The 72,089-nt window shown below is 35.9% G+C and overlaps 1 protein-coding gene and 1 long non-coding RNA gene across 2 annotated transcripts; both read right to left on the reverse strand.

Moving 5' to 3' along the window:
• Positions 1–23,598: 23,598 nt before the first annotated feature.
• Positions 23,599–26,613, reverse strand: LOC131624559 (MDIS1-interacting receptor like kinase 2-like). Its single transcript, XM_058895510.1, has 2 exons — positions 24,127–26,613; positions 23,599–24,023 (listed from the first exon to the last, which is right to left on the reverse strand). Exons 1-2 carry the CDS (start codon positions 26,552–26,554, stop codon positions 23,713–23,715), a joined length of 2,739 nt encoding a protein of 912 aa, XP_058751493.1. The 5' UTR covers positions 26,555–26,613; the 3' UTR covers positions 23,599–23,712.
• A 37,098-nt stretch (positions 26,614–63,711) lies between these two features.
• Positions 63,712–65,644, reverse strand: LOC131624561 (uncharacterized). Its single transcript, XR_009290621.1, has 3 exons — positions 65,136–65,644; positions 64,788–65,055; positions 63,712–63,903 (listed from the first exon to the last, which is right to left on the reverse strand). It is a non-coding gene; the product is annotated as an uncharacterized LOC131624561 (long non-coding RNA).
• Between the last annotated feature and the right edge of the window lie 6,445 nt (positions 65,645–72,089).

Consider the following 72,089-nt stretch of genomic DNA (forward strand, 5'->3'; position numbering starts at 1 on the left):
TTATATTTCCTATTTTAAATTCTGTACTTCAATAAACAATAAACTCTAAAACCGTGTGTCCCGCCCGAGGCACAATGGTCCATTGTTAGGGCTTGTCATTTCATAAGCATATTTTCATTCAATAAAACATTGGACGTTTTGTATTCAAATTGTGTGTTCGCTTTTATTTTTCTTTAGTTTTATAGCTACGTGTTCTTAGACACACCCACATAATGCACTGCAGATCCATATCCACTCTGGATCCTATTGATAACGACTCTGCTATTGCTAAATATGACTTTGAAAATCTGATCTACCAAGCTGAGGATGAAGGTGAGGAAGATTGTGAAGGGCCTAGAGAGCTTGCCAGATTACTAGAGCAAGAAGAGAAGACTATACAGCCGCACGAAGAGCCAATTGAGGTTGTGAACATAGGTATCGACAAAGAAAAGAAAAAGATTAAGATAGGGGCTGAACTAGAGGAAATTTTCAAACAAAGACTAATTTAGATGTTACGAGACATTGTTTAGATCTTTGCTTGGTCCTACAAAGATATGCCTGGGCTCGATACTGATATTGTGGTCCACCGTCTACCGATCAAAGAAAATAGTCCTCCGGTTAAACAGAAGTTACGAAGAAGCTGACCTGACATGGCTCAAAAGATCAAAGAAGAGGTTGAAAAACAATTCAATGCCGGTTTCCTGAAAGTGGTGAACTATCCGCCATCGTCAGTATAGTACCCGTGCCTAAGAAGGATGGAATGGTCAGAATGTGTGTAGTCTATAGATATTTGAATCGAGCAAGCCCTAAGGATGATTTTTCCCTACCACATATTGACATCCTGGTAGATAGTACTGCACAATGCAAGGTGTTCTCTTTCATGGATGGTTTCTCAGGTTACAATCAGATCAAGATGGCACCCGAAGACATGGAAAAGACAACTTTCACTACGCCTTGGGGCACTTTCTGTTACAAGGTCATGCCGTTTGGGTTGAAGAATGTTGGGGCAACGTATCAACGTGCGATGGTAGCTCTATTCCATGATATGATCCACAAAGAGATAGAAGTTTATGTTGATGATATGATTGCGAAATCCAACACTGAAGAAGAACATCTAGACCATCTGCAGAAGCTGTTTGATAGGTTGAAGAAATACAAGTTGAAACTAAATCCGAACAAGTGTACCGTTGGCGTAAGGTCTGGTAAGCTACTTGGTTTCGTTGTCAGTAGTAAAGGTATTGAAGTCGATCCTGCAAAGGTGAAAGCAATACAAGAAATGCCTGCTCCACGAAACGAGAAAGAAGTTAGAGGATTCCTGGGACGTCTGAACTACATCGCTAGATTTATTTCCCATCTGACCGCTACTTGTGAACCGATCTTCAAATTACTGAGGAAAGATCAAGTAGTAAAGTGGAACGACCAATGTCAAGAAGCATTTGACAAAATTAAGAAATAACTGCAAGAACCTCCAATCATGATACCACCTGTTGAAGGAAGACCTCTAATTATGTACTTAACAGTGCTAGAGAACTCGATGGGGTGCGTACTGGGGCAACATGACGAGTCTGGTCGAAAAGAGCATGCGATATACTACCTTAGCAAAAAGTTTACCAACTGTGAAACAAGATACTCACTGCTCGAGAAAACTTGCTATGCTTTGGCATGGGCTGCCCGCCGACTAAGACAATATATGTTGAACCATACCACTTTGTTGATTTCTAGAATGGATCCTATCAAGTACGTGTTTGAAAAGCCTGCTCTCTCTGGACGAATAGCAAGATGGCAAATGATTTTAACCGAGTACGACATCCAATACACGACACAGAAAGCAATCAAAGGAAGTATATTGGCAGATCATTTGGCTCAACAAGCTGTGGACGACTACCAATCCATGAGTTTTGAATTCCCAGATGAAGATGTATTGTTTGTTACTGATTGTGAACAACCAGGTCTGGATGAAGGACCTGATCCAGGATCCCGATGGACTATGGTTTTTTATGGAGCTTCAAATGCACTGGGTAATGGTATTGGCGCTGTAATCATTTCTCCAGAAGGGGGACACACTCCATTCACCGCAAGGTTCTGTTTCGATTGTACCAACAATATGGCTGAATATGAAGCATGTATCTTGGGCCTCAGAGCTGCTATTGACTTAAGAATCAAGTTCTTGAAAGTATATGGGGATTCAGCCTTAGTAATCAGTCAAGTCAGAGGAGAATGGGACACGAAGCATCCTAATCTCATGCCTTATAAAGATTTGGTGCTATCTTTAATTCCACACTTCGAAGAGATTACTTTCGAACATATTCCTCAAGAAGAAAATCAACTGGCAGACGCATTAGCTACTATGTCATCCATGTTCAAGGTCAAATGGGACAACGAGGCTCCTATAGTTATTATCGAAAGGCATGACGAACCTGCATATTGCTACGAGATAGTTACTAATGAGGTCGAAGAAAAACCATGGTTTCATGAAGTAAAAAGGTACCTCGAGAATCAAGAGTATCCTGAAGGGGCATCTATTAATGACAAGAAATTCTTAAGGAGGTTCGCATCCAAGTTCTTTCTGAGCAACAGAACCTTATACAAACGTAATCATGATTCAACTTTGCTTCGTTGTGTGAACAAGAAGGAAGCAGAGGAGATCATGGAAGACGTGCATGATGGTACCTTTAGAACTCATTCTAGTGGACATACTATGGCTAAAAAGATTCTGAGAGCAGGTTACTACTGGTCCACTATGGAAACTGACTGCTACCAACATTCTAGAACATGTCACAAATGCCAAAAATACGCCGACAAAGTACACGTACCTCCTGTTCCTCTAAATGTTCTAACTGCTCCTTGGCCTTTTGCAATGTGGGGCATTGATATGATCGGAGAGATAAAACCGACCGCTTCCAATGGACACCGCTTCATCCTTGTGGCTATTGATTACTTCACCAAATGGGTAGAAGTTGCTTCGTTTGCCTCCATTACCAAGAACGTGGTGGCTCGATTCATTAAGCATAACCTCATTTGTCGGTATGGAATCCCCGAAAGGATTATCACAGACAATCGCACTAATTTGAATAACAAGATGATTACTGAGCTCTGCACACAATTCAACATCAAGCACCACAACTCTTCTCCATATAGACCAAAGATGAATGGCGCTGTGGAAGCCGCCAACAAGAACATAAAGAAGATTGTATAGAAGATGATTGTGACTTATAAGGATTGGCATGAGATGTTACCGTTTGCTCTTCATGGTTACCGTACTTCCGCACGTACATCAACTGGGGCAACCCCGTTCTCACTAGTCTATGGTATGGAAGCTGTGTTACCAATCGAAGTCCAGATTCCATCCTTGAGGATCATGAAAGAGGCAGAGTAAGATGAAGACGAATGGATTCAGACTCGACTAGGCCAGATAAATCTGATTGACGAAAAGAGGCTTGCGGCTGTTTGTCATGGACAATTGTATCATAAGCGTATGATCAAGGCATTCAACAAAAGAGTCAAACAACAAGTTTATCAGACTGGTGACTTGGTCATAAAGAGGATTATTCTACCACAAGGTGATCCTAGGGGCAAGTGGACTCCCACCTATGAGGGACCATTTGTAATCAAGAAAATTTTCTCTGGAGGAGCAATGATACTCACTACCATGGACGGAGAAGACTTCCCACATCCTGTGAACGCAGACATAGTAAAAAAATACTATGCATAAATACGACCCGCTAGGTCGACGTACCTAGGCAAAAGTAAAGGCATCTCGACAAACCAAAAGGGTTTGGGCAAAAATTAGGGATATATATATGAAAAAAATGTGTACACCCGTCAAGTCGATAACCCGAAAGGGCGACTTGGGCAAAAAAGGGTATCCTGTTAGGCTGAAAACCTGAAAGGGCGGCCTAAGCAAAAGTTAAGGATGAAGCGTACGACAATGTCTCATACAAAGTCACTCATCAATCAGATATATCTACAACATCAAGTTCAAAGGGCTCAGATCGATCCAATCATCTTTCTCCATTAAGCAAGGGATGAGATGCTCGAAGACATAATAGCAATAGCAGAATTGAAACCCAATAGGATCGTTTCCACATAGCTATTTTTCTTTTGTTTTATTTTGTACCTTTTTCAAAAACACACAATATGTTCTTTATTTTTGCCTATTCATGGATTTCTTAATACAAGTTATTTTTCTCTTTCGAGTTTTCCTTTTTCTCTTTTTTTCGAATACGCAAACGTCCAATGATAATTTTGAGTGAACATATGCATATGAACATGATTATCATTTATCTTTTCTTTCGTAAAAATATCTATTAGTTCTTTAGATAGGAAAGGCGAGGAGACAATATCTAAAGCAATCCAGAAGTCCTCCTTCAAAGTCAATAATCTGAAGGAATCCCCACAGAGTAGTCATTAAGAAGACACCTTCAAATACTCTCAACAAAGGACATGGTTCCCCAACAGAGTCTCTCCAACATCTCTCATCCCCAATTAGGGCACATCAAGTTACTAATCATCCCCAAGCAAAAATCATAATCCCTAGTCAGGCATTTCCAAGATAAGATCAACAACAGAAAGATCTATCTTCTCAATCGAGATAATCAAAGAAGCACAAATCATAGTTATACATCATAAGTCATGAACATACTCATACATCGCATACATAATCACATGCACGTTCCTCATTTATTTTGAGAAACACGTAGCTCATACATCATAACATTGCATAGATGCTGACAATATTTGACAGGTACATTACGGAGATTCGAATCTTATTCAAAGCAACGCCTAGCGCATGGCATTCCAGACATCTACGGGTGCAATTTGGATTAGTCTAACGCACGACTTATCCATCGACCTAACGCACGGTCTTCCATACATCTGAGGATGCAATTGAAATTAGTATAACACACGACTTATTCCTCAACCTAACGCATGGTTTTCCAGACATCTGAGGATGCAATTGAAATTAGTCTATGATAAGTGCCAAAATGTACTTATTTTGTGTATGTAAATAGTGGCATTTATCGATACTTTTGTTAATACCGTTTGAATAATTCCCCGTTTTGTATATAAATACGTATACTTTGTGAATAGTTGTATTTTCATATACTTATATACCGTTTAATAGTTTTTTCTTTGTTTTTATAGGTATTCATGCTTATTGGAGCCTCGAGGAATAAAGTGTCGAAGGCACGGCTCCGATTGCGCAATTTTGGAACTGAATAAGGAAGTTTTGTAGCAGAAGGTCCGCTCAGCGGAGTTCAAGCGGAGCTTGGCAGAGATTTGAAGCATTTTTGGGTCCGCTCAGCGGAGGTAGCCCGCTCAGCGGAGCTACGTATACTGTTGTAGATATTTTGGGGAATAAGTGAAGGCCGCTGAGCGGAGGGGGTCCGCTGAGCGGACCTGTGCAGATTTGTGTTTATATTCTCTTCATTTGTACATTTCTAGGTTATGGTTTTGGAGAGTTTTTGGTTCCAACTCCATCATTTTCATTCTTAGAGTAGGATTAGCTTAGAAAACAACACCGGGTCATGCACTTGGAAGATCGGAGGTGGATTTCTCATCAACCGGAGCTGACAACCCGCGAGATGTTTGGTTTATCTCTTCTATTCTTTGTGTATTTCTTTTGTGTTGGGTTTGTTTGTATATGTACTTGAATCTTATGTATATTTACCGATTTACCGATTATAAAGTTATATTTAACTTTCTTTACAAATCTATGTTGATTGTTATCCTGGATTTTTGCTCTATGCTGGGGATTTGAGTTGCTTTAGAGATAAACTGCTTGAATCCTTATCTAGGATGATAATCTGTTGGTTCTGAACTCTAGAGATAGATTTAGAGCTAGCATTCACTGTGGGTATCTGTACTTAATGCTTTCGTGTTTGAGCGGCGCGCGAGAGATCGCCGACGCGAGAATACGGATGTTCTCGTGACTTTGCGTTAGAGATAACCTTAGTTGTGAGATGATCTCGTTTGTGCTCCAGAGATGGACGCTTATGTGAGAGATACGTGATGACATAGATGAGTATCGTAGGTTGAGTATAACGGGTTGGTAAGTGTATGTTTGTGAAGAGTGAATATATTTACATTCCTGATAAGTTCTTTCTCTTCTAAGAATGTGTTTATTCTTTTCCTGTCTATATCTTTGTTTACTTTTTGCTCATTCAAACCCAAGCTCGAAACCGTAGAAACTGTTGAATGGCATCTCTCCATCTCTGTGGACGATAATTCCCGGATCAATATTTCCAAATCTTTTGTTGTTGCTTGCCCTATACTGCATTCAACAAAATGGCGCCGTTGCCGGGGATGGTTGTTTGAATTGCATCGCAATAGTTTTTGTGGTTTTGAGCTTTGTATATAACGTATATATTGTATAGTTTCATGTGTATATATTTACTTGTATATGTTTACTTGTTTATATTCATCAACTTTTCTCTTTTTGTATGATAATAGTTGTTTGTGTTCCATACTTGTGCATATGTGTTGGTTTGTGTACATAATTGTATACTTGCGTTTTCTTTTATGTTCGTATAGTTGTTGTATATATTTGTACCCGTAACTTTTGTTGAGTGGTTGGTTAGGACACTTTCTTTAGGCTTGTGCGGTGAGACGTCACCATGGCATGACGGGAGGAAGCTACTTTCCAAACACCTAAACAATAAAGGCGTCGAGCTAACGACGTAAAACAAGCGCTTGTTGGGAGGCACCCCAACGGTTGTAAATATTGTTTATATTTCTATTTATGAGGTATTTAGGTGAAGTGGTGAGTGATTAGAACAGCTGGTGCAGTTCTGATTTTTCTGGTTTTTCTGTCATCCGCTGAGCGGAGCAGAGCTCGCTGAGCGGGCATAGCAGAATTTTGTTTTTCTGCTCTGTACCAGCAGGTTCTAATTCCACTTGGTTCCATCCTTTTTCCCACTTTCACCAAGGCTAATTAGTAATATACACTAGTTTTATTTTTCTAATTCTTTTATTGGTTGTTTGAATTCAAATTTTGTTTGGTAATTCGAAGATTTTTGAGGTGATTTTCCAAAGCTTTAGTGTTTCAACTTGCGGATGTATGGTAGGATATTGTTTTTGAAGTTGAATCATTCAAGGTACTCATTTATCGCTTTCTATAGCATAACATGTTTAGGAAACTTTTCATTTGTACAATTACCATACAATTCATTCTTTTGCATTACTTGCTTATTGATTGAATCACTTTAGTTCCCAAACCATAAATGTGAGGAAGCTTTCCATTGTTTACATATGCTGGAGGCCACAATCTTTGTTTTAACTGGATTTTATTATGCTTAATCTTCTGTTTATGTTGATTTTATGAAAGCATGAAAAGGATCAAGGCATTTTATTTCATTTTGAGCACAACCACCATAACCAAATAGTCAATTCACCTTGTGATTGTGTGATCATTTGTTAACCCTTTTGAGCCTTTTTGTCAATGTCCATGTTGTTTTTGCTAAATGCTTATCTTTGAGTGTTTAGTTCTCATTTTTGCATGGATGATTGATTCTTTGTTTTCTTGAACCCTCAACCATGATTTTTGGTATGAATTTTTTACCTTGTCTTAGAAAGTAGGGAGTATTCATATGATGGTGTGGTTGAATTCAAGTTGGGAAGAGAAATGGTTGCTACTTATTTGGTTGTTGCTATGAGGTTGAAAAGAAAGAAAAAAAGTGAAAAGAAAGAAAAAGAAAGAAAAAAAGTGAAAAAGTTTTGAAAAACAAAAAGAAAAGAGAAGTGAATAATTGTGCTAATAAGTATTGTGATTGGTTTGAGAAACTTGTGATTAAGGAAGAAATTTGATCGAGATTTTGTTGTTTGAATCTTTGGTGGATTGATCACTCCCTTAGGTTTAGGCAAGTTTTTGTTTCGATTAGCCTTAGGACATATCCCTTGTTTGTTAACCAAGCCATATTACAACCTTGAAAAGTCCTTGTGATTCTTGCTTTTGTATCTTCAATGTGATTTTTAGATGAATGCATAATTTAATCTTTTGTTTGCAAGATTGTTGGATGAGTGTTAAAAGTCCCTCACCTTTGTGTGTTCTTCATCCATTGATGAAATTTTGCTAGGTGTGATTCATGAGATAGCATGTATTGTGTTAGAATGTTTTGTATAATTTTTGTACTTAGAATTAGTTTCATTTACATGTTGTCGTTGTAGTATAGTGGTAAGTATTTACTTTGTTTATACGTTTTTGTATTAAGCCATACATTTGTTTTTGGTTTTCAAAACTTGTTGATTCACAATTCTTTGGTTTATTACTTTCAATTCTTTGATTTATTTGACATTGTTTGAGGACAAACAAAGTTTCAAGTTGGGGAGAGTTTGATAAGTGCCAAAATGTACTTATTTTGTGTATGTAAATAGTGGCATTTATCGATACTTTTGTTAATACCGTTTGAATAATTCCCCGTTTTGTATATAAATACGTATACTTTGTGAATAGTTGTATTTTCATATACTTATATACCGTTTAATAGTTTTTTCTTTGTTTTTATAGGTATTCATGCTTATTGGAGCCTCGAGGAATAAAGTGTCGAAGGCACGGCTCCGATTGCGCAATTTTGGAACTGAATAAGGAAGTTTTGTAGCAGAAGGTCCGCTCAGCGGAGTTCAAGCGGAGCTTGGCAGAGATTTGAAGCATTTTTGGGTCCGCTCAGCGGAGGTAGCCCGCTCAGCGGAGCTACGTATACTGTTGTAGATATTTTGGGGAATAAGTGAAGGCCGCTGAGCGGAGGGGGTCCGCTGAGCGGACCTGTGCAGATTTGTGTTTATATTCTCTTCATTTGTACATTTCTAGGTTATGGTTTTGGAGAGTTTTTGGTTCCAACTCCATCATTTTCATTCTTAGAGTAGGATTAGCTTAGAAAACAACACCGGGTCATGCACTTGGAAGATCGGAGGTGGATTTCTCATCAACCGGAGCTGACAACCCGCGAGATGTTTGGTTTATCTCTTCTATTCTTTGTGTATTTCTTTTGTGTTGGGTTTGTTTGTATATGTACTTGAATCTTATGTATATTTACCGATTTACCGATTATAAAGTTATATTTAACTTTCTTTACAAATCTATGTTGATTGTTATCCTGGATTTTTGCTCTATGCTGGGGATTTGAGTTGCTTTAGAGATAAACTGCTTGAATCCTTATCTAGGATGATAATCTGTTGGTTCTGAACTCTAGAGATAGATTTAGAGCTAGCATTCACTGTGGGTATCTGTACTTAATGCTTTCGTGTTTGAGCGGCGCGCGAGAGATCGCCGACGCGAGAATACGGATGTTCTCGTGACTTTGCGTTAGAGATAACCTTAGTTGTGAGATGATCTCGTTTGTGCTCCAGAGATGGACGCTTATGTGAGAGATACGTGATGACATAGATGAGTATCGTAGGTTGAGTATAACGGGTTGGTAAGTGTATGTTTGTGAAGAGTGAATATATTTACATTCCTGATAAGTTCTTTCTCTTCTAAGAATGTGTTTATTCTTTTCCTGTCTATATCTTTGTTTACTTTTTGCTCATTCAAACCCAAGCTCGAAACCGTAGAAACTGTTGAATGGCATCTCTCCATCTCTGTGGACGATAATTCCCGGATCAATATTTCCAAATCTTTTGTTGTTGCTTGCCCTATACTGCATTCAACAAAATGGCGCCGTTGCCGGGGATGGTTGTTTGAATTGCATCGCAATAGTTTTTGTGGTTTTGAGCTTTGTATATAACGTATATATTGTATAGTTTCATGTGTATATATTTACTTGTATATGTTTACTTGTTTATATTCATCAACTTTTCTCTTTTTGTATGATAATAGTTGTTTGTGTTCCATACTTGTGCATATGTGTTGGTTTGTGTACATAATTGTATACTTGCGTTTTCTTTTATGTTCGTATAGTTGTTGTATATATTTGTACCCGTAACTTTTGTTGAGTGGTTGGTTAGGACACTTTCTTTAGGCTTGTGCGGTGAGACGTCACCATGGCATGACGGGAGGAAGCTACTTTCCAAACACCTAAACAATAAAGGCGTCGAGCTAACGACGTAAAACAAGCGCTTGTTGGGAGGCACCCCAACGGTTGTAAATATTGTTTATATTTCTATTTATGAGGTATTTAGGTGAAGTGGTGAGTGATTAGAACAGCTGGTGCAGTTCTGATTTTTCTGGTTTTTCTGTCATCCGCTGAGCGGAGCAGAGCTCGCTGAGCGGGCATAGCAGAATTTTGTTTTTCTGCTCTGTACCAGCAGGTTCTAATTCCACTTGGTTCCATCCTTTTTCCCACTTTCACCAAGGCTAATTAGTAATATACACTAGTTTTATTTTTCTAATTCTTTTATTGGTTGTTTGAATTCAAATTTTGTTTGGTAATTCGAAGATTTTTGAGGTGATTTTCCAAAGCTTTAGTGTTTCAACTTGCGGATGTATGGTAGGATATTGTTTTTGAAGTTGAATCATTCAAGGTACTCATTTATCGCTTTCTATAGCATAACATGTTTAGGAAACTTTTCATTTGTACAATTACCATACAATTCATTCTTTTGCATTACTTGCTTATTGATTGAATCACTTTAGTTCCCAAACCATAAATGTGAGGAAGCTTTCCATTGTTTACATATGCTGGAGGCCACAATCTTTGTTTTAACTGGATTTTATTATGCTTAATCTTCTGTTTATGTTGATTTTATGAAAGCATGAAAAGGATCAAGGCATTTTATTTCATTTTGAGCACAACCACCATAACCAAATAGTCAATTCACCTTGTGATTGTGTGATCATTTGTTAACCCTTTTGAGCCTTTTTGTCAATGTCCATGTTGTTTTTGCTAAATGCTTATCTTTGAGTGTTTAGTTCTCATTTTTGCATGGATGATTGATTCTTTGTTTTCTTGAACCCTCAACCATGATTTTTGGTATGAATTTTTTACCTTGTCTTAGAAAGTAGGGAGTATTCATATGATGGTGTGGTTGAATTCAAGTTGGGAAGAGAAATGGTTGCTACTTATTTGGTTGTTGCTATGAGGTTGAAAAGAAAGAAAAAAAGTGAAAAGAAAGAAAAAGAAAGAAAAAAAGTGAAAAAGTTTTGAAAAACAAAAAGAAAAGAGAAGTGAATAATTGTGCTAATAAGTATTGTGATTGGTTTGAGAAACTTGTGATTAAGGAAGAAATTTGATCGAGATTTTGTTGTTTGAATCTTTGGTGGATTGATCACTCCCTTAGGTTTAGGCAAGTTTTTGTTTCGATTAGCCTTAGGACATATCCCTTGTTTGTTAACCAAGCCATATTACAACCTTGAAAAGTCCTTGTGATTCTTGCTTTTGTATCTTCAATGTGATTTTTAGATGAATGCATAATTTAATCTTTTGTTTGCAAGATTGTTGGATGAGTGTTAAAAGTCCCTCACCTTTGTGTGTTCTTCATCCATTGATGAAATTTTGCTAGGTGTGATTCATGAGATAGCATGTATTGTGTTAGAATGTTTTGTATAATTTTTGTACTTAGAATTAGTTTCATTTACATGTTGTCGTTGTAGTATAGTGGTAAGTATTTACTTTGTTTATACGTTTTTGTATTAAGCCATACATTTGTTTTTGGTTTTCAAAACTTGTTGATTCACAATTCTTTGGTTTATTACTTTCAATTCTTTGATTTATTTGACATTGTTTGAGGACAAACAAAGTTTCAAGTTGGGGAGAGTTTGATAAGTGCCAAAATGTACTTATTTTGTGTATGTAAATAGTGGCATTTATCGATACTTTTGTTAATACCGTTTGAATAATTCCCCGTTTTGTATATAAATACGTATACTTTGTGAATAGTTGTATTTTCATATACTTATATACCGTTTAATAGTTTTTTCTTTGTTTTTATAGGTATTCATGCTTATTGGAGCCTCGAGGAATAAAGTGTCGAAGGCACGGCTCCGATTGCGCAATTTTGGAACTGAATAAGGAAGTTTTGTAGCAGAAGGTCCGCTCAGCGGAGTTCAAGCGGAGCTTGGCAGAGATTTGAAGCATTTTTGGGTCCGCTCAGCGGAGGTAGCCCGCTCAGCGGAGCTACGTATACTGTTGTAGATATTTTGGGGAATAAGTGAAGGCCGCTGAGCGGAGGGGGTCCGCTGAGCGGACCTGTGCAGATTTGTGTTTATATTCTCTTCATTTGTACATTTCTAGGTTATGGTTTTGGAGAGTTTTTGGTTCCAACTCCATCATTTTCATTCTTAGAGTAGGATTAGCTTAGAAAACAACACCGGGTCATGCACTTGGAAGATCGGAGGTGGATTTCTCATCAACCGGAGCTGACAACCCGCGAGATGTTTGGTTTATCTCTTCTATTCTTTGTGTATTTCTTTTGTGTTGGGTTTGTTTGTATATGTACTTGAATCTTATGTATATTTACCGATTTACCGATTATAAAGTTATATTTAACTTTCTTTACAAATCTATGTTGATTGTTATCCTGGATTTTTGCTCTATGCTGGGGATTTGAGTTGCTTTAGAGATAAACTGCTTGAATCCTTATCTAGGATGATAATCTGTTGGTTCTGAACTCTAGAGATAGATTTAGAGCTAGCATTCACTGTGGGTATCTGTACTTAATGCTTTCGTGTTTGAGCGGCGCGCGAGAGATCGCCGACGCGAGAATACGGATGTTCTCGTGACTTTGCGTTAGAGATAACCTTAGTTGTGAGATGATCTCGTTTGTGCTCCAGAGATGGACGCTTATGTGAGAGATACGTGATGACATAGATGAGTATCGTAGGTTGAGTATAACGGGTTGGTAAGTGTATGTTTGTGAAGAGTGAATATATTTACATTCCTGATAAGTTCTTTCTCTTCTAAGAATGTGTTTATTCTTTTCCTGTCTATATCTTTGTTTACTTTTTGCTCATTCAAACCCAAGCTCGAAACCGTAGAAACTGTTGAATGGCATCTCTCCATCTCTGTGGACGATAATTCCCGGATCAATATTTCCAAATCTTTTGTTGTTGCTTGCCCTATACTGCATTCAACAGTCTAACGCATGACTTATTCCTGTACCTAACGCACGGTTTTCCAGACATCTGAGGATGCAATTGAAATTAGTCTAACGCATGACTTATTCTTCGACCTAACGCACGGTCTTCCAGACATCTAAGGATGCAAATTGGATTTGATCTAACGTACGACATATCCTCCAGCCTAACGATGCGAACTAAACTCAGTCAAACACATGATTCAATCTATTATCCAGAAATGATCTAACATACGACGTATTATGGTTCTCAATTCTATCAAACACCTGGATGGCATCTTCAAGCCCATCTCCGACAAAATTCCCTACTCCAGCTAGGGCAAATTTCTCGGTATTCTAGTGTTCAATCATCTTCCACCTTCAGATACCGACTGGCACACAAACCACTCTACATCTCCAGGTTTAAGATAATTGAATAGGAGCAACTGTCATACCCCAAAATTTGCCCATACTATTTCTCCTATTCAAAAGTCAAAACGAGATACAAAGCTCCAAGATACACTCTCCTAAGCAAAGATCAAAGAATTAGGGTTTTGTTATTCTGAAGGAAAATCAATGAATCAATAGCCCCAAGGCATTCCATATGGTCCACGATGTCTCACATTATCTCCATGATAAGTTTCAGGTCTTAATTCAAAAGATTGATCCCTCAATTGTTCAGAAAGTCAACAGTCGACTGGTTTAACCTAAAAGTCAACTGTGGTCAAAGTATAGTCAAAACTCCTGATTTTTTGTCAACATCCTCATATTGAAGTATCATTCACCATTTGATCAAGAATTGATCATGGTTCATCAAGGAAAGATAAAAAGTCAGCAGTTCAAAAAGTTTCTAAATTAGGGTTTGTATAGGAGAAAGTCAACTGAACTTTGACCGGCCATAACTCTCACATGGAACATCAGAAATTTTCCATCCAAAGCTCATCTTGAAGGAAATTGGCTTCCCTACAAATTTGTATATCACATGACAAGTCTAAAAATGCTTCATTTGAGAGATATGGAGCAAAACATTATAGGTCCTTTTCAAAAGTCAACAAAAAGTCACTTTTTTCAAAAGGACACACAAGGAGCATGGAAAATTATTTTGATATGAGACCAAAGACACTAGTTAGAGGACTCTTTAAGGTTCTTAAATAGTCCTAGAACACATCCATACCTCAAAAATTGAGAGAGATAGGCCTTGTCAAAGTTGGGCTATTTTGGAAAGAAAAATGTGAAAGAAATGAATATTTTTGCAAATGGGCTCAAGTTGTTTTTACCCAATCTTGTTCCCCAAGCCCATAAGAGCTTCCAAACGAAATCCCACAATTATTTGACTTCTATTCTATTTTATTGGATTTTTTATTCATTTAAAATACAATTTAAACCAAATAATTAAGAGAAAATATAAAAGATATGATTTGCTCTTATTTCCAATCATTATCAATCACACAAATATTCAATATTCACTACAAAATTTGTGCAAGAGCAAAGTGGTGGAAAAAAGATTGAATTTGGCCATAATTAGAAAGGAAAAATCAATCTCCAAATCAAATTTTCCATGATTGATTCACAAAGATTTAGACCAATCTTATTGCCCTAAATCCATCTCTATAAGTACATGAACAAAGCCAGATGCTAGGGTTACAAAAATTCTGCAGAGGAGAACCCTAATCAAGCTTCCAAAAAATCAAGAAAATTCCAAGATCGAATTCTCAATTGCAGACCTATTCACTGAGTTTTGATCACATAGGCTCATTCCTGGAGGTATACTGAAGCTATACCAGTCATTACAAGGTCTTTAATCATCAAGAATATACGCACAGAGGCCACGGTTTGTCCAAATCTTTTTGCTTTCGATTATGCTATTTCATGCATTATGAAAAAGTTTTGAACATGTATTTGTGTTTAGTATGATACCATGAACGTTTCTGGATGTTTAATCGCTGTTATATGATGGAACGAATGAATCACCATTGTTGAGTTTCAAAGCTCTGATTTAGGGCTTTCTATTTTAGCCAAAATTAGGTCAAATTAAGGCCGTCATCATGTTCAGGAGAATGAATGCGATCGATCCATGGTGTCGCAAAATATTTTTTTGTGTATTGTGCTATTCGTAAATCTGCAGGTGCTACGGCTATGGTTGTTCGTCCGTAGGTGAAAGTTTGATAGCCTAAGGCGACGGATGCAAGGAAGGGGACGACTGCGTGGCACACAGTGATTGGTGCCATTCAAACAAAACGCGTGCGTTCTCTCTCCGTGAGTGATTGAGAATCAGGTGTCATGGTCCCACGCGCGACCACCATGTGACTTCGCATACTGGCCACTGGATTGCTTTCTAGGACGATCTAACGCACAGGAGCATGCGTCCTCACCATGAACTCTCAGCACGCATCACACCAGATCATGAGCTAAGTTTTTTCCAATTTTTTTATTTTAATTACATAATTCCTTTTATATGTTTATATTTATATATAAGTTTTTATTTATTTGTTTTTTTGTTTTGTTGAAACTATATACGTTCTAAAAACCTTTTTATAATAATAATATTCAAATTTTTTTTATTTATATTATATTTAAAAATTATCTTTTTTTATTTTCTTAATATTATATATTATTTATTTTAATTAGATATTTTATTTATGTATCTTTATAAAAATCATATTTACTTTATTTTAATTCATAAAAAATCATAAAAAAAGGTTTTTACCTGATTATATTTTCTTTCCTTCGATTTAATTAATTAGGTTGCAAAACCAATAATTAATTAAATCAATTTTGTCACTTTATTTAATTTAAGCCCGAATCAGGGTTTACAAGAATTAGCCCTACACTAAAAAATATCACGTTTTCTGTGTCTTTTTCAGGGTTGACTTTTCAAATGCCTTCCGATTACGCACCACGCCCTTTACAAAGATAAGTTCTGATTTTTTTTTAATAATATTTGCATTACAAAATAATTATTAGGGCTAAAAACCTCGAGATTCAATGAACACTTTCTGCACTCACTTCTTCTCTTGCCTATTTTTGTGTATTCCTTTCAGGGTTAACCCCGAGGCAACCTCCGACTGCCAACCATATCAGATCAAATTAAAAGCTAAGTGTTATTTTTATCTTAAATACTTGTTTTATTTTATTTTATTTATCAAATTAGGGTTAACCCTAATTTTCGTTTGAATTGATAATGCACTCACTGCCCTTTGGTTTCTATTTTTCTCACCTTTTTAGGGTTTGCCAATCGCCCAAGCTCAGATAGTCGGTAACCCTAAAACTCTAACCTCTTCTATTTTTCTTATTATTATTACTTATGTCAAACCCGCTGGTTTCATCTTCCCTTTCCCCCGCTGGTTTCTTTTTCCCCTTCCCCATATTGCTATTATTACTGTTTATACTATTTCGTGGTTAGTAATCTTAGGGAGTGATAACCTTGAAATTGAACTTAGAATAACTAAGATAATATATTGCATTAATCACGTCATTGTTGCACCCACGCACACTTTTTGGTAACCCCTCTTGTTGCCTTGTTGCCTGTTGCCTTGTGTTTCTTTGCAGAATAGCCATGTCCCTCGAATACGAGGATACCTCAGCTATGTTGCCTCGATTATGCAAAGATCATAGGTCCTTAATGATGCCGCCTTCGATACACTAATATGATCTCGTCCCTCGGAAGTTACCTACGAAAGGCTGAGGTATCCTCTAGTTGCCTACGAAAGGCTATTTTGATCCTTCCCTTAGACTACCTGCCTCTCTATGGCGTGGGACAGTCTTATGGCGAACGAACTCTCGATGACCCATCAACCTCCAAATCTAAGGCTTCCTCCCTCTTATGGCATGGATAGACCCTTTCACCCTGAAAGTCTAAAAGAACTTATTTTCCACATTATTAAGGTAATTGCCCCTAATTGCCTTGCTCTGTCTAAAAAACATTTTCATATTCTTTCTCATAAACCTTCAAACGGCTACGCTCATTTACGAGCTAAAGTCCGTATTCATTTCTTCTACATTTCTGAATTTTTGAAAACAAAAAGAGCAAAGCAATTAAGAGCCCATGGAAAACCATGGATGCAAAGGGTGCCTTACACCTTCCCTTTGCATAACTTACCCCCCAAGCCCGTTTTCTTTTAAAAAGGGTCTTTTTCTGTACTTTTTACTTTTCCTAATTGGATAAAATAAAAGTCGGTGGCGACTCTTGCTTACTGCAACATTGGTTGCTTATGAAAATAAAAGTCAGTTCACCGAGTTATAGACTGAATGATTTTAGTGTTATGTTTAGTGATGCGTTTGTTGGCATGGATGTTTGTTTAATTGTTTGGAAATCTGAATACATGTTATAATTGGGTGAATAACATTTCTAGGATGATTTATTGCTTATGAGTGTATAATATTTATTAATTTGGAATGAGACTCACCCTTACATGTTGATAATTTTAAGATTGAGGAGTAGCAGCTTTATTGCTCGGTGAGGATAGCTCGTAGAGTTTATCCATTTATTTTGGGTCGTGTCGGTCATGCTTTGAACTTGTAACACTGTGAACGATAATTTTATAGTTTAATCATAATACTCTATTTTATTGGTTTTTGGATTATGTTTCCATTGTTTTGTATTGATGATGTTATACTATTCCGCTGTGATAAACATGAAATTGTTATTTGATGAATCGTTCCTAATAAAACATGAAATTGTGGTACCTTTGTTTCCATGTTTTACTCTGAATATTTTAATAATTGACATGGGGGTTTAGAAAGGTGTTACATGTTTCCTCAAAATCATTAGGGATCTTGGTGAAAATGGCCCATAAAGTTTGAGAAAAATTAGGGTTCTTCGCCATTTTAGGATTTTGCAGGAACTTTGAAGCCCTATATCTTCCAAATGATTGACGTTTTGAAGAAATTTTATTATTGACAAAGTTCTTTATTGGACCAAAATCTACAACTTTCATGTTGGAATTTTTTTTCAGTTTGTACTTGAAATTTAGAGTTATTCCCCTTTGAAGTTTGAAGAAAATCCTTAAAAACACTTAGAAAAATTTCTAAGAATGAAAAAGTCAAACTTTGACTTTTTGATTCCTAATTGATTTTCTTGATTTTTCTTGGTCAAATGACTTCAATAATCATATATTGATGATTTTGTTCCTCAAAAATCCATGGTTGACCAAAAATCCAAAAAGTCAAAGGTGATCCTGTATAGTTGACTTTTCCTAATGAACTGTGTTTTTGGAGATTTCTAATGAATCAAGCTCTCTTCCTCAGTTGAATTATATGAATGGATCATATTAAAGTATTAGCGGATCTTAGCTATGATTTGAGCCATGGAATCTTGCCTTGGTCAAAAGTCAACTATTCAGGTGAATTAGGTCAAAAAACCCTAATTGTAAACCAAATTAAATTGATGACTATGGATCTTGAATTGAAGTAAATATTCCATTGGATATTGATATAGGAATAATTTGAAGATGCTTGTGCCTTTTGGATCATGCTTTGAAGCTTTGTGAGTTTTCCCAAATGTGAGCCCTGATTTTAGTCCTTGATAGGCTCAAAACCCTAGACTAGTGACCTGGATAGGTTTGAGGCCTGATGCTTGGAAATTGAAGACCATAGGTGGATGGATGAATCATATTGAGCCCTATGATTGTGTTGAGGATCATTTTACTTATTGATTGGCCCTTTGCCTGAACTTCCTATCCCCAAAAACGCCAATTGGAGTACTTGATGAACAAGTGACTGCTCTGCGTATCTATTTTGAGTTAATGGAGTAAATTGAGATGTGACATCTTAGGGGGGGTCAAAAGTTAGGGTATGACACAACTCCCACTACCCTGCACTGAAATTGATATTTGATTTCACTCTTTCCTTTGAATTCACTCAAGATTCTTTGTTGAGTTAGATTCTTCCACCAATTCTCATCAAATTTGTGGCTACAATGTAGCTCTCATCACTCTGATACTTGTCGTATTGTTTGTTTTTCACTGGAAATGGTTTATGCTCATGTATTTTCAAATCCCCTTCCATTTTATCTTCTGTTTTTTTTGAAAACGAGTAAGTTATGGTTTAAATGATTTTTTTGCGAAGGCATCATTGTAATCGTCTTAAAGAGACGAAGATAATGTCATAGGTCTTGATCTCTAATTTTACACTTGGAGAGTTATGGTTTTAGCCTTGGCGAGAGGTTGAAGATGATGACATGGTCATCTTCATCCAATGATGTGTTGACACGCCCTTTTTTCAAATTTTGTTTTAAACATTTTGATCTTGTGTATTATTCACTAATGACCATATATGCACAGCGCGCTGGATCCTTGGATCTGATTACTAGCGCGTTTTGACACTGATCTAGTAGTCTATATCTTTTATGTTTGATTTTCTTTTTCTTTTATTTAGTTTTTTAATTCATTTAATTTCAAAAATTAACATCTCTCTCATTTTAATTCCAAAAAATAGCATTGTTTTTTCTAAAATCTTCTTTTATTTTTTCTCTTTCTGATTTCTATTTTTCCATATTTTTTATTTTTGGTTTTAATATTTTACTTTATTAGATTTATTATAATTGGTTTAAAATTATTTTCTGACTTTCAAAAATTATGAAAAGTTTTGTCGACACTTCTTGACTTATATTTGACCTATGATTGATTTTTGAAATCTTCGTTTGATGTTATGATACCATTTATGTATTTCCTCACAAATTTTTAATTAATTAATCATTTTTGGTCATTTTTAAATAATTTTAAGTTTATGAAAAATATGAAACTTTTTCCTAAAAATCATATATAGTTTTTTCTGATTTTATTATGGTCTTATAAGAAATTTATTTGGTGTTTAGATACCTCTTAAGTATTTCATTAATAATTTTCTTATTTTAGACCATTTTAAAATCCCTTTTATGAGTTTTAAATAATAATTTTATTTCTTTTATGATTGGTTCTGAGTTTGTGAATGTTTTATGATACCTTGACTTAAATTCATTAATATCATTGGATCTAGGATGTTGATAGGTTTGAAAGAACAAAATCTATAATATTAGATGAATGATATTAATGATAGTTTGAGTTCTCTTCCCTCTCTTCTTCCCTTCTTTGATTGGTGGGTGTAAGTCTTGTTTGAATTTATTGTGTAAAGGTTTTGAGTCTATCAATCATATAATGAATCATCAAGATGATTCTCCATAAAAATCAAAACAAATTCATCTGGTTACATTTTCTATATCCCCCCTTTTCATCTAAATCTCATTCTTTTTATTTTACATGTGTTGCAAGTTTTAGGAGGATGATCATTTATATCATTTATCTAACTTGTTCTTAAACACATAAATTGTTGTTGACCGACCTCGTTGTAGGGTGACTTCTATATAAGTTACTTGGCGATTGCTAAATAAAGCGTTACATTTGGTCCCTTAAAGGAAAAGATTAAATGGCAGAGATTGTATGACAAATGGTTCAAGACTTTTGAAATCTTTTTGTGTAGAGGTTTTGACTCTATCAATCTTCTGAGGAGTTTCCATTAACTTTGAACCCAAGTTTATTAATCACTCACCATTGATCACTAATAACTAATCATTGACAATTAATAACTAACTTTACTTTATGCTCTTTATTATATTGCCCTTATTTTAATGCTTTATGTTTTACTGTCATTCATCATCATGTTTATGTTTATGCCATTTTTTCTTTGTCCACTTGGACATATGTTTATGCTTACGCAATTTTTCTTTTGTCCACTTGGACATATGTTTATGTTTATCCTCTTCTTCTTTTGTCCACTTGGACCATACTTTACTTTTATGATTAAAATAATAATAATCAACTTGAACCATAAAAGACTTAATGTGGATTTGGATTTTGGTTACCTTACCCTAAGCTTGGAGGATGAACCAATGGACTTAGATTTAGGATCTTGACCCTAACACTTTGAGAGTTTCATCTAAGTTTTTAATATTTTGATTGTATTGTGCTTGTTTGTGTGGAAGTCCTTGGAGTTTAATCTAAGGCATTTGGTTATTTATCTTTGTGTATGCAGATGATTCTTTGAAAGTCCTTGATGGTTAATTCCAAGGCATTGTGATAAAGAATTCATCTGAACACAGTTGTTACTCTGCCCAAATTTTTTCTCAAGTTCTCATGGTGTATTTCCAAAGCTTTGTGCAAGATTGTATATGAAAACATCAAGTTCATATGGATCCCCTAGTTGATATTGTGTTTGCTTGGTTATGGTAGTCCAAACGATGGGAAACGATGGTAATCCCTTCATCTCTTTTCCCCTTCTTTAATTTTCATAGTCTTCTCCCTTTTTCCTAAACCTTCTTATGTTTGTAAACTCTTTTAAAATATTTCTTTAAAAAATATCTTTTTCCCTTAGTGGCTTTTCTTTAAAAATTTAGACATGATTGATTGTTGCGGTGAGATGTAACTCCCCAAGGGTTTTAATATTGATTGATTGATGCGGTGAGATGTAACTCCCCAAGGGTTTTCCACTTGAAGGAGTTAGTGGCATACTTGTTGATTTCATCCAAGTTGGAGCCCTTCTTTCATTGGTGATGCAAATGGTCCATTTGTTATCATGTTCAAGATAATTGGCTGAGTATTCTCCTAATGAAGATAAAGTGTCTATCCAATTTTAAAAACCTTTTTCCCCTTAAGTGAAACTACATTTGCTCTTACTTCTCAATTGCACTGAGGAGGTATGTAAGCACAAGATGTAATGTATTGCCGAGCATAATTTTAAAATCAAACAAAACTCTTTCATTTGCATACAATCCTCTTTTTACACAGATTTTCAAAAAGGTTCATGTGGAGTACCACAAATATGAGGGGTGCTAACATATTCCCCTTGTATAACCAACACCCGTACCCAAAATCTCTTTTTTTATTATTTTTATTTAAAAAAAATTCTTTGGGTTTATTTCGCTCTTTTTCCATTTCCTTTGGAAATAATAAAGCGCGGTGGCGACTTTCACTAAAATAACGAGTCAAGTTAATCAATGGCTTTGATCTCAATTTTCCCCGCTACACTATGCAGGTATGAGACTGCACGGTTGAGGGAAGGCTTATAAGGATTGGTGGGTAGTCTGTTCCATAAGAAGTCCATAGTTAAGGGTGTTTGACTTGGAGCAATTTTGGGATGGTGACCTTCTGGTAAGTTTCCTAGAATGCGTGTGAGTGGGGACAAAACATGCTGAAAAAGACCCGTGTTGATTTGTGGGGTCAGTCGATAATCCCAAAAGCAGTCTGAGGTGTTACATGAAGTGTTGTGGTTCTAAGCGGGAATCGATCTTATTGGTGGGGATCTTTGACGAACGATGACTGAATCACCAGGGAAGTTTTGGTACCACAACAAGCGTCTATTGATGTTGCATTGCATTGTTTGTGACATTGCATGATGTTTCATTATGTGATGTTTTGACTATCCGTGACTAAATGAGATTTGGATGATGAATGTGATTGAATTATATGATGATGTTGTGAGATGATGATGATGATGTGAAGGCGTGAGTAATTATGTGAAGCATGAGAATACACATGTATCTGTATATATATGTCATTGTTGATACTTGTTGTATAACTACTATATTATTCCTTATTTCTTTTATAATGATTCTGCAATACTTACCCTTTCTGTTTGAATGTTACCTCTACGTGGGTAACACGCGAGTAATCAAGAATAGTTCGGTGAAGCTTAGAGGATAGCTTCATGAAGTCTTTTAGCGCTTTATGTCGAATAAAGAGGGTCTTGCTCTGATACGTAACATCGGGGTTGAGATCGTTTGTTTGGAACTATTACGTTCTTTTATTTGTTTTTAAATGTCAAATTACCTTTCATGGTACTTGATGGTTTTGGTTTATGTTTTATGAATAATGAAGTAGTTTTCTTGAAGTATTTTTAATAAAGAAGTGTTGAACTATAAATTCTGTTGCCAAAAGTTGATTTATTATCGTTGTGTTAAAAAGTGTTGATTTTAAATAATTTTGAGAACCCGTGTTACAAAGCAGGACATTTTATTTTATAAAGTTGTTTAGAGGGGACAGTACTATTGATTTTAATTTATTTAATTTGTATTATATGTGCGAAATATATGTGGTTTTAGAAGGGTGTTACAGTGGCAACCGAGGCGTTGGTGACTGAGATTAACGAAAATCTGATGCTAAAATGAGTCACAAATGTGTGTGGAAGGGAAACAGAATAGGGATACGTTTTGCTGATTTTTTATATCACTGGGAGATAGTGGGTCAACAGGCTAAAATTCGGTGAAAGGTTGTCTCTCAACAGGCTCTTGATACGATATTGAAATATGAGAGTGAGTGAGTCACATTTGTATAAAACAATGTATTTGAATAACACTACGGAACACGAGCCTTCTGCACTGTCACCTCACAATCTTCTCTACCCCTCTCACTAGTAGAGTTTTTGCCTTTCGTGGGAATTGAACCCTATACCATGGGATTCAAGTACATGTTCATTCAATTCCCACTATCAATTGAGCTAACTAGCGAAGGGGTAGATAAGATTGTGCGGGAGGTAGAGAAGATTATGAAGTGACCGTGTTGGAAGTACAGAAGGCTCGGGCTGTTACATTAATCACCTAAAAAACATACTACGGTATATTCTAATCTATTTTAGATGGGTTTAGAAATATTCAATATACAATATTAACATAATTGATTCTTAACAAATACAAAACAAGATAACACAAGATAAGCAAGGTTTACAAAATTACAAAAACTAAGAAGAAAAGGAACATTCAAGCATTTAAGAAGAGTATTATGATATTGAAATCTCCATGGAAACCTGCTCCATGGTTGGACGAGATCGTGGACTTTCATCCAAGCAAGAAAGTAGCGTCTTTGTAACGGATAGTAACTGCTTAGCTTTAGTATTCATTGGACGAGGGAGACGTTGGTCCAACATATCCATCAATGACATAGTATCAAGTTTTGATCCCGCCATATTGTTCCATTGTATACTATTAGATATAATGTCTCCAGGTTGTTTTCCATGAAGTATTTCCAATGCTAATACTCCAAAACTGTACACATCACATTTCTCATTCACTTCCATTGTGTATGCAAGTTCTATGCAAAAACAAAATAGAGAGATGGTTATGAAATTATGATTAGCAAACACAAATTATACAATATATCATCATAATTTGTCAATAATCGAAATGAAATTAACCTGGAGCAGAATATCCAAATGTGCCTACAAATGAGGTCCAATTGGCTGAATTAGGATTAAGAAGCTTAGCTGTTCCAAAGTCAGACACACGAGCCACATATTCTAAATCCATAAGTATATTCTTGCTTGATATATCACGGTGAACAATCGGAGGGAAGCAATCATGGTGCATATAGCATAAAGCATTTGCTACATCTTTAATGACATTCACCCTCTTATTCCAATCAAATTCAATTGCTTGTTCATCATCTTTCAAAATCTTTTCCAAACTACCTTTCTCCATGAACTCGTAGACCAAAAACGGCACGTGTGAATGTGAACAAAATCCATATAGCTTCACAATGTTACGATGTCGAATTTCTGTCAGAGCTTGAATCCCACTTGTGAAACATCTTATATTAGAATTTTCTCGATTTGTTGCTAAATGAATTTTCTTAACAGCAACAATTTGACCTGTGTGCAACTCAGCTTTGTAGACACTTCCATGTGTTCCTACTCCAATGAGATATTTGTCATGAAACTCTTCTGTTGCTTCAATAATGTTCTCATACACCATTTTACCATCAAAACTCCATATTGTGAATACATTATTCGGAGCAACGATAATTCCACCATCCTGGTTGTCTCTTGTGGTTCGCATTCGACATAAATATTTTGAGAACTTGAAACAAACGAATGCTAGCATTAGAGTTCCTGGTGCTAGAGGTAAAACTATCAATAAGATCAGATTCTTAGTCTTATGATTAGGATATCCACTGCAAGGCTTCAAGCCAAAAACATTACCACACAAGTCTGTATTATTTCTCAACACTTCAATTGTTGCATTATTGAATGCTCGCATATTTGGAAGTGGACCTTTCAATTGGTTATAAGATATATCAACAAATGTCAAGCTAACCATCTGATCAAAGGAAGAAGGGATAAATCCAGAAAAATTATTATGTGAAATATTCAATGTTTCTAAGAATTTCATTTTTCCAAGCATTGGTGGTATGGTTCCATTCAAAATATTTCTACTCAGATCAAGACTTTGAAGTGATTGAAACTCACCAAACTCATCAGGAATATTTCCAATGAATTTGTTGTGGCTCAAACTTAAGTTGAATAATTTAGATAAACTGACAAGTTCTTTTGTGATGAAACCGCTTAGATTATTTGCTGCAACATCTAAGATTTCAAGTTCCTTTAACGATGCTATTTTCACATGAACATTACCAGAAAGATGGTTGTTGCGTAAAAAGAGTCTTCCCAATTTGGTCAAGTTGCCTAAATCCTTTGGAATATTTCCTGTAAGTTGGTTTGAAGATAAGTCAATTGAATATAAGTTGGTTGCTTTACTGAGTTCGGATGGTATACAACCGGAGATATGATTTTGGGAAATGTGAAGATCTGTCAAGTTATGAAACTTTCCCAAGTTAGATGAAAGATGGCCATAAAAATTATTGTCATCCAATCCCATGAACTTCAAATTTGGGTTTACACCAAAAAAATCAGTTATGTTTTCCTCAAAATGGTTATTTTCAAGCCTAAGTCTAATAAGGCTTGAACAATTCTTCAAACTCCTTAGAACTCGGCCTATGAAATGGTTATTGTAAGCACCAATATTTTTCAGGTTTGCACCAACGCAAATGTTCTGAGGAAACTGACCTGTAAAATTATTATCAAATACACTGAATGTTTCCAAATTACCAAGTATATTCATTTCAATCGGAATTGTCCCACTGAGATGGTTTCCCCCAAAGCCAAGATATCGTAAATGGCTTAAGTTTCCAATTGCAGCTGGAATTTTACCAGATAGATTATTATCATATACATTGAATGTTTCCAAATTACCAAGTATACACATTTCAATAGGAATTGTCCCACTGAGATGGTTTACGGCAAAGCCAAGATATCCTAAATGGCTTAAGTTTCCAATTGCATCTGGAATTTTACCAGTTAGATTATTATTTGACAAATCTATGTATATAATAGATCTCATCATTCCAATTTCTTTAGGAATAGAACCAGAAAGATTATTGTCATTAAGAAGTAGATTGTTTATCTCTAATAATTTTCCAATTGTAGGTGGGATAATTCCATCCAACAAGTTGCCACGAAGATCAAAAGTGACAATATTTGGAAGTGATGAGAAGTTAAAACTTTGAAGCGTACCTTTCAGTCTCATATTTGTGAGATTTACTATTGAGACAGACATGGAATCTTCATTGCACGAACCTCCAAGCCAGTTGCATGAATTATTGCCACTCCATGAAGACAACGAAGTTTGGCTTTGGCTGTCAAGACTTTCTTTCCACTTCAACAAAGCACTTGCTTCTCTGCTTTGTAAAGATGGTGAAAGTGTCATGGAAGAAGGGTCAGTAATGAGTGCACAAAAGTACACTGAAAACAAGAGGCAAAGGGGTACACACTTGATGAACTCAAGCATTGGAAATATGGAGTTTTTAATGTCAAGTTTTTAAATATAATGGTTAGTTCTCTACTAATTTGTTGTTTGCATGGTGTTTCAGATATATTTATAGCTACAAATTATATTGATAGTCGACACTCTTACTAAATAGCTCTTCGTGTGTACAGTACATTCACCCAATTCTACAATGATGTGTTTCCCTTAATAGCTGTTTGTGTGATGTACACAATTAAGTTTTGTTAGTCATTCTCCATGAATATACGAGTTTAAGCGGTTGGATTGAGTATACAAGTTAATTAAAAATGTTGGATTTTATATATGAAAGTTTAAAATAGTGTAATCATGGTTTTCATGGTAATTTTTTTGTCTAATAATTTGGATCTAAAATTCACCCAATTGGAGGCCATCCGCTGATAATAGTTTTGAAGGATTAATTTAGCAAATATTATGATATGATGTCAGCATTTAATTTCTTTTATTGCAGTTCTAAGTTATAATTTTTCTTTTTTTAAATCTTTTAGTATTTTATTTTTATTTTAAGGTTAAGATATTTATAGTTATTTTTGTCATAAATTGTTGTAACTCACTTATCTCATAATTCATTATGTTTAAGTTATATACATATATTGCATAACTTTCTAAGATATATGATGAGGAGCATGAGATTTGTGCCTTTGTGGATGAAATAGATGGAAGCTTTAGTGTTTCCAATCCATTGGATGAGTTGGAAAGAAGTGTGCCTACCGGTGGATAAAGGCAGTCTTGGTTTAAGAAGTTTGGAAGCACTACGCCAAATTTGAGTTTTAGCAGCACCCTTACGAAAGCGCTTTTTGGAAAAGCGCTGCTATAGGCTTAGCTAAAAACAAAATAAAAAAACACTGAAAAAAAAGCGCTGGTATAGGGGGATTTATGAAAGCGCTTTCAAAAAGCGCTGCTACAGGGGGATTTATGAAAGCACTTTAATAAAAGCGCTGGTAAAGAGGGGGGGGGGGGTACGAGAGCGCTTTTAGAAAGCGCTACTATAGGGGGGGTATGAAAGCGCTTTGTTAAAAGCGCTGGTTAAGGAAGGGGTACGAGAGCGCTTTTACCCAAAGCGCTTTCTAAGTCCATTTAATTAAAACAAAAAAAAAGAATTCCCTCAGACAAATTCATTATTCTATTTTTCATCCCAAATCCCTAATTAATCATTTTCACTATTTTCTACATACAAACTCTCTCTTCTCTGGTGCCCCTCTGTTTCGCTTACACTCTCTCCGCCGTCCCCCTGTTTTGCTCACTCTCTCTCCGCCATCCCCAGCTTCGTTCGTCCCTCTCTCCGTCGTCCCTCTCACCGTCGTCCCTCTCTCCGCCGTCCCTCCCTTCGTCCGTCACGAGCACTACTCCCTCCGGCCACAAGCACTACTCCTTCCGACCGTAATCACCGCCACGGCATCAGGTAACCACGAGCACTACTGTTACCTATTCAATATACTACTCCTATTTATGGTTAAGTTAATTGTTGACAGATTTTCTTAGGATAGGTTTTGAGTGTAATTGAGGTGAGTGGTTAACTATTATGTTGTTACTGTCCCTGAATCTCTTGAATGTGTCCCTGTGATACAAAAATATAGCTTGTTCATGTAACAATGGCATATACCTTTACCAATATGATAAGTTTTATCTGTCACTAAGAGGGAATTTTTAAACGAAAGGTAAATGCCAATTTTTTGTCATCTGCATGTTAATTAAAAAAAATAAATACACAACAGTTAGATGGTTTGGAAATTTGTTTGGAATTTCTTAATAAGTCAATGACTATAATTTTATATATAGGAAGAATAATATAAACTATTTAATAATAGAATGAGTATGTATTTTCTTTTAATAAAGTTAATCTATTCTAAATACTTTTCCTTAGTAAAAAAAATTAAAATTTTATGGTAAAAATGGATATAATTTGTATAGTCGAAACGAATATAATGTTGTTTTATTTATTTATTTATTTTAAAATTAAAATTAAATTAAGAAATGGAAAAGAAACAAATGTTTGGTGGACTAGGTTGAATTCTAAAGAAGAAATCGTTTCACTCAATAATAAAACATAACTATGTTGTGTTTTTCTATATCAAAATGAGAACATGACTATGTTGTGTTTTTCTATATCAATATGTCTCATGCTTTTGTATCCTTTCTATTAATCCATGCAACTCAAGAGAAAGGACGACTAAGATTGCTCTTTTATTAGGAGAGTTATTGGTGATTTGTGTCGGTCATGGAATTGGTGATTGGTGTCCATGGGAAAACTCAAATTCTGAAACTGTGTTTTATGGAATTTGCACTATTCACTCATTCTTATTATAATCATACATTGAATTGAATTTCTTGTATAGGTCTGACTGGATTGATAACCTTGGATCTCTTTGGATCTCGTATCATTGACTCTGGTACTACATATTTACGAGTATGTACACACTTCAAACTATTGTTGATTTCCCTTGTTCATTTGATTTCCTTCCTTCTTTAAAATACCTAATTATAATTTGTGTCTCTATAATCCGTTATGATATTGTTATAATTATTCAAAGAGAATAAATAAATATACATAAAGTTTACTCTTCTTTTCTTTATACACATTTAAATATTATTTCTTCTTATTGCATATTGTTGATTATAATTGTTCTCTCTCGCCAAAGTAATTAGTTGTGCTTTGAATGAACTGTAATTAGTGGTTGAGTTGATTTTTATTGTATGAAATTTTTTATAATAGAAGTTTTCTTTCCTTTGAATTAGCAGCGTTTCTCGTCCTAGCAGTTCGACGTACATCGCTCATTCTCTACGTTTTCTTGAGTTCGGTAAAATCCGAGGTAAATTTCTTTCTCAAATATACACTATTTTTATGTTGAAAGAAAATGAATGGTATGTAATATGTATGATTGAGATACTTTATTAGATGTAATTATTATTTGCTTTCGTATGTTGAGATTTTTGTGAAGAGATCTCATTAGGAGCAACATGCTCTAAAAAAGAACTCCGTCTTTCAAAATATAATCTTTTTTTAAGAGTGCAAGAGATGTCAAATTTGTATAGTTGTGATTGCAAATTAAAAGGAAAGTTAGTATTTCAAATTTCTTTCAATCGATTTTGTCTTGGTGGTTACTAACTTTGTGAATTTGCTATAGGGGTAACTTGTGTAGGGTGAAAGTTTGATCGTTTCCCGGCCTAGTTCGACATTTGGCGTTTTCTTGAGTTCGGTAACATCTGAGGTGAATTTCTTTCTCAAATTACTGGTATTATGATGAATTTGTCTGAAATTGTATGATTATATATGTTGCGTTTTATTGCTCCGGGTTCATTCCGTTTATACTTTGCGTTTTGACAGAAACACATTATAGTCATGTTATCTACTTTCAAAGAAGAAATGAAAGAGGCTCAAGAGCTTTGCTCATTATTCCGACATGTGGAATAGTCTTGATGTCAATTTTGTTAATCTTTAAGTGATAAACTTACTAACTTTGTGAATTCACTATAGGGGTTACTTGTGAAGAGTGAAAGTTTGATCATTTTTGTTTAGCTTAATTAAGACACGGATAAGACATGGATGAATTCAAACCGATTGTCGAAAGAGTACGAGAAAGGGGTATGGGAATTCGTTAACTTTGCGGTTGCGCACTCCGAAGACCCAATTTGAATGACGTTTCCTTGCTTGGGTTGCTGTTATGGGGGTAAGGTTGACGGGAATTAGTTGGCATCACATTTACTACGGTTTGGAATTGATAGAAGTTATACATGCTGGCATTTGCATGGTGATAAAAGTAACGGGAATGTTGAGTCGAGGTGTAATACGAAGTATGCTTCAAACGATGATTGCACAGACACATACGATTATGATCGAATCAAAGAGATTGCAGAAGCGCTTGAAGAAGATCTTGAGGATTGTCCCAAAATTTTCGAGAGGTTGGTAAGCGATGCAGAGAAACCGTTGTATGATGGTTGTACAAAATTCACAACATTGTCTGCGGTGTTAAAGTTGTACAACTTAAAGGCGGACAATGGATGGTCGGATAAAAGTTTCACAGAGTTATTAGCCCTGATGAAAGATATGCTACCAGAGGATAATGTTCTTCCCAATCGAACGTAGGAAGCCAAAAAGATGTTGTCCTCTATTGGCATGAGCTATGATAAGATACATGCATGTCCAAACGATTGCGTTTTGTTTCAAAACGAGTATGCAGCGTTGAATGAGTGTCCTAAATGCGGTGCCCCTCGATATAAGAAAAAGTTATCTCCGACCGAAGTCTTATGGTATTTTCCTATAATTATGAGATTTAGACGCATGTATCGTAGTGAAACCGATTCAAGACACTTGACTTGGCATGCAGATGAAAAAGAATTATTGATGGAAAGTTGCGACATCCGGCAGACTCACCACAGTGGATGAAAGTTAATAGTGATTTTCCTGAATTTGGAAAAGAAGCAAGAAACCTTCGCTTGTCATTGTCTACTGATGGTATGAACCCGCATGGTATTCAAAGTATCTCGCATAACACCTAGCCTGTGATTCTTATGATTTATAACCTACCTCCGTGGCTATGTATGAAGCGTAAGTACATGATGTTATCTATGTTAATTTCTGGGCCTAAACAACCAGGGAATGACATAGACGTATACTTGGCACCCTTAATCAAAGATTTAAAGTTTTTGTGGGAGAACGGTGTGGAGGTTTACGATGGGTATAGGAAAGAAAGTTTCCTGAGTATCCCGATCGGGTGAGGGGTAAAGGTCATCGTGTGACTCCAACCTCTTTCTACAAGCATTCTAGGAGAAGAAAACCTACCAATGAAGAAGTGTTTCAAAAATTGCAGGAATTACAAGCACAAGTCTTTGAATTGCAAAGAGATAAAGAGATGTATATGAGAGAAAAGTGCAATACTTCATCGGTGAAAGAAACTAGTGATAAAGCTAGTATCAATTGTCAAAGAAAATTTCCCGAGGTAATTATACATTTTTTCCTTACAATTGTTCTATTTTATTAATGATAATGACTTTATATTTGCTTTTTGTTTAGGGCATTTCATCTTGCCAACTATACTTATCGTCACCAAATTATCGCCTAGTTGGCAAGGGAAAAGTGCACAATACTTTGGGAGATTTACTTCACCATAGACCGCTCCCAGATGGACACCTGAAAGTATCAGTTGATGTTGTATTAAATCATGATGTTGTGCTACCAGTACCTGACATGGTCTCAGAGACAACATTGCTGCGAGATGCAATTGGGTCATTTGTTGCATGGCCCTCGGAGCTCATTATCATTGGTGATGAGGTATATTGAAAACCATTATGAATCATTTAGTTTTCGAATGTCAATTCTGAACGGTTACGTAAATTATATTTTAATTTTAGACTGCTCCTGCAAAACCCGCAATTAAGGGTAAAGGGATTTTACAGGAGTAGGAGTCTGTTGCATCACTAAAAGAGGTACATTTAAAGTGTTAATATTTAATCTGAATCTAAAACTGCATGATTTTATAATTTATCTAAGTTATATGATCTTTAGGCATCTGCTCGGGGGTCACAACAAGTGACGCAGCAAGTTCGTAGCGTACCAACCAAGGAAAAGGGTCCTCCGAAGCTAGGGGCAAAAAAAGGTGATGCTTTTGTGCCTCGATACCGGACGACGCTCGAAACACTTGTTGATATGTCAGATTTGAAGGATGGTGCTTTCCGTGAAATTAATATGGATGAAGCTATCTTTGGTATTAAATTCCTGTCAAATATTGCACTAGATGACTTGGATGAGATTTTTTCGCATGACTAACTAGGCGTCGGTAATATTCACTCATACATCCGGTAATATTCACTCATCCAATATATTATTTAATTAGTTGAACAATTTATTTACACATTTCAATGAAAATAATCTAATGTTTATTATGTTTTTATTTAAGTTTGTTGTATGATAAAGTGTTGTGCGGGACTGCATTGTCAAACAGATTCCGTTTCGTGTCTTCCGCCCATTGCAGCAGACAGACAATTGCTACGGAACCGGAATCAGTTAGACAGCGCTTTGTTGATAGATTCCTGTCCACCAAAAATATAGAAAGTCTGTTTCTTTGGCCATATAATACCCGACCAGTAGGGTTAGTTTCTCATTATTGGTTCATCTAATCTTTTTTCTTTTGTGTAGCAAAATTTTCATATAAACTTTTATTTTAATTTATAGCGCACACTGGTTGTTGCTTGCTATCAAATCTATAAGAGAAGTGGTATATTTTCTGAATTCGGTAGATGGTGAGTGGACCAATTATCCGGCTATGAATTCAATGATTGATACGTAAGTGGGATCGTTCTATATATTCGTGTATATTTATATATTTAATTATTTGTGAGATTGATCTAAATATATGTTTTTATATTTTTGTTAGATCAATACAAGTGTTCTGAAGTCAAAGAGACGCACAGGTATCCCGGACTAAATCAAACAACATTCCTTGGATCAAAGTGCAGGTACATTAATTTTCACAATTTTGCTCATAATATTTATGCTACTTGATAAAACAAGACAACTATAAAATCTTATTTGTTTTTCTATGTAGCGTCCGCAAGTAAGATTTTATAGTTGTCTTGTTTTATCAAGTAGCTTAAATATTATAAGCAAAATTGTGAAAATTAATGTACCTCCACTTTGATCCAAGTAATGTTGTTTGATTTAGTCCGGGATACCTGTGCGGCTCTTTGACTTCGGAACACTTGTATTGTTCTAACAAAATATAAAAGCATATGTTTAGATCAATCTCACAAATAATTAAATATATAAATATACACGAATATTTAGAACGATCTCACTTATGTATCAACCATTGACTTCATATCCGGATAATTGGTCCACTCACCATCTACCGAATTCAGAAAATATACCACTTCTCTTATAGGGTTGATAGCAAGCAACAACCAGTGTGCGTTATAAATTAAAACAATAGTTTATATGAAAATTTTGCTACACAAAAGAAACAAAGATTAGATGAACCAAGAATGAGAAACTAACCCTACTGGTCGGGCATTATACGCCCAAAGAATCAGACTTTATGTATTGCCGGTGGACATGAATCTATCGACTAAGTATTGTCTAACTGATTCCGGTTCCGTAGCAATTGTCATTCCGCTGCAATGGGCGGAAGACACGAAACAGAATCTGTTTGACAATGCAGTCCCGCGCAACACTTTGTCATACAACAACCTTAAATAAAAACATAATAAACATTAGATTATTTTCATTGAAATGTGTAAATAAATTGTTCAAATAATTAAATAATATATCGGATGAGTGAATATTACCGGATGTATGAGTGCATATTACTGACGCCTAGTTGTTCATGCGTAAAAATCTCTTCCAAGTCATCTAGTGCAATATTTGACAGGAATTCAATACCGAAGATACCTTCATCCATATTGATTTCACGGAAAGCACCACCCTTCAAATCGGACATATCAACAAGTGTTCCGAGCGTCGTCCGGTATCGAGGCACAAAAGCACCACCTTTTTTTGCCGCTGGCTTCGGAGGACCCTTGTGTGGTACGCTACGAACTTGCGGCGTCACTTGTTGTGAGCCCCGAGAAGATGCCTAAAAATCATATAAGTTAGGTAAAATATAAAATCATGCAGTTTTAGATTTAGATTATATATTAACACTTTAAATGTACCTCTTTTAGTGATGCAACAGACTCCTCCTCCTGTAAAATTCTTTTACCCTTAATTGCGGGTTTTGTAGGAGCCGTCTAAAATTAAAATGTAAAAAATAATTAACGTAACGGTGCAGAGTTGACATTTGAAAACTAAAGGATTCATAATGATTTTCAATATACCTCATCACCAATGATAATAAGCTCCGAGGGCCATGCAACAAATGATCCTATTGCATCTCGCGTCAATGTTGTCTCTGAGACCATGTCAGGTACCGGAAGCACCGCATCATGATCTAATACAACATCAACTGATACTTTCAGGTGTCCATCCGGGAGCGGTCTATGGTGAAGTAAATCTCCCAAAGTGTTGTGCACTTTTCCCTTGCCAACTAGGCGATAATTCGATGACGATAAGTATAGTTGGCAAGATGAAATGCCCTAAACCAATAGTAAATATAGAGTCATTATCATTATTAAAATAGAATAATTTGTAAGAAAAAAAATTTATAATTACCTCGGGAAATTTTCTTTGACAGTTAATACTAGCTTTATCACTAGTTTCTTTCACCGATGAAGTATTGCACTTTTCTCTCATATACATATCTTTATCTCTTTGCAATTCAGAGACTTGTGCTTGTCATTCCTGCAATTTTTGCAACACTTCTTCATTGGTAGGATTTCTTCTCTTAGAATTCTTGTAAAAAGAGGTTGGAGTCACACCATGACCTTTACCCCTCACCCTACCAGGATACTCAGGAGCATCTAGTGCTCTACTAAGTACGCTCCTATCATCCTGGTCCTCACCGGTGAATACCGATTGCGACATGGTCTCCTGTAATTCATTTACATTTCAATAATTATTAGTGGAGATAAAAAATCAATTATATATTAAAAAACATTTTATTTAATTAAAGACATAATGTTATACTTACACATTCAGCATAAACTCTTTGAACATCGGGATCGACAGCTTGATTCTTGCCCACACGAGCTTCTTTCCACAACACATGTACTGGAAGTGAGGTTTCCTAACTTTTCGACTCCTCTAACTATGCATTCACACAAATGATAAAATCGTCAAATAAAACACATTTAGACACTTAATTAAAACGCATTTCTATTTACATACAATTTTTTCCTCTAAGCGTGCATATCCCAAACGCCCTTTTTTTTATGGATACGCGGGTTTTGATGCTCTCGCACTATTTGTGGCACTCCTTTTCCGAAAAGCTTCATCTCTTTGATTTACAAACTCAACCCAATCTTCTTCATCAATGAAGATCTCATACTTTTTTGGACGTCCCGGGACCTCTTCAAGAAAGTTTCCTTCTTTATCCTTAAGATAGGTGTTTGTTAAAAAAGTTTTCCACCCTCTATATCTTTTTCCGGCCAAACCAAGAATGTAGCGTTTACGCTCATCTGGTATGTTAAAAGACCTCTGCAAACAAACATACGCATAGAGTGTGTTAGTATAAGTAATTTAAACAAATTATCGTCAAGATAATAACAACAACCATATATGATACCTTAAGCTCGTCCCAAATCATGTTTTTTTTATCGTCCAACTCTTTGCTTTTCAGATTCCATTTAGCTACAGAGACTGGAATATGCAAACGAACAAGTGTACCAATATAGCTTGTCAACTTTGCAGAATTAGGACCAATTGGTTGGTTATCATAATTCCATTCCAAATTATATATTAATCCTTGGTCTCTATGTCGAACGATTCCTTTCATAATGGTGATGCCTCGTGCAACTTCTTTTGATGATGTATCAGGTGGAGGATTTGTATCCGAAGCATCTCTATCTTGTGAGTTTTCTTGTGAGTTTTCTTGATTACTAGCCATTGAACCTGTATCAAACAAACTAAAGCACATTAGTACACTATTAATAAGTTAACAAATTATACAAGTCAAATGGAAGTCAAACCATGCATGTACAAGTAAATCTGGATCGAAATCGGTGAAATCAGAATAAGCGTCAAAAAAAGAAAGCTGGCGGTATTGAACAAAATTTACATGGCTATGGTAAAACGACCTCACAGACTCAAAAATGAAGTCGGTTTTCCGAAATTCAGACCCTAAGCCCGACTTTTGATTACGGGCAGAAGCAAAACCGATAAAAAAACAGTTCCGAAATGTAAAGATAAGTGCATGAGCAGCTCCGAAATCGTCAAAATAGTATAGTTACATGTAAAGAAGTCGACAAACGGAAACATGGTTCAAAAGTTATGTACAAAACGAAAATATGCACCAAAATTGAATAAGTATTGTAACAATCGGAGTACAAATTGAAAAAACTATACAAATTGAATATATAACAATCGGTACAAATTGAATAAAGCACATTAGTCGGAATATGTATACTATTACCTTTTTCACTAATGTCTCTTTCTTTTCTTGGTAGGATTGTGTTCTACGCGTCTCTTAACAACGCGGACGGTTGGATTGATCCAAATACCCTCATTATGATCATTTCTAGTACAAGATTCATTCTCATTTTGATCGTTTCTTGTACAAGATTCAATGCCAACATCAATATCACCTTGATCTCCAATGTTTTCATCAACTATTTTGTTATATAAAGGCACTATAGACCATTTCGTACTTGTCGGATCATTGACATAGAACACTTGTTTAGCTTGAGAGGCTAGAATGAAAGGCTCATCTTTGTACCCCACCCTATTGAGATCCACTTGCAAAAATCCCGACTTATCCATTCGTATGCCATTATTATTTTCAACCCACTTGCAACCAAATACAGGAATCTGAAACTTCGCGTAATCAAACACTAAAATGCGCTCGATAACCCCAAAATATGACAAATTTGCAAATTTCGGATTTAAGTCATTCGCACTTGATATGTGCATTGCTTCAGCTACCAAGGTAACACCACTATTTTGCATAGTACTTTTATCATCCTGTTCTTTGGTATAAAATGTGTATCCATTATTTGCGTATGTGCTATAAGAAAACACAATTATACTTGGACCATGTGCTAAACATCTCAACCTTTCTGTTACTGAAACAGGGTCTAAATGATACTTTGAATAAATATATTCCCTAAACCACGGAATGAAACTTCGATTGTGCTCTCCTACTATCCAATTTTCATTTCTATTCGGATTTAAATCTCGGAGAACAACCTTGTGCATTTCAACATACGGCTCAACCTCAATCTCATTGTGCAGAACATACAAGTGCGCTTGATCCCGCTCGACCATTGATATTGTCACAACTTTATTTCCAAATAGCCTTTTTCCTTCTTTTTTTTCAACAATATGAGATTTGGGGAGTCCAATTGATTGAACATTTGACAGAAAATCAATACAAAACTCAACCGCTTCTTCAACAATGTATCGTTCGGCAATACACCCCTCCGGTCGACTTCTGTTTTTCACGTACCCTTTTAATATTTTCATATAACGTTCAGCAGGGTACATCCATCTCATATAAGCTGGTCCGCACAATTGTGTCTCTTTCACAAGATGAACGACTAAATGAACCATTATGTCAAAAAACGAGGGAGGAAAATACATTTTAAGATCACATAAAGTAACAACTATCTCTTTTTGCAATGTTGGTAAGATCGTGGGATCGATCACCTTACTGCAAATTGACCTGAAGAAAAAATACAGTTTAGTTATTGCGCTTCTTACTTTTTCTGGCAGAATAGAACGTATACCTATTAGTAAAAAATGTTCCATTATAACATGGAAATCATGCGTCTTCAAACTCTTTAACTTGAGGTCTTTCATGGACACAAGTCTTCTAATATCTGAAGAGTAGCCTTCTGGAACTTTAACTTCACTGAGGAACTTACACAATGTTTTCTTCTCCTTTCTAGATAGAGTGTAAACAGCAGGTGGCAGATATATTCGTCTTCCTTTCGTCACGGGTCCTAATTCAGTTCTCATTCCCATGTTTACCATGTCCTTCCTTATGTTAAGGTCATCCTTAGACTTTCCTTGTATATTGAGTAACGTACCTATAACGCTGTCAAATACATTTTTTTCAATATGCATAACATCGAGAAAATGTCTTACGTACAACGACTTCCAGTATGGAAGTTCAAAAAAATTGACTTCTTCTTTCACCTACCCTTGACAAGTGAATGTGCAAAAGGCTTGCCAAACTGAGTGCTCACATCTTTCACCTTTTCAAAAATTTGATCACCTGTCAAAAAAGGCGGGGCTGTACGTTGTTCGGCCTTTCCATTGAATGCTTTTCTCCACCCACGGTAGTGATGATTAGAATTTAAGAATCTACAATGGCCGATAAAGACATTCTTCTGACAAAGATCCAATCGTGTCGTATCAGTTTCATCTTCACAAACAAGACACGCTTTTTGACCTTTATTGTTGTACCCGGATAGATTTCCGTATGCTGGAAAATCATTAATTGTTCCAAACAACATCGCCCTCAAGTTGAAACTTTCTTTCCTATACCCATCGTAAACCTCCACACCGTTCTCCCACAAAAACTTTAAATCTTCGATTAAGGGTGCCAAGTATACGTCTATGTCATTCCCTGGTTGTTTAGGCCCAGAAATTAACATAGATAACATCATGTACTTACGCTTCATACATAGGCACGGAGGTAGGTTATAAATCATAAGAATCACATGCCATGTGCTATGCAAGATACTTTGAATACCATGCGGGTTCATTCCATCAGTAGACAATGACAAGCGAAGGTTTCTTGCTTCTTTTCCAAATTCAGGATATTCACTATTAACTTTCATCCACTGTGGTGAGTCTGCAGGATGTCGCAACTTTCCATCAATAATTCTTTCATCTGCATGCCGAGTCAAGTGTCTTGAATCGGTTTCACTACGATACATGCGTCTAAATCTCGGAATTATAGGAAAATACCATAAGACTTTGGCCGGAGACAACTTTTTCTTATATCGAGGGGCACCGCATTTAGGACACTCATTCAACGCTGCATACTCGTTTCGAAACAAACACAATCGTTTGGACATGCATGTATCTTATCATATCTCATGCCAATAGAGGACAACATCTTTTTGGCTTCATACGTTCGATTGGGAAGAACATTATCCTCTGGTAGCATATCTTTCATAAGGGCTAATAACTCTGTGAAACTTTTTCCGACCATCCATTGTCCGCCTTTAAGTTATACAACTTTAACACCACAGACAATCTTGTGAATTTTGAACAACCATCATACAACGGTTTCTCTGCATCGCTTACCAACCTCTCGAACATTTTGGGACAATCCTCAAGATCTTCTTCAAGCGCTTCTGCAATCTCTTCGACTCGATCGCCATCACATGTGTCTGTGCAATCGTCGTTTGAAGCATACTTCGTATTACACCTCGAATCAACATTCCCATTACTTTTCTCACCAAGCAAACTCCAAACTATATAACTTCTATCAATTCCAAACCGTAGTAAATGCGATGCCAACTGATTCCCGTCAACCTTATCCCTATAACAGCAACCCATGCAAGGACACGCCATTCGAATCAGGTCTTTGGAGTGCGCAACCGCAAACTTAACGAATTCCCATACCCCTTTCTCGTACTCTTTTGACAATCGGTTTGAATTCATCCATGTCTTATCCATGTCTTAATTAAGCCAAACAAAAATGATGAAACTTTCACTCTTCACAAGTAACCCTATAGCGAATTCAATTCATAAAGTTAGTAAGTTCATCACTTAACGATTAACGAAATTGACATCAAGAATATTCCACATGTCGGAATAATGAGTATTACTTAATATAATCTAAAAATCAACTATTAGTATTCAGTCCCCTTCTACTTTTTAAGGTTTTCATGGTCATTTTGGAAAATTTAAATTTTGGGATCGGCCGCTATGCATCACTATCCCCCACTTTTGAGATCAGACGCTATGCATAACTATTCGGGAATGATTACTATAATTCAAACTCTAGATACATGCCAATATGAAATATATCTAAACCGGTAAATTCTCACACGTGTAGAAACATACCTTTTAACGAGGTCCTACACGCCGAAAATGTATCCCTCTTGGACTATCTTGTTAGCAATAATCTGTCAAATGAAGAGGAACTAATTAAAGTGCGACTAATTAAAGTGGAGAAGTAAGCAACTAATTAAAGTGCAAACGATCCATCATAGCAGTTCATTCAAATCACAACTAATTACTTTGATGAAAGAGATTCAGAAACTATAGCAAAAGAATAACTAATTACCTTTAGAGAAACTATAGCAAACGAATAACTAATTACCTTTAAAGAAATTCAGAAACTTCTGGAACCACATACCGTAAGATAATCTGATGTCTCTAGTGATGTTCTTTTAAAAAATCTTTAATATCCCCTGAAAAATAAAATTTAGAACAATTAGCCTTATATACATCCTGCGAATATGTATAATTGATTACGAGCCTCTTTTATACAATGAATCCAAATGTGACAACACTACGGGAACAAAATGAATGACATAACATGGCTAAGAAAATGATCTGAAACTAAACTAATCATCACCTAGATGTTATAGCAAACCTAGATACATAGTACCGCAAGGTAAATCAAAGTTTAACACCTACTTAGAAACCAGGGCAGCAACTACGCATGTCAAAACATCGTCGTGAAAACGACCACAAATCATAGTCGAGTCATACAAATGGAGAAATCAAGGTGGAGCAATTATATCTCATGAGAAAACAACAATTTAGCATGTATTTTCCTAACGGGACAGCATTCATGTCTAACGAGAAAACACACAAAAAGTTGTCGCAAAAGCGAGCAAATACGATACCATCACACTAGCATTAAAGGCTTTAGGTGTTAAGACAATGTCAATGGTCAACATAAATATGATCAAGATAAAAGCTTCATGAACATATTAATATGACAGTAGAGAAGTCAAGTATGCATTAAGTTGAAATTAAGTCACATTGTACGAGCAAAACAAAATACGGGACAACATCGAATTTACACATGGAATGCTCGAAAGGTCGAGCCAAAATCGCACGAACATGCTACAATACCGAAATTGTGGAAATAACAGAAACATTCATACAATTACACAATTACGAGTAAGTTTTGAATAATTATTCCATGCTTGTATTCACCTTAACTTGTCAATAGGCATTGTACTTTGAAATGAACATTCAAAATCAGATGTACAAATTTAGTGTGCACATTTGTTTTTCGTTTTACTAATATCAGAAAACTTAGAAAAACTATAGAAACAATATGGTGGATAAAACTCAGTAGCAAGGTTTGGTTTAAATCAGTGGGAGAAATGTGAATGAAATGAAAACTAAAAAAGTGGGAAGACTTTACCTGAACAAGTAAACCCTAAAATCCCAATTCTGTGTAAGCAGAAGCACAGAACGGCGTAGCAGCGGCGGCGGTGGCTAGTTGGTTTGGGAGTGAGAGAGACGACGACGGAGGGTCTGAGACCACGACGAAGGGAGTGAGAGCGATGAAGCGCAGAGAGTACGTGAGCGAGAGGAAGAAGAAGATGTACAGAGGGAGTTTTGTGTTTCTGCAAAAATAGCGTGCACGTGTTCACTTTTATGAAATATAAATTTTAAAAAGGGCTACCAGAGCGCTTTTCAAAAGCGCTTTCATACACCCCCCCTATACCAGCGCTTTAATACCAAAAGCGCTTTCGTAACACCCCCCTATAAGAGCACTTTCAAAAGCGCTTTTGTAACACTACCTATAAGAGCGCTTCACATAAACGGTTTCATAACACACCCTTTAAGAGCGCTTTTAAAAAGCGCTTTCTTCCCCCCCCCCCTATAAGAGCGCTTTTCTAACGTGATTTTTGATTTTGTTATTAGCCAAACCTACGAAAATGCTTTAGTAGTAGGTGTGCTGCTAAAAGTCAAATTTGACGTAGTGTTCTCTATGTGTTCAAATAATATTAAAATATATAATCTACATTTTCTTTTTGACAACAGTTTTGCAATAATGTTTATAAATATTATTCTCATTCCTACATCATTTAAAATATATAATTATTATTTTATGTTTAACAAAGAAAACATTTTAATTCTTTATTTTATCATATGCGTAACATTCTACGGTAAGAAAACGATAAGCAGTAAAAAAAATTTTTTTTGGAGTTTACCTCGTCTCTTGTGATCAGTATAGGATGTCTCCCTTATAAAAAGGAGATATTTTTTTGTCTGACTAGGGGAGGGACAAGAACCAAACCCACATACACATTTTAGGAGAATAGCGCGGTTCCACTAGACTGATTGAATTGATATGTCTAATTATGAAATTGAAGTATATATAATTGATACTCAAAATTAAATTTTAACGTTAATATAAATGTATTATAAATATGTAAATTTTAAACTTTAATATGTATGTTTTAACGTATATATATATACACGTTAAAACATACATATTAAAGTTTAAAACTTACATATTTATAATACATTTATATTAACGTCTTTAATATGTATGTTTTAACGTATATATATATATATATATATATATATATATATATATATATATATATATATATATATATATATATATATATATATATATATATATATATATATATATATATTTAAAGTAACAAATATTTTATTTGTAAACAAACGTTTTATAAATTAACATACATTTTTGGTAATAACATTTATAAACTAATGTAATAATATTTTATAAACTAACAATACGTTTAATTTATTTATATGTTTTATTATAGCATATAATAAATATTAGTTTATATAATATATATAGTTAATTGAATACTATATTAATTATATACTAACGTTTTTAAAGTATATATATTAACGTATATATATTTAAATACTATAGAGTTTATTATTAAAGTTTTTAAAGTATATATAATTAAATACAGGTTTATTATTAACATTTTTTAGAAATATATATAATTAAATACTACAGTTTATTATTAAAGTATATATATTAATATTTTTAAAAGTAAGTAATAAACGCTAATTAAAAAGCGCTAAAAAAAGTTTTTAAAACGTTAATAAGTAAAGTAAATAAAAAGCATTTAGTTTCTACAAAATGTTGTAGTTCAGTTGGTGGAAATATTGTTTGTTAATATATCAATTCCAAGTTAGAATTTTGAGTGTGACATAAATTTTAATTGATTTTTGCTTATTAAACATAGCATGTAAGTCTAGTCAGCCAGATTCTTCACGCACAAACAGCCAAACAAAAAACACGGGGCGCAGAAAAATAGAATTATAGGGGGCAGATTACAAAAAAAAAACTTCAGAGAAACAAAACAGAATCTCGCTCTTATGACATGGAGACAATATTTAACCCTATATTTTTCTTTTAAAAAAAACTCTAATCAAGACTAATCCTTAAAATTCAAAGGGGTTCTCTAATTTCTTTCTTGTGCTCATATTGAAAAGGGCTAGTCCTTGTGACTTTAATCATTTCCGATCAAATTGTCTTGTGGAAAGTGTGTACCGTATTGTTTTCAAGTTAATTTTGTTGTTATCATCTTGTTATAATTTAAATTTTTTTAAAACTAGAGGGTTAGCGGCAAAACACCTTTCATATGAAGAAGACATCCGATCACATTGAGTCGATACCTTCCTATCTTAATGAATCTAAAAAAACAATAGTGTTTTTTACTGTTATTGTAAGCATTGTATACATGTTTTGTCATTATAAGTGCAAATACGTATAAGTTTTTTTGGTAGAGGTTTTGTGTATTTCAAATATCATTATAAATATTGTAAGAATCGTACATTTGATTTTATAAACAACGTAAATTTGGTATTCTATCTTATGTTCTATATAAAATACAAAATGATTTAATTCTGTCACATTATTTGTAAATTTTGTGTAAAAAATGATATAGGTCAGTTAAAATGAGATTTAAAATAAAATAATAAAAAAAATAGGTTATACCCCTAAATTATTAATAAAAATTGACGTAAATACAAATTTTTTCCGTCGGTTATAATAAAAACTAAGATATATAAGGCGCGCTACATAGTTTTGAAAAAAAATACTGCTATTGGGGATCGAACCAATGACCTTTTCAATTATTCCCTCAGTTATTCTAAAACCAAGGAGTAATGTTTTTATGTCGTCCTTTGTTATCTAACTTTTTAAACCGAAATAAAATATGTTTCACATCTTATAACACCTGTAATTTCGTAAATTGATTTTATTGAATTTTTAATTTAATTATTTGAATTTATTTAATGATTCGGGGATTAAATTAAAATTGGAAGAATTATGGGAATAAAACTATTGGGCCAGAGTTGTAGTTAGTAAAGAGGGAGTGTCAATTGTTGAGCCTTTTACTAAAGTTGGTATATTTTTCATAAAAGAAAGAAAGTAGAGGGAATTGGAAAAAAATAGAAGAGAAAGAGCATTTTGGAGAAAAGAGAATAACGTGAAAGAGCTGAAGAGCGTAGGAATGGGAAGAACCAAACCAAACTCTGAGGTAAGGGGGGAATCTTCCGATTAATCTCTTTTATCGATTCATGAGTACTAGGATTGATTGTATGTTGTATGATTCGATTGAGATATGTTAGGTTTTTGGGAATTTTGGGGTTTTGGAAAGATTTGATGAATTGGAATGATAGTGATTGCATATGATGTTAATTGGTTCCTCAAACATGTTAATATTGTGTGATAACGTGAATTCTGGAGCTGTTTTTGTGTTTGAATCGTTTGGGTAAGAATTGAATGGAAATAGAAATGGTTAGATGCTGTTAAAACTGTGTTTTTGGGGATGCATGTACGAGGTAACCGTTTACCGTGGTGTGGTAACCGATTACTTGACGTTACATCAACAAAGAAGTGATATTCGTTGTGTAGTAACTGGTCACTGAAGTGAGGTAACCGGTTACCGCTGTTTGAAAATGTGTTATTGTTGCTGTTTGGGAGGCAGTAACCGGTTACTTGGATTGAGGTAACCAGTTACCGCTGTTACGAACATAATCCTGGGTTACCCCGTCAGGCAGTAACCGGTTACTTGAAATGAGGTAACCGGTTACCGCTGTTTGTTTTTGAAAAATAAAGTATTTTATAAAATTCATATCTTTTAAACCGTTTATCCGTTTTGAGTACCGTTTTGAGTATCGTGAAGCTAATAAATTATTCTATGTTACTGAATGATGTGTGGGATTAGTAGTTGGCTTTATTTTAAATGCCTCCATAAAATTCTTGGTATTGTATCGTACATTGTGTGCATAACTGATTAATGTGACAATGTGGATGTGCTGTGACAATATGTATGACGAAATATTGTGCCTGGTGTGAATTATATACTGTGATAGTTTGGATTATGTTGATGTGTGAATACATTATCCATAATTTTTGTTGGTGTTGATGATTATCATGCGATAGGTGATGCATGCTTACATAATCATAATTGTGGTTGTATCCTGGTGGTGTTGGATCAGCGGTAGCTAATTCCCATTGTGTGTAATTGGTGAATGGAGGTAGCCGTATCCTTGATGATGGTGAATCGGTGAGATGGGTTAATCCCATGGATTGTTACCACATGCATGTAGTTGCATTGCATTAGGTTGTATGTGTGATTATAACATGAATGGAAGATGTCCAATGTTATAATGTGTCGTAATTGATTTAATTGGTGTGTTTGATGTATCATTGTTGAATACCTGAATATGTTCGATTGCGTGAAAAATATGCATGATGTCTTGTTATTTATGGATTTATAACATTGATTAATTGTGAATGAGGCTCACCCTTAGTGTTGACATTTTTCAGATTAAGGAGTAGCGGCTTGTGCTTGGTGAGGATAACTCGTAGAGTTACTTCGTTTAGTTCGGTTGTGTCGGTGTCATGCTCTAGTCTTGTAACACTGGGGGATATTTATTTTAGTATTTGTTTGTTGGATAATTTCTTATGTTAGTATAATGTTTTGTTGGTTTGAATCGGTGAATTTTGGTGTGAATATCGATTATTTATATTATTCAGTTGTTGAAGTATTTTCCGCTGTGTTAACATATTTACTGAATAATATGTGTTGATGTTTCCCCTAATGCATGACACGGTTTATTGTTTTAATATTATGAAGCTATAATACCCTTTTTATGTTTTACTCTGAACTTTATTTGATATTCCGCGGGGTTTTAGAAAGGTGTTACACATCCGAAATAAAATGGATATATTTGTAGTAGTACACTTAGGTACGTAGTCAAGATTTTTCCTAATTTGTTATTGGGATAGTCCGCGGGGTTTTAGAAGGGTGGCTTTCCCCGTTGACAGTGGCTTCGGGTGGCTTTCTCTGTTATCTAGAGCAATTACCATGTCCCTAGGTCACTATTCCGGTAGTTTGTTTGCTTTAAGAGCCGTGTTCGTTTGTGTGCCATTGTGTGATATTGCTATCTACATACCTGTTATACGTTGAATGATTTACCTTCTCTTACCTACGATGCATATTTGTAGGGCATTTGTGAAGCTTGTTCACTGTCTTTTTATCTGCGATGCCTTTTCGTAGGATATCTGTGATGCTTGTTCACTGTATTTTATCTACGATGCCTGTTTGTAGGATATCAGTGATGCTTGTTCACTTTCTCTTACCTGCGATGCCTGTTCGTAGGATACCTATGATGCTTGTTCACTATCTTTTATCTGTGATGCCTGTTTGTATGATATTTGTGTTTCATGTTCACATTTCACTTGTATGCCTGTTACATGTTTGTCATGCATGTATACTTGTTACGTGTATGTCATTTTTTTGCTATGCCTATTAGTATGATATCACTTATGATGCATGTTCACACACCTGCACATGTATGTCTGTTACATGTTTTTTGTGATACTTGTTCGCATTTTATCCGTGATACTTGTTTACATTTGACATGTATGCCTGTTACATGTTTGCCATGCATGTATGCCTGTTACGTGTATGCCATTTATCTACTATGATTGTTAGTATGATATCATTTATGATGCATGTCTCACACACTTGCACATGTATGCATGTTACATTTTATTTGCGATGCCTGTTCGAATTTTATTCGCGTTGCTTGTTCACATTTAACATGTATGCCCGTTACATGTTTGCCATGCATGTATGCCTGTGTATGTCATTTATCTTCTATGTCTGTTAGTATGATATCACTTGTGATGCCTGTTCACACACCCACATTCATGTATGCCTGTTACATGTTTGTGCATTCTATCTGCAATGCTTGTTCGCTTATTTTTACTTTTGATGCCTGTTCACATGTTCGATGTATGTTCACCTTGCTTACTTTCTTAACTCTGGTGCCTGTTCACATATCATGCCATGTTTGTTGGGATCTTTGTGATGCTCGTTGTACGTTGCATGCTCCCTTAGGGTGCTCGGTTCCGTTTCTTTAGGAGACACAAATCGAGATAGAAATAGAAACTTTTGAGCCGAACTATGGCACTGTGATTTTTCCATTGCACGTTGGAGGTACGTAGGCACAGGGTACGAATTCCCTAGCGAGCGTACTTTTCCTTTCTTATTTTGTTCGACCTTTCCTTTCTATCTTGCTTGTTCTTCCATTGCATGTTTTAGATTGTTTACTTATCTTTTCATTGCATGTTTCCCTTTGCACTTTTCATGACACACACATCCTTAGATTAGAAACAAGCAAGAATGGATCCTGTGGAGTACCACAAACGTGAAAGGTGCTAATTACCTTCCCATCACGTAACAGACACCCTTACCCTTTCTCTGCGACCTTTTCTTGTTTATTTAGTTTTCTTCAATATTTTCCATTCTGCGCATAGGATAAATATATGTTCGATGGCGACTTCATTATTTTATTTGATTAATTTTCTAGTTGCTCCAGCTGGCGACTTCACTGGGGATCCATCCCGTGTGTTGTTCCTAGTTCTTGATTGCTTTATTTTTTGTGGGTGTTTGTGTGTTTAATGTTGTCATTATGTATATATTTCTTGCATGCATTTGCATCTTTGTGTTTACTGCATTCCATATTCTGGATATCTGTTGTGCTTTGCTGGATGGTTTTCTATTTGGCGGGCGGGTTGTTACTGTGAGATAAAAGGTCCACTACCCAAACCAAGTATACACTTAGATTAGCATGGATAGTTATGTTGGCTCTCGTGGCGCCTAGCACATAGAGTTGGCATAACATACCACAACCAAAAGAGAACTCGGTGAGGCGATCTCTGTCCTGCATGCTTATTGCACTAGGCAGGCGCTCTCATTGTTTGATCGAAATTCCTGGAGACCATTAGGGACATCCAGTGTGAGTTTAGGATTCCTACCTGTGAGGTTTGGGGTGGGACAGGAAACCTTGGTTACTACATACCGATTCTTCTTCAGATTTGAGGTCGGACCATTATTTGGTCTATTCTCGTTGTGCTTGATATTCTGGTGATTCCAAAATGACGTCGGACCTTTAATCCTGTTAATTTTGGTTCTATTCAGAAGTGGTACAACAGAAATGGTGCTATCAGCGGTTACTTGATTCCTCGGCGTTCTCTTATAGTGTCGAATCTTTGACCCTGGTACTTTCACTCGTTTTGACAGAATCAACACAACATTATCCAGATGTAATGGAACCTTGATCCCATATCTGTGTATATCATAACATCATAGCATGATCGTATCATAATACCATGTTCAATCAATTTCCCAAGAATTCCCTTAGTGTTTCATCGTTTCTATCGTTACTTGAATAAAACAAAAATCAAAGCTTGAAGATTCTTTGGAAATTAATGAACATGACATTGCATCCATTGATGCATACATGCATTCATGACAGGTAATCGGAGATGTGATTGTTATTCTTTTTTTAGCTTTCTCACTCTGGTTCTTAGGGGAAATGGGCCTAAATTAATGAACATAACATTGCATCCATTCATGCATACATGCATTCATGACAGGTAATCAGAGATGTGATTGTTATTCTTTTTGTAGCTTTCTCACTCTGGTTCTTAGAGGAAAGGGGCCCTAGAAATCCAAGGCTTGTGTCGAGAGGTATGGGCACAGGCTAAGCAGTGTTTCCACCTAGGAATCAAACCCAGTATTTTCCGGATTACGTCCTTAGCAGGATGTGATTGTTATTCTGATCTGGCCTTATATTCACTTGGTTTTTTCCTCAGAAGTACGATTCTGACTTCTCGACATCGATCAATAATCCAGAGTTAACCATGGAACAACTCCGTGAGGACTTGGCTGAGATAAGAATAGAAATGCAGACTAACATGGGTCAGCGAAGCCAAGATCCTCATCCTCAGTTGGTCATAAGCCTAAAGTCCGATTCTCATTGGCATCTATCTTTAGAGTTCAATTTGATTCAGAGGTTGCAAACAAGGGTGATTGACGAATTAGACAGTTATCCCAAGTGAGTCAGAGGTACTTGTCTTGGAACGGAGTTTGTATGTTCCTAGCGGTGCATATATTCCCAAGTGAAGTATGTGCTTTTCGTAATGAAGTATGTGCTTCCCCAATGAAGTATATGCGTTCCCTAGTGAAGTGTGCGTGTTCCCTAGTCAAAGTATTCTCCCAGTAGAAGTCGTGGCTCTATCTTGAGAATCATCCCGTAGCTTCCCAAGTCGACGTTGGCAACTGTCATATAGTAATCATTTGCATTTTCACTACATCTTCCAAAACGCGTAGCATTCCCATCAATAGGGAGCATTGCGCTAAAAAAATTTCAATCATGCATCGAAGCAAAAGCCAGTTAATCCTGTTTCAGAAGTCTGACTCATTGATATATCCTCCTAATTAATTCCCTAGTGATGCTATCCCCAGTACAGTCTGGTGGTATTTTTTCTCTTCAGTTGAGTTTCGAAGTCTCCTTGGTTATTTATCCGCATTCTCTATTTGCAATTAGAGTGAGAATGGGAGTGGGCGTACAACCTGTCTTGTTCTCAATTATTGGAATATCCATACTTTGTGTGTGGCAGTTCAGATAATTTCCACTCTTGAAGAATTACGACCCACCTTTTGGCCTTTGGGATTTATGTAGTTCTTTTGCTTCACGAGCATCATTTATTCCTCAAAAGCCTAGTGTTCACTGGCACCCCTAAGTCAAGTCTAGTTGATACTAGTCTTCTTTAGTCAAGCCCAATGATTATTGGAATCTCTTTCAAGTCCCGTGATTATGGGCATCCCTTGGTTAAATCTATTGTTTAGTAGTCTTTCTTTTTCAAGCCTAGTGTTTACTGGCATACCACTTCAGATCCAATGGTTTTTGGTATCCCCCAAGTCCTCTCATGTGGACATCCTTTTCAAATACACCTTTATGTGGTGATCGTTTCTCAAAATATCTCTCTTTGGTTGTTGAAAATTGTGGTAAGACAGACTCAGAATGTCATATACAAGGTCGCGACACCTTTTCTGTCATCAGCTTAGCTGAGGCAGTACATATAGATCCCCCAAATTTTGATTACTTCTTGCATTCAGAAGTCCATGAGTGACGGGATCATATTAGTTCAGTTAACACAAATAACTCTGTATTACAAAGGTTCGGTGACAACATGGTCATTAAATCAAACACTGATGTCATGCACGATGTTATGACATCCAAACTGAACAAACAAATAAATAATGCAAAAACATAAACAACACACATAATTGTTCACCCAGTTCGGTTCTAACTAACCTACTCTGGGGGCAACCAAGCCAGAAAGGAAATACACTATCAGTAGTCTTAATTTGAAGCTAAACTCCCCCGTTTACAACTTCGCACTTAAACCTTACCCAATGCAATCTCTACATAGGTTCTCCCTAGATATGGAATATCTCCATTCCACTCCCAATCATAGCAATGATGTCTAGCAGTCAACAACTCAGCCACTGCATCGACATCCTAATTTACAACACTACAAACACACATAAACACAATATCAACTTAAAGTTGCTTACAAGCTTTCTCCAAGAACAAACATTCACTCATTGCTTCACGGCTTCTGAGTGATTACACGAAACCTCTCACCTACAGACTTTGAGGCACAAATCAGTGACCTTCCCACAAACCGGGAGGTTCACCTACACGGATAACCCTAATGGTTACATCTTATTAATATTCGCCTAGCTTACTAAACTAGGTTACAAAGTTTCCTATTTATAACCTGATCCCAATTGGACTTTGGCTTACAAATCGCAGCACTTTTGCTGTTACAAATATGCAGAAAATATTCTGCTACAAATAAGGTCTTTAATCATAAGTTTCCTAATTTATCTCCTAAATTAGAAACCGTTGAATCTTCAATCTTCATATTTGATTCTTCAATATTCTGACTTGATTCTTTGACCTTTAAATATGCGCCACATAGGATTACATAATATTCATAGAATATTCTGTATCTGCTTTAACCAAACTGAATCTTTCTTCCTTAGTTCTGCAGGCATGATGTCATGGTTGAAGTCATGACATTCCATATAACATCTTGCTTTAGTACCTATTTTGTTCTTTTCATATTTGCAAGACTTATACAATATTACTTTCAGCTGCTATGATGTTTTAGCCAAGTATGGATGCCAATAAGGCAATCCTACATAGCAGAACATCAACAATATCCCCCTTTGGCTTATTTTGGCTAAAACTTACATTGATCAAGAGCAGCTGCTTCAACTTTCAAGACATCAGGAAGAACAGTCTTTTACATTTTCAGAATTGGGACTTCTGTTCTTCATTGCTTAACCACATCATAACATCTTAAATTCACTCTGTCTTCTGATCTTCCTTTGTTTCTTTTGACAGTAGCAAAATCAGCATGCTATGTACCATCTCTCCCCCTTTTTAGCCATAATATGACAAAGCTTGAACCAATGTCATACCTATGAAGTTCAACACCTTCATGCAACACTCGTACATGAGGAGGACGATGGATGGTGGCCTATGTTTGTGAGGACTATTGGTAACAATATGAAAACCCATTCCTTCTAGCTCGAGGTCCAAGATGAGGCTTGAATGAGTTTCTACCATTCTTCCTCGTAACTCAGAACACAAATCACAAATCACAAGTAAAATGACTCCATTATTGAAGGCTGAATAATGAGGAGCATTTTTGTTGTTATTTGTGAAACACCACTGGTAGAGACACATGATTTCTCAACCCTGTGATTTTCTGGACAGGTTTTGGTAAATGCATCCATCATAATACCAAACCTGCACGCACCCAACACGAACACTCACAAAACACATCTTGAGAGATTTGATTTCTGAAGCCTGTTGCAAATATGCTACTTTATAGCCATTTGAGATCATAGGTAGTAACGATAGTCTTTGGTCTTATTCAATGGTCAACCGATTAAATAGGAAACAGTTCCAAAAGCAATTACTCTTTCCAAAGCAGTTTTTGACTGTTTTCTTCTGATAGGAGTTATCTTTAATCCAGCGCATGCATAGTCATTGATTGAACTTTACACCGGCCACTGACTAGAAGAGATAATCCCACTGCAGTTTTTCCTTGTTTGACCCCGAAGAATCAATGTCTTTAACTATGAAATGACATCCTGTCAGACATTGTCCCTCTTTTACCCCTTAAGCACAATGCCCAAGATTATTTTAAGACATTTTGATAGATCTTCCTATGAACCAAGTAATAGACTTCCCACTTACTCTACTGACTCACTAGTCATAGACTTCTGTTGTTACAATTACCTTTAGACTGTTTACTGCAACTGTGAAGAGCCTTCCACCACCTGTTGAAGCATGCAGCCACTAGACCAGATAAAGAATTGTGGATACCAGATGCACATGGTTGGATTCAACCATTCCCAGATACCTGACTGTAATGATACATCTTGTTATATAAACCTTTTCATAAGAAACTCTCTCTAATTGAGTTGAAAAAGCTTCTGCTGACTTGGAACATCTTCATTAAGATGGTAGAGTATAATAGACCAAGATAATTTTCTAAAATTATATCTTGAACTAAGAAGTCACTCCCCCTATCTGAGATAGTCTGAGCTTCCCAAATGGAATAAGTTTGAAATGATGAATGGAAAATATAAGACTCATCTTAATATCTTCAAGAGTAGCACCCTCTATTCAACAATCCTGCTGAACACACTCACTATAGCAAATTTGATCCTTAAAAAAATGCTCATATCAGAAATTAGATGTTATAACATCTTGTATAACATTAGAATACAACTGAGCTGTTTAGTACATCCCATTAACTCCACTTCTCTTTCTGCAACAGATTCAAGTCTACCACCTTGTCTTCACCTAAAATAGTCAACTGATGACCCTTTGACACTAGATATTTCCATAGAAAGGTTGCCATAGACTCAACATAAAGAACTGCCACTTATTCTACTGTTGATCATTTCCCTGCCATGTCTCAATCAGATCAAGGTCTGCTAAGACAAATTGAGTTCCTCCTTGATAGAATTAGAATAATCCTCTTTTATCTTTAGCTATGTTGATTATCTCACCAAACTTATGTCTTCATAGTCATACTCACTAATGAAGTCTTCATCATGAAAGTAAACACGTATTTCCAGAACTATCACTTCAGACATTAATGCTGCTTCTTCATTCTTCACATATAGTGATGTTGTGACATCACACAAGACATTAGTTTATCAGACTTGGAATCTCATTCATTCCTCTGAGTGTTCCTTTACCTACACCGGTTGATGCCTTGTCTTGCTTCATTCTCCCCTTGAGAATTATAACACAAGAATGTTTTGAATGATTGTCCTTATCCTTGAAGCATTCTTCATTTGGAACTTGCCACTTTTTCCAAGTTTGGAATCCTTCATTTTCTAGCTACACAAGATCAAAACTTCCACTTCTTGTAACTTGAAGTAGAAGAAACTTTTGAATAGACCTGAACTTGTCTTTAACAGATAGGTCTGAACCTAAACTTTACAGTCACCCGTTGCCCTTCTTAATGCTTAAGAGAAGATAACACAGAACTATAATTGATACATAGTTCAAACCAGACCATGGATACTTAATACGCATACTCATCTCCCGACAGAGTATATGAGTCTTGTATTCAGGTTGTACATTCAATAAGTACTAAGTCTCTCGTCAAAGTACCTATGAGACACTCAGATAGAATCTACTGCTCACACCAGATCCTTCTAATTGATTTTTCTTCATACATAAGAGCATTCTTCTTGGAAATGATGTTTTAACATCTATTATGACATCATTTATTAAGGCTTTTAGGATCTCACACTCATCATCCTTTTTATGTGCCTTTAGAAAAGACAGAGAAGGCATGATACACACCATCAACTCAGCTACACATCAGTCATGATTAAGGGATAATATATGCCATATCTCAATAGACTTTTCTTCAGACTTTCATTAGGATTTTGAGATAATGGATGCCACATCTGTACCTACAGAGGAGATTCCCTCAATAAGGTTTCTGGAACAGATTCACTTATGACATAACACATGAAAAAAAACTCAGATTCTTCACAGCAATCTGATTCTCTTAAATCATCACACAATATTCAAAACCATATTTCACTGTAATAGAGATACAGTATTCAGTTTTCACCATTAACTGTTCTATGGTTAAGAAAACATTCCATATATCTGGTTCCTTTGATTAGAAGAGAATACCCGATATAAGCTCATATTGAATTCTTCATACATGCTTTAAAAAAACTGAATGAATTCTTTTACTTGCACTGAGCTTTACTCCCATATTCCAATATATATATATATATATATATATATATATATATATATATATATATATATATATATATATATATATATATATATATATACATATATATATCTATGCCCGAAATAAACTGACAATTTGAATGGAAGGTTCAGTTGATTGTATTCTGACCAATCAACACACAAGGCAGATGTCTCCTCATCCAGATCAGGAGTAGGTTCGAAGCAAATGCACTCACACTACATTAGTTTAGGACCAGAACATATGTTCTTCAACTGGTAGCTGCATACCAGTTTTTAATGTCCCAACATCAGATAGGACATTCGTTCCTCCTTCTAGGAACACTTCAACCTTGAAGATTTCAAGGTACACACTTGCAGATAATTATGAATATCATTGATCAGGCGACATTCATCAGCTCTAATAAACCATGCTATTATGAGTGGACTTGAGGGATTACTCAAGTATCTTTGACACTTTAATTATAGCTGTCAATACCTGCCATACATTTTGTTGAACCTTCATAACCCTAGCAGTAAGCATGACAACCAAGTATTGAAGCTGAAAAATCCAACACAACAAGACCTAACCAATGTTCTGACCAAAAGGAAATAGATAAGCACAAAGATTACCTTATCATTGACTTCACTCCCGCATGAAGTTTTTGATATTCTTCTTCTGTACTTTTCTATATGCTGAATAGATCAATACAAATTCTTCACTCCGGCATGAAACCTTTGGATATCCTTGAATCCAGCAACACCATCTTCTCTTGCCAAGAGAGTACACCTGTTTTGATCAGATTGGTTTACTCTACCACACATAGGCCCATCCTCCACTTCTAGGGACCATACAATATGAACATGATTGTTCAAACAATCTTCTACCTCCAGTAACCAGAAAGTATCCCTTATGGATCTCATCCAGAAACAGACAGGATGCCTGCTCTGATACCAATTGAAAATTCTGGTAAGATAGACTCAGAATGTCATATACAAGGTCACGACACCTTTTCTATCATCAGCTTAGCTGAGGCAGTACATACAGATCCCTCAAATTTTGATTACTTCTTGCATTCAGAAGTCCATGAGTGCCTGGATCATATTAGTTCAGTTAACACAAATAACTCTATATTGCAGAGGTTATATGACAGCACAGTCATTAAATCAAACACTGATGTCATGCACGATGTTATGACATCCAAACTGAACAACCAAATAAATAATGCAGAAACATAAACAACACACAGAATTATTCACCCAGTTCGGTTCTAACTAACCTACTCTGGGGGCTACCAAGCCAGGAAGGAAATCCACTATCAATAGTCTTAATTTGAAGCTAAACTCCCCCGTTTACAACTTCGCACTTAAACCCTACCCAATGCAATCTCTACCTAGGCTCTCCCTAGATATGGAATATCTCCATTCCACTCCCAATCATAGTAATGATGTCTAGCAGTCAACAACTCAGCCACTACATCGACAACCTAATTCCCAACACTACAAACACACATAAACACAATATCAACTTGAAGTTTCTTACAAGCTTCCTCCAAGAACAAACATTCTGTCATACCCCAAAATTTTCCCATCATATTTACTCATATTTCAATCCATCGACTTCAAATGCTCAAAGATACACAAGAAAGAAGCATACAGCCTCTCTCCTAAACTACAAACCCTCCAACTAGGGTTTTGCTTCTCTCAAAGTAAAATCAGGTTCTAACACCTCAAGTGGTCCTCATGGCCTCTCACATGCCTCAAAGGATCCTCATGCCAAGTTTCAAGCTCTGACTCACAAGTTTGCTCAGTCAACTGCTCAAATGGTCGAAAGTCGACCAATTTGACCTAAAAAGTCAACTATGGTCAAATTACAGTCAAAACTCCAGATTTTTGGTCAACATCAATATTTTGAAGTCACATTCATCATTTGAAGGGTTGATCATGATTCATCAAGGAGAGATCAGAAATTCCCAAATGTCCAAGTTACTAAATTAGGGTTTATAGGAGAAAGTCAACCCAACTTTGACTGATCATATCTCCCACATGCTTTATCAGAAATTCCCCAACCAAAGCTCATTATCAATTAAAATCAATTCCCTACAACTTTGATGTTGGTCCCAGGGTCAAGAAATGCTTCCGCCTAAGAGATATAAGTCAAAACATTACAGGTCCTTCTGGAAGATCGCCAAAAGCTGTTTTTTGTCAGGAGCAATATCATCAAAATAAAATCTCCAAAGGGAAAATATGTTCCAAAGTGGATTTTAAAGGACATCTTGGGATTTCCAAAAAGTCCTAGAACATCTTCATATGATTAAAATTGAATGAGTTATGGCTTGCATAATTTGGGCGATTTTGAGAAAATGCATGAAATGCAAAGTGGAGAAGTTTGAGGATTTTGAACCTTTGGGTCTAACTTTTGGATTTCAAACATGTCCATGGGTCTTATAATTACCATTTAATTAACTATTTTATTTTTATAATATTTATCTTATTTATTTGAATTTTTAATTCATTTAAATATGAATAAATCATTATAAATGTGAAGAATTAATTTTAAATCAAAGATTTGATTTTGTAATCAAATCCAATCATCCAGATGCTCCATATTAGATGAAAATTTCGTGCAAAGTGGATTGGCAAGAGATTGATACAAAAATAGCAACTTTCTAATCTAATTCCAATCAAATTTTTCACCATCAAAACACTTGATTTTTATTTGATTCCCTCAACATATTTTAACCCTATTTCATTCCTATATAAATAGACAACAGGCACATAGTGTCAGGGGACGAAAAAAGCCAAGGAGAATAGGGTTCTAAAAAGTGAAAAATTCAAGAACATAAGCAAGAAATCGTATCAGTGCTTCTAGCAAGTCTCAGGCTCTATCATCAATCCTAATCAACTCCTGAGTGACCATACAGTAAGCCCAGGTAAGGAGTAGCACTTAGTTACGTGTGAAATTCATGCACCATGTTCATCACTTTTGATTTATCTTTCAAAGTTCGTATTTCACATACCTTTGCGTTTTAATGTGGTTTGTTCATATGTGCAAGTTCCTCAGATCATTTAGAAGATATTTGAACCATTGAGGTCGAGCTTTAACGTACGAAACCGATTCCACCATTGTTAGGGCATGGAGGTGGAGAGCTTTCGTTCTTACTGATATAGGCCGTATCAGACCAAAACGATGGTCCTAATGAGTTCGTAGCATATTATTTAGTAGACCTGGATACCTTTCTTTTCTTGCTAACATCGATTTTGCAGGTTTCCATGAGTCCAGAAATTCGATGTGAAAATCGCAGGTAAATGCGAAGCTAAATGCGTGGCTGACCATTAATTATTTTTCTTGTAGTCAATAGTCGGTAATTTCTAATTTTTCTTGTAGTCAATAGTCGTTAACTATTTTTATATTCATGACTAACCTTTTGTTTGTTATTGCGATGTACATTCGAGTTGTTTATCTATTATCGCTAATTCCAGATCTCGCTAATTCCATATCAAAAGGACTAGAACGCGCTGCTCCACCATAGACCTCCACCACACTGAATTAGGTTTTCATTTTCGCGCTCATTTCTTCCTCTGTCATGTAACTGCCCCAAAGCCTTGTAATGGCTTATTGCATTCCTTCTATCTTTTACCTCTATCTCCCTGCAGGTGTTTAGTGTAATAGTTTAGATTTATATTTCCGCCTTTATTTTTCTTCCCACAGATGTTTATTGTAATAGCGTAGGACTTTTAATTCTGCCCTTAATTTCTGTATTTTTTTAAACTGCGTGGTTAGTAATCCTAGGGAGTGCAAGCCTTGAATTAACCTAGAATAATTAATTACAAGATAAAATTACTGAATTTAACCACGTGATTGTGCCACACACACCTTTAGGGTAACCCCTCTTGTTGCCTGTTGCCTTATCACTATTGCCTTGTTGCCTCACGAATTATGCCTTTAAAATAGTCAAGTACCTCGATTCCGAGGATACCTAAAGCAAATGTTGCTCTCAGTTCATTCATCATCAAATTTGTCCCTCGAAGTTGCCTCAGTAAATGATGATTTGTCCCCATTGCTAAGGTATCTTCGCATGATGCCTAAAAATATTAATGACTATTATATCCTTCCCTTACACTACCTACCCTCTTTATGGCAGGGTCAGTCTTATGGCGAACGATAACTTCGATGACCCTTTACATCCAATAAAAGGACTTCCTACCCTCTTATGGTATGGATAGCCCTGAAAGGCTAAAAGAATATTTTTTTAGGGTAATTGCTTCTAAATTGCTTGCTCTGGTTTAAATTCGAACTTTCCTGTTTCAAATAACTTCAAAAAGGCTACGCTTATTTTACAAGCTAAAGTCCTTATTCAAATTCTGTTTCTAATCATTACAAACATTTTTGAAAACAAAGTGAGCTAATCAATTAAGAGCCCATGGATAACCATGGATACAAAGGGTGCTTTAAACCTTCCCTTTGTATAACTTACCCCCCGAACTCAAAATCTTTTTAAAAGGTCTTTTTCTGTTCTTTTAGCCTTTCTATAAATTGGATAAAATAAAAGTCGATGGCGACTCTTGCTTACCACAATATTGCTTGCTTAAATATTTAAAGTCAGTTCACCGTATTACAGACTCACTCATTGCTTCACAGCTTCTGAGTGATTACACTAAACCTCTCACCTACAGGCTTTGAGGCACAAATCAGTGACCTTCCCACAAACCGGGAGGTTCACCTACACGGCTAACCCTAATGGTTACATCTTGTTAATATTTTGATAGCTTAATAAACTAGGTTACAAAGTTTCCTATTTATAAACTGATCCCAATTGGACTTTGGCTTACAAATCCCAGCACTTTTGTTGTTACAAATATGCAGATAATATTCTGCTACAAATAAGGTCTTTAATCATAAGTTTCCTAATTTATCTTCTAAATTAGAAATCGTTGAATCTTCAATCTTCAGATTTGATTCTTCAATATTGTGACTTGATTCTTTGACCTTTAAATATGCGCCACATAGGATTACATAATATTCATAGAATATTCTGTATCTGTTTTAACTAAACTGAATCTTTCTTCCTCAGTTCTGCAGGCGCGATGTCATGGTTGAAGTCATGACATTCCATATAACATCTTGCTTTAGTACCTGTTTTATTCTTTTCATATTTGCAAAACTTATACAATATTACTTTCAGCTGCTATTATGTTTTAGCCAAGCATGGATGCCAATATGACAATTCTACATAGCAGAACATCAACAATTGTGATGTTTGTTTTCCCAAAAGTCAATACTAGTTTGACCATGTAAGCCCATGTCTTGGTGGCATCGCTTGGTTGTTAACTCTTTGAATCCAATACCTGTTTGGAGATGTTCAGGAGATGTGTACTGATCAGTCATCAATTTTACTTATACTCCATCAATTATCTGGTAAAAATCGGTTATTTCGGCAACACTGTGGATTGTTTGTTCTTTGTTTTGAGTTAGTTCTTTCATGTTTTTCAATTATATTCTATTGGTAATTTTTCATATAATAGTTGCTTTTTATCGCTTGGTTTGGTAGTTATTGGTGATTTCAGGTGATAGGAAGAATCGCTGAGAAAATGACACGAGAACAAAAGAAAACAAAGCTAAAAATGTAAGGAAAGAAGCTGACACGGGCGCCAGTGTTGTGGGACACAACCGTGTTAGCTGATACAAGGAAAAAAGTAGCTTTTGAGAGAAGGCAGAAGATGACACGGGCGCCAGTATCATGGGACACAGCTGTGTCAGCTGATAAATTGAAAACAAGCATTTTTTAGAGAAAGTAGAAGCTGACACAGGCGCCAGTACCGTGGGACACGGGCGTGTCAGCTAGTGCGACCAAAATTTGTGTTTTTTGTTTATTTCACTATTCCAAGTTTCTTTAAGGGTGGTCTGGTCTTTTTACATAAAAGGAATGTAACCTGACACTACTTAGACCTAGATGGAAGGAGTTTTTGAGGATCTTGGATCATATTGGAGATTTCTACAAAGAAGAAGAGAGCAATCAAGGGTTTTTGGGAAAATAGCGATCATCAAGAGCGGAAGCAATTGAAGAATGAAGAACTCCCCATCTTTTGTAATTTTTAACTTTGAATTTGTATTTTCTTTGAATATTATGAGTAGCTAAACCCCCCAATGCAAGGGGGTGTCCATGAATTGCCATTGTTATGAACCGTAGTTTCATCAGTTTATGTTATTGAAGTTTTATGAGTTCATCTTTATTGTGAAAAAGTCTTAATGCTTTTTCTATCAGACAAATAGTTTTCGGATTTACGGTTGAGATTTAGGTCAGACAAACCAACTCAATGCAATTTGCACAATAATTCTACGGTGAAATCGCTTAGGAATGAGGATTTAATCGTAGTAACCGTTTAATTCTTGATAAATATTATTATAGTGCTTGATGTTATCTGTAATATCTAAGGAATTAGGATTAGAGATAAACACAAAATATTTTCCGTTAAGGAATTAAGGAAAATAACCCTTAAGATTCGGTAGTAAACTCTTATAACAATATTTCATAAATTGTGAAATAAAGGTTATCTCAAGGAAATTTAAACACCCAACCCTAGCGTACTTCTTAATCTCTTTAAACCGTTATTTTATAATTGATTATATTTGTTACTATTTAGTATAATTTCTAAACAACCACCAAAACTCCCATGATATTTAGTTCAATTGAATAATTGTAAAACTTGTATTTCCTACGCAGTCTGCGAATTTGATATTGGGTATCAACCCCTATTTAAAACTATATATGGGAAAAATAGTACACTTGCTAATTTTCTGATCATGTACCACTTTCTTCTCTCAGAGTGTAAATTTTCTAGTTCCTTAGTATTTAATCCTCTTCAACATGTACGCTCGAAAGGCTCGCGTCAATCTCGCTGCCAAGTTTAAGATGATTAAATAGGGGCAGTTGTTGCACCCCAAAATTTTCCATCCTAATTTATTTGTAACGGAATTAAACTTTACATTCATGTGCATCTCTCCATTTGGGCATTAGCATAACTCACGCATTCATTAATCAATCAATCTGACATGGGATCAAGGACTTTGGAAGCTTGGGGTTTCTACGAGATTTGTGTTCCACATGTTTGATTCTTCTAATTCATCTGGTCCTTTCTGTGAATATTGAAGTGTGGAATTAGGGTGTGAAATATGGTTATCATCGATTTTCCTCATCAAACTTCTGAAGGAACTTACGTTCATCAGACCAAGTATGTGAAAGAACTTCTGAAGAAGTTTAATCTTTCAGAAAGCAAAGAAACAAAGACTCCTATGCATCCAACGTGTGTATTAGGTAAGGATGAGGTAAGTAAGAAGGTAGATCAGAAGCTCTACAGAGGTATGATTGGCTCTCTTCTATATCTTACTACTTCTAAACCCGATATTTTATTCAGTGTTTGTCTGTGTGCAAGATTCCAATCAGATCCTAAAGAATCTCACTTAACTGTTGTTAAGAGAATTCTGAGGTATCTGAAAGGTACTACTAATGTTGGTTTAGTCTACAGAAGATCTGAAGAATACAACTTAGTGGGATATTGTGATGCTGATTACGCTGGAGATAAAGTTGAAAGGAAAAGTACTTCTGGAGGCTGTCAGTTTCTGGGAAGTCGTCTAATCTTTTGGTACAGCAAGAAGCAAGCTACAATCGCCCTCTCTACAACAGAAGCAGAATATGTTGTTTCTGATGGATGTAGTATATAGATGCTCTGGATGAAGAGTCAGCTAGAAGATTATCAGATATTTGAGAGTAACATTCCTATATTCTGTGATAATACTTCTGCTATTTGTTTATCTAAGAATCCAATTCTTCATTCTAAAGCTAAACATATTGAGATAAAACATCATTTTATTAAGGACTATGTTCAGAAGGGTGTTCTATCTTTAAACTTCGTTGATACAGACCATCAATGGGCTGATATCTTTACAAAACCCCTTGCTGAAGATAGGTTTAAGTTCATTCTGAAGAATATCAGTATGGATTTATGCCCAGAATGAAAGGATAAGAAGATCTGATATATGGATTAGATTTGAAATGCTTATTTATTTTCTTATCAGATGTTCTGAAAATGTTGATCATTTAGATATTCTGATTTTGTTCTTGCTAACGTTTCATATGTGTAAGTTGATTTAGAATTTCTACTAAAGCAAAGAAGCTGTCACCAGCTATTCTAGATGATGAACACGTGTTCACTCTAAAGGAACAAGCATGCGTGCAGTTGATGAGATGCCCCCTGTTGCACCCCAAAATTTGCCCATCCATTTTATTTCTAACTGGCTTATTGCTTTAACATCATTTGCATTTCCGATCATAAATAAAGCCATGCATCATTAACCAATAAATTTGGTTTAAGATCAAGGACTTTGGGATATTAGAGTTTAATGGTTCGTTGCGTGAATTTGTTGAGTTTCACCAATTAAAAGACAAGATTAAGGTCTTTTGTCTTCAAGTTATATCACAAAGAGATTTTATTGAAAGGCAATGCTTTTATTTGAGATCATTCTTGAATTATGGGGGAAAAAGGATGAACTTGAAGGAACATTATATTGAAGGCATCATTCATTGAAAATAAAAATTGATCGGGATTCGTTTGTTGGGGTTGGAAGTGAATCAAGGTGGATTAAAAGCTCTCGAGTATTTGTGCAGAACTTCTTGACAAAGAAAAAAGGAAGAAAGAGTCACGTGAAACTTAAGGTAAATGTCACGTATAAGGATATTCAAGTATGTTGGGAAAAAAGATTCACTCATCCAAGATTTATTCAAGGCTAAGTCAAAATTATAACAACACCAAATGTCTCCATTACACCACTCAAAAGTCAACATTCATTACAATTCCCCAAAGAAACACAACATTCATTGCAATTGAAGATTACAAAAAATACACATTTTTACAAGTTCAAGAGTTCATCACATTATATTTCACAATCCAAATTCATTACAAAATCCCATTCATCCAAATATCCAATTCGCTACAAAATTATAACAACAAATCTATCCATTTACATAGAGATAAGCATTACAAAATTGTCCTAAATCTATTCCCTATGTTAGTCTTCATTTTCTCTTCATCTTTGAGACCCCCTCCTTCTGGGACATTACAGCCCTGCAATTCAAAGAAAAGAGCCCTGCAATACAAAGAAAAGGTCTCAGATTAGTTGGCATTGACAATCCACCAAAACAGAGGCAACACAAGTCCACAAAATCACGCATTCGACGTTTAAGTTCAAGGCAGATGTAGCTCACTTAGATTATCCAACATTTGCATATACCAATTCACATACCTCTATTTTATACCTGCATTATGTAACCTCAAGACAGTTCCAACACCGAACCATACACACATTACCATTCAAAAAAAGAATAAAAACGAACTTCAGTTGTGTCCGTTATACATTCAGCCAGCCTAACAACCACTACACATGATATTGTGACATAGTTCTACCTATACCGGACTCGCACACAGCCACAAGTACACCATCAAGTCATGGTCAAACATCCTGCACAATGTAAATAAAGTCTAACGCAGTCTTAACATCAATTCACACATAACTTAGTTCAGTTCTCACAAGAAAAACAGATGCAAATGTGTGAGTACAGAGGTTCATCAGAAAAGGCACAGTTTTAATTTGGTTTCAATCAGGTTAGCCACTTCATTCAACTCTAAATTTGTCCATCTAAACCAGAACAAAGGTACTGCATATTAACTAACTTCCCAAACAAACTAACTGAACCGCCAGCTCAACAGAATTCATAACTAACCTAAAACCACCTCTAACCACATCCTAACAGAATTTTAAACCCAATCAACCTCAACAAACTTTTGTAACCATAACTAACTGTCATAACCAACTAACCAATTTCCTAACTATTTCACTCAACATTTAACCACCTCATAACTGAATCACTAAACCTATAACTAACTTCTCCTAATCAAGCTAACAGAATCATTCAGAATTATTCAGCAGAAGAAGAAGGTTCACAATATAACAGAAACAGTCAAGAGACTCACCTCTATATAATCATCATCTTCTGTAGAGCTTGAGGTGAGAACCATTTTCTTCCTCTCTTCACTTCACACCTCAATTCATCTTCAACTCTCCCCAAAAATCATTCCCTCTCGATCCATTCACCATTTCCTCACCATCTTCTTCACCATTCATTCATCTTCATCGCCGACCTTCTCTCTACACACCATTCTCCATTCCCATCTTCTGCTCTCAAGAACCTTCTCCAACAATCTTCAATTGAATTCACACTTCAGTCATTTTCCAAAAGTCCTGCAAGAAAATTCTCTCTCGATCAACCATTCACATAACAAAAAAAAAACGTACAGAAGAAGAGAATTCACTTTAACCACCTCCAAACTTCATTCTGAAATTTCATCAAACATACTTCACGCTTCGATCTGCAAGGACCTTGTTCTTCATCTTCATATGCGAATCATCAAACAACCTCCATCAATTCACGCTCTCAACCTCATATGTTCATCTCACTCTTGCCGCACATCTCAAGCGAACAACACAGAAATAATCGCAGCAAACTTCACCATGAACAATAGCGGAAACGCAAAAATTAAGAAGAGTAGAAGTTGAGTCGGAGAAACAAGAATGCGAAGACGAAGAGCTTTCTGCGCTTGGAAGTTTTACCACATCTTTCTCTGGTTTTCATATCACCGCCAACGAACTCGAAGCACCACCGGACGCATTCTCCGGTTTGAAAGAAAATCGAAAGGAAACCGGAGACAAGAGAAGAGCTGAGGGATGAACAAGATAAGTGTGTGAGGCGGAGACGGAGGTGATCATGTGGTAGCGCCGCCGAAGCTTCATCGGAGAAGGAGGAGATGCGGCCGTTGCATTTTGTGAAGGAGAAGAGGCTCAAAGAATTGGGAGCGTCACAAGTAAACCTAATTCTCTTTCCTATTTATTTTTTATTTTTTAGTTTTTGCTTAATCATAATTTAATAGTATTAGTTGATGCTAATTGAGGTTAGAATGAGGATTAATCGTAGTTAGTTTAATGTCAACTAGAATATTAAGAAAAATCTGGTAGATTAGTGGACCATTAACCTGAATTAATAATTTGAACAATAAATCATATGGATCAGTACAAATCGCTGGGCCTTACCGAATTTCTCTTCATACCCCCAACAGGTCCAGCTCACTCCATTTTGGTACTAGAAAAATCTAAGTCTGAAAACATTCACTTGGGCCTCCTTGTCAGATTCTCTTCACACTTTCCTTAGGCCCATGAAAACTCACCATTGTTGACATAGAGAAAATTGAAATCAAACAACACTCCGTGGGCCTTTACTATCTTGTACCCCCCTAGCCCATGCGCACCCCTCTTTTTTTTTGGCATTTCACAAAATCTGAACAACAAAAATAATGGCTGGGCCAATATCTTTGGGCCCTGCGCTCAGAATTGTTTTTCACCACCATATTCAACTTTTCACCCCCCTATCACTTGTTTTTATTATTATTAAAATTTAGTTTTTGACATAGTTTTTCTCTCTTTTTTTCTTCTTCTTAATAATAAAGATAAAAAACCATTAGAATTTTGTTAGATTTTTTAGGCAATAGTTGACATAAAAAAATGCAATAAAAAAATATTAGCTTCTTAATTAGGTTTTAGGCTAGTTTAATTTTGACTTTTAATTGATTTCTCCTTCCTAAAAACTCATAAAGGTAGTAGTATTTTTAGGTTAATTTTGCACTAATGATTGAATTGATTTGGTACCATTTCCATGTTATTTTTGCATAATTGTTGTGTGATTTTGTTACTTAGCTTTTGGCCATATTTTGGCCCATCTTGTTAATATCATTTGTAGCTCCTTTTAGAATATATTCCTTTAGTATGTTAACTTTAGAAATAGGAATTAAAATAACAATTAGGCTAGAAAATAGGTTAGTCTCCCCTCTTTCATTCTTTTTTTCTTTTCAACTTTAAAATACTAATAAATAAAGAGGCGAATCACATTAAGAAAGTGATAGAGAAATGAGTGGGATTCATTCCCTAATCTGTTTCTCAATCACTTAGTGGCATAGAAATGAGTGGGATTCATTCCGTAATCTGTTTCTCGGTCACTACTTAATGGGAGAGAAATGAGTGGGATTCATTCCCTAATCTGTTTCTCGAACATTAATTAATGGGATAGAAATGAGTGGGATTCATTCCCTAATCTGTTTCTTGAGCATTATATAATGGGATAGAAGTGAGTGGGATTCATTCCCTAATCTGCTTCTCGATCATTATACATTTTTATGTGATTCGAATCGCAAAGTAAAATCCCTTTAAAAAATACTCAACCAAAAACATCCAAAACACCTAATAAAGGCTCGAATTAAAACAAAGTGACGAAGTGGTGCGAAACCTTGTATTGGGTTTTGTTCATCATGTAGTTACATAAAAAACACAAACCCAAGATTCTTTTCTTTTGCCTTGTTAGGCGCTTAAGAACAAGTTAAGTCCTTTCCAAAAGTAGGCGTATAAGTCTCCAAAGGTCGAGCATCGTGGATTGTGACCTTAACCTCTGTTCAACTAAAAAACACAAAACAAATGGAAACTATGGAGCCGAACTACGGTCGCTCTGATTCCTGGTAAGGGATACGTAGGCATTGGGTCGCGGGGCCTAAGCGAGCACACTTGTAAATAATTCCTTCTTTTCCCCGTATTTCTTTTGCATTCATTCACATTTAGGTTTAGACATAGATATACACCCTTTAGATAGAAACAAACATAGGTGGATACCATCGAGTATGATGGGCGTGAGGGGTGCTAGCACCTTCCCCGTGCGTAACCGACTCCCGTGCCCTATTCTCTAGTCCAAAGACCTTGTCCTTGTTCTGAGTTAGGTTTCCTGATATTCCTTTCCCTTATGGGATAAATATATTAGTGGCGACTCTGATTCCATTTTTTGCGGTAGCGACAGCTGGCGACTCTGCTAGGGATGTGATAGACCTGTGCTGGTCCATTCCTAGCGAGTCGACCCTAGCCTTTGTTTGTTTCGTTTATTGGGTGCTTATTTGTTTGTTTGTTTATATGTTTACATTCTGTATATATGTTTGCATGTCATGTTTATTTTCCGCTTGCATATCATGCATCTGGACTATATTATGGGTCCCCGTGGGGACCACATATTTTTCTCCTTTGTTTTGTAGGTTGGGTGGGATGTTATATGAGGTAAAAGGCCCAATACCCAGGCCAGAGTTGACACATAGGATACCTAGGGTAGAGTGGATAGTCATGACGCCAACAGAATGTCAGGTTCTGTTGATTGCGATCATGAGACCCACGACCAGTTGAGATTCGAATGAGATACCATTGTTGACATGTATTTGCAACAATGACGGTGTTTCAAGAGAATTCTTAACGCTGGAGACCTTTTGACCTACCCTGACCTAGATTCACTTGTGAGTGGGGAGGGATATACATGACAAGTACCGTTGGTGAGTATTCTGTTCTGATGGTGACTATTGTTCCTATGGTTCCATGATACATATGTTGGACCTTTGATCTCATGACATTTGACCTACCGAGGCTTTACATCAGTTATTCAGAGGATTGTACAGTGGTTACTCGGATTATATGGACCTTGATCCCATGCTTTTGCATTTCATAACATCATTAATGTATCCACTTCATTTGTGGGGGATTCTAAAGTCTATTTCCAAAAAAAAAAAAGAAACGAAAAAAGTAGAAAAACAAAAAAAAAGATAAAAAAAGAAAATATACTACATGCAATAAAAAAAGAGAAAAAGGAGAATAAAAGAGAAACAAAAGTTGATGAAAAGGCTTTAGGATCCCTTAGAAATGAAACATGCATTCATATTATCATGCATTTCATGACTCTCTCAGAAGCTTATGGGGGCCCTTTCTACTCAGATGCTAACTTCAACAACAAATTGACTTCTCACCACTACGTGCTTGAAAGTTAATAATGGAACAACTCCGTGAGCTTTTGACTAAGATGAGAAAAATGGGGATCAACCCGAATCAGTGTATGGAGGCTATTCAAGCCATTTCTTTTAGACAAGAAGAGTTGAGACAGGTTCTTCAGAGGCTCAATGTTAATCTTACCTCATGTGAAGTTCTTATGAATTAGAAGGGCCGAAATACTGTTGAGATTCCTATTCTTATTAAGGATACTTCGCGTCATGAGAGGAATTTGAAGCCTTCAGGTTCCTAATCATCGAAATTGACAAAAGATTCCACCTCTTGGAGGAAAAGTTTGGTCCATTGGTTTAGATATTGTTGGTTTGTGCCTAGAGTTTGATGTCAAGAATTCCAAGGATCATTCATGTTCATTCCTGATGGTTTGGATATGCAAGCCGAAGTGATAATCGTCTCTTGCACATATGTGGAAATTGCTTGGGGCTCCCGACCGAGGGATAAGCAAGACATTGTCTATCTTGAGCATTGCGCCATTCACATTGCTCGAATCCCTAAAGCATTACAAATTCTTGTGTGACTTCATCAGAATCTTTTTCCATGTGACAATCAAAAGTGTTCTACGAAGACATTTCTCATTCTCAAGTTGTTGCTTCATATCATATGTCATCTCTTCCCGAAATTTTCTTCGAAAAAGCCTTTGCTTGTCAACAAAGAAAGGAAGAATATGATAAATAAACTGGTGTAATTTTGATGCCTTGTGCCCAATTACTTCCCTGCTTATTAGAATCTCAGTTGGTTAAGATTTGTGTTGTGGGTCTTCCTCACCACATATAGCTCTCTTGAGTTTGATGATAATGCAATATTCTTTCAGCCATGATGGTGATTACTGTTCTAGCATCTATATTTGGGGCTCCCGACTGAGGGATAAGCAAGACATTGTCTGGTCTTGAGCCTTGCGCCATTTTCATTGCTCGAATCCTTAAAGTAAGGCAAAACGTACAACTCTTGTGTGAATTCGCCGAAGTTTTCTTTTGAGAAGTGATCTAAAGTGTCATGCAAGAACAAATGATAATGCTAGGTGGTTACCATGCTGGGGCCTCTATCCATTCGACTGAAGGTTGTAAATTGTTTAGAGGCAAAATTCAAGTCCTCTTTGATTTCAGAGCAACCACATCCACTCAAGAGGTTTTATGCACAAATGGAAGTCTCATTGAGGTATCAAAACTGCAAAAGGCATTCAAGAGCAATAAGTCCATACGGAGTCAAGTCTCCTCAACAATGGCATCCATTTAAGATCTTTATTGCATTCTCATTGGTAACATTTTGTTGTTTATTTAAGCATTGCTAGCATGTAAAAACTTGTTAATTTTCGAATGAAAGTCATAATACATTGTTTATGTTTGTCTTGAAGTAATCCATTTGTTTTCACTCAAAAAAAAAGTTTTTGGCATTACGATACCAACTTTATTAATATCTTGCTTAGGCAACGAGCGGAGGGGGAATGATGATAAAGAACGCAAAAATCCTTAATTGTGTGTTTTTGAATAAAACCCTACTGAGGATGTACAGGCATTGTTTCAAATCCCCAAACACCGGAGATGTAAGGGAGATAGACCCTCGTTAACCCCTTTGAGCCTTGAAGTAGGAGTTTCTTTTCTGTTCAGAAAAAACCCTTAATTTTAACCCTGGGGCAGGGTAGTGTTCATTTAACTTGATCAAGTGTTCAAAACTCACAAATGATATGCATCTGAGGATACAACAATGGTTATCCTTCAAAAGGTTGAGGAAAAGTCAAAACTGTGATGGTTATCCTTCACCTACTATGAGGACAAAAGATGACGATACCACAATACTAATTTTTCGTCAATCATGGAATGAGGCAGTCGCAATCACTTCCAACGAATCAAAGATAATGCGAGGTCATCCGACTTGTTCAAAAAAAAAAGCAAAAAAAAAAAAGGCAAAATGATGATAAAAAAGAAAAAGAAAAAAGTGATGAAAGAAAAAAATATAGCAATAAAAAGAAAAAGGATGGTGAAAATAAAGCAAGAACAAAGTCGTGTAATAATGAATCAAAAGATAAAAGGCGAGTGACTGCCATGTCCGAAAAACCTCATTGATTCCTCAACAGTTTCAAAATTCCTTGTGAGGGATGAACACTCATGTTGAGTTAATTGAACTTAGTAATGGAGAACATCATGAAAGGGGTGGGTACTAAATAATTTTGAGCCTAAAAAATCCTTTGTTTCTGAAAACCATGAACCAGCCCAAGTTACAACCCTTAAAAGTCCTAATTGAAGTATGGTTTATTTCGAAGACGCACTCCAATGAGATAGCGTTTAACTGACTCTCAATGAAGCGTAACACACATCTATGTTGGTATTGTATGCCCGCTTTGCATTTCATTCACCAGAGGTGGCCACCTCATTGCATAAAAAGTTTTTAAACTTCAAGACTAGCATAGGCTTTGCATTAGAATTATCATTCTTATAATTAACATTCTTTTGCATACAAAACATTTGCTTAAACATCAAGGAAGTTTGTATGATGAGAATCCATGAAGATCTTGATCACGTCAAAGTAAAAGAGACTTGAGAACTCCGTAGAGTAAAAAGAAATCATTATCAAAGCAAGTTATCTGAATACTCCTTTGAGCATGTGCAGCCTGATGCCCTTGTTGTTTGATCAGTAAGGGACAAGTGCCTGAAGACTCCAATGAGCATGATCAGTTTCATAATGTTTTTGATTGGTTACCCTGAGGGGAAAAGGTTGAATTCTCCATTGAGAAAATCAGTTGATACCTTCTTTGATTAAATACCCTGAAGGGAGAAGTCTGAATACTCGGTGTAGTAGATGCATTTTGATTAAGTACCTTAAGAGGAAGAGTTTGAAGACTCCATTGAGCATGATAAAGTTGCTTCCATAGTTTGGTTGATTTCAAAGGAAGTAGACTTGAGGATCATGATAAGATGTATATAATCAGGGGCAATCATGACGAGGAATCTCTCTCGTGAGTTCAGCCTATCTGGGGCAAGCAAATCAAGGTTTGACATCTCAAACTCAATCAATCTGGGTTAATCAAGTCGAGGAATCTCTCTCTTGATTTCAATCAATTTGAAGTAGTGACGTCGAGGAATCTCTCAAACTCACTCAATCTGGGGCAGTTACGTCGAGATTCGGAAAAATCTCTTCAAGGATCCGTTGATCAAAAGAAAGAATATTTCAAACGCTTGAATATGCCGGGGTAGAATTTTCTTAAGTAATGGTGGTGTAAGGATCCTTTCGAGGCAAATGTCTTCGTTAAATCAGATATCTTCACAAGTCAGGCGGCCTGGGGCATACTCCTTTGGTTTGTATTGAAGAAACCATTATTCACCTGTAGGGTGCGGTTGTCCATCATAGAGTGAAGAAGTATCACAATG

Source organism: Vicia villosa, unplaced genomic scaffold (assembly GCF_029867415.1).
Source record: "Vicia villosa cultivar HV-30 ecotype Madison, WI unplaced genomic scaffold, Vvil1.0 ctg.000137F_1_1_3, whole genome shotgun sequence".
Taxonomy (NCBI): Eukaryota; Viridiplantae; Streptophyta; class Magnoliopsida; order Fabales; family Fabaceae; genus Vicia; species Vicia villosa.

Bases quoted from the DNA above. Each gene is read 5' to 3' on its own strand.
- LOC131624559 (XM_058895510.1), bottom strand. From the start codon at position 26,554: ATGCTTGAGTTCATCAAGTGTGTACCCCTTTGCCTCTTGTTTTCAGTG. The intron at 24,024-24,126 runs GTTAATTTCATT...GTTTTTGCATAG, and splicing joins ATTTGGATATTCTGCTCCAG to AACTTGCATACACAATGGAA.